The 53,792-nt window shown below is 40.5% G+C and overlaps 2 protein-coding genes and 1 pseudogene across 2 annotated transcripts; 2 read left to right on the top strand and 1 right to left on the bottom strand.

Moving 5' to 3' along the window:
* Positions 1 to 12,962: 12,962 nt before the first annotated feature.
* Positions 12,963 to 24,505, bottom strand: LOC129116212 (TNF receptor-associated factor 2-like; annotated as a pseudogene).
* Positions 24,506 to 25,478: 973 nt separating this feature from the next.
* On the top strand, positions 25,479 to 40,494 carry LOC129116211 (rab-like protein 6). Its single transcript, XM_054627213.1, has 16 exons — positions 25,479 to 25,589; positions 27,521 to 27,917; positions 28,019 to 28,153; positions 28,524 to 28,571; positions 30,455 to 30,507; positions 30,664 to 30,752; positions 32,930 to 33,070; positions 34,692 to 34,797; positions 35,170 to 35,273; positions 35,894 to 36,285; positions 36,506 to 36,653; positions 38,419 to 38,622; positions 38,766 to 39,027; positions 39,305 to 39,491; positions 39,956 to 40,014; positions 40,107 to 40,494. The coding sequence occupies exons 2-16, from the start codon at positions 27,788 to 27,790 to the stop codon at positions 40,296 to 40,298; spliced, it is 2,250 nt and encodes a 749-aa protein (XP_054483188.1). The 5' UTR covers positions 25,479 to 25,589; positions 27,521 to 27,787; the 3' UTR covers positions 40,299 to 40,494.
* A 4,290-nt stretch (positions 40,495 to 44,784) lies between these two features.
* On the top strand, positions 44,785 to 49,130 carry LOC129116210 (U3 small nucleolar ribonucleoprotein protein IMP4-like; the record flags this gene model as incomplete). Its single annotated transcript, XM_054627212.1, has 8 exons — positions 44,785 to 44,914; positions 46,857 to 47,000; positions 47,076 to 47,159; positions 47,281 to 47,388; positions 47,696 to 47,788; positions 48,602 to 48,753; positions 48,894 to 48,949; positions 49,057 to 49,130. Coding segments are annotated over exons 1-8 (841 nt in total), but the record flags the coding sequence as incomplete, so codon positions are not given.
* Positions 49,131 to 53,792: the final 4,662 nt, after the last annotated feature.

The following is a 53,792-nucleotide window of genomic DNA, read 5'->3' as shown; positions in this document are numbered from 1 at the left end:
GTTGAGTGGAAAACAAGAGAGACTTCTACACCGGATTCATCTTAAAACAAATGTGACATTTATTGTAGGATAACAGGAGTATAAGCCCAGCAGTTATGCGTGCACGGGCCTAGCAGTACTGAGAGGATTCAGCAACTAAAGGCTCTTAGACAGAGTGCCATCATGTTATACAGGTTTTATGAGTTGAATATGATAGGTCCAAAAAGAGAGGCGGCTCTTGGTTTTAGACTTTTAGACTTTCTGAGGCCTCTTATGGTTAGTGCGTAAGGGCCTGTTATCTGGTTTCTCTGCAGTAAAAGCACATTCTTCTTTACTACAACTACAACTAAACTTGAATTTGTCTTTTTGTCTTCAAATAACATAGAATAGTGTATAAATTTGTGCTTGAATGAACATTCCTGACCATTATCTTGAAAAGGCAAACCACCTATTTAGAAGCAATATATGTTTGATAAATCACAACATATAAACATATTTTATACTTTAAATTTGGCCAAATAAATGCATTCAGGACGAGTTAACAGGCTCTTCTTCTATTTCCTCTCATCAGTACAACAAACAGAAGGAACACTAACCATTCATATTAGAATCAATGTAAATAAATTCTTGCTGGTTTATTTTTACAAGTATATACATTTAGGAACAACTACTTTGAATCTTGAGCCATTTCTTAGACCTGGTTTCAATCCACATATCTGTACTTAATGTATTCTTTTGCTAGTGCTCACAGTTTTTGTTTTACCATTCATGATTTGTTTTGAATAGTTCACACTGACCTTTATGTCAAGCTTGCCAAAACAAATGCGGAGCATCGGTTCGTCGACATTTACGTTATTGTCATTGAAGAGCTCACATCCTGTTTCATTTTGTATCTTCAACCCCAAACTCGAGAATCACTTCTTCGGCAGCGAGGGGCTGAAGAGCTCTTTGGGCACAACCGTTGCTTTTCACAGAGAAAAGCCTTTACAGAAGCCCTATTCATTTTTCTATTTTTTTTTTAGGTGTTGCAAACCACACCTGAAACTTTTCTTTGTTCGAGTAAGACTTGGCTGGCCCCCCTGTTTGTCAAATTCAATCAAGCCCTTAGTGTAAGGACAAGGACATAATCACATTTGAGTGTGGAGTGGGTTGTTTTGTTAAAGGAAACTTTGAATCGTAGATCCTTATCCTGAAGATCCATTGCACTTAATCACATCAATGTGCCTGAAATGATGACCCTCACCATCCTCTAAATGCTGAGGGAAAGGTGCTTCAATGCTTCCTTTCTTATCTCCTTTAGCATAGGGAAGACAGGAGCATGCTTTATGAAAGGAGATGTCGTCCCACAATTCTTTGCGGCAGCAACTTTTAAGCGATGCATCATTCAGTCAATATCATCCGGCATCGCTGTTTAATTGTACAGTAGGGATAAATTAAAAAATCCTTCTTAGAAGGTGAGATTCTATGTTGGACAAGAATCCTTACTTGAATTTTTACAGCATCGGGTTTGTCACTGTACTTATTTCCTATAGTTGATAAAAACAAAGTTGCATTTAAAAAAAAAAAAATATGCCGATGCCTATTGTGAGTGCAGACAGATTCTTTTAACACTGCAGTTGTCTTTTCCTAAGTCCATCTAAACTCTCCTTCACATCTTTCCTGGAGCTCATGACGTTTTCCATTGACGTCAAGGAAAAGTGGTGAGGAAAAGACTTTAGGATGTCATTTTTTTTAAATATTCTGCCGCAGCCTTGGTCTCAGATTGCAAATGATTTCAAAGAAATCTTGAGGTTTCCTGAGTCAGTTAGGAGTGAGCAGCCGAGGCAGCAGCAGCAGCACATTTTCCATAGTTTGATAATATATGACGAAAAGATGATGAAAGATACATGATCTGTCCCAACACCCACACAACATGAATACAATTAAATGTGCAATACGTAGGCTAATATATCATCTAATAATCTTAAAGTGGCCCTATAATGCTTTTCCACTTTTTCCCTCGAAAATAGCATAATAGGGCCTGTTTAAATTTGGAAAACATTAATAACAGAACATTTAAATTACATATTGATTCTAAATATATAAACTTGCCTGTAATCTTTTATGGAAATGTTTCATTTTTAGGACTCTTGAGTTCTGTGCTTAAGAAAAAAAAATGTAATAATTGTTCTCACTTCAAATCTCCATTTCCATCTAACCAAGGAACATTTGCTTGCTTCGCGTAAGACCAAACCCAATCCTCTAACCACGAATGAAAAAAACATCCAACCCTCCATTTCTTGCAATTCATCCGTCTCACTTTCCTGCTGTGAGGAAAACATGAATGTCTCATACCGAGCTCACGATTACAAAGCATACGTAGATGTGATATTTGAGCGATATCGTTGCATTTCTAACAAAACGCTTTAAGTTGCCGGCTATCAGTGCCGACTCTCCGGAGAACATGCTTCGTTATAAATGATAAATGGCTTCCGCGAATGTCTTCAGACAGCTGCTTTATCACCCTGATCCTCCAGAGACTAGACGCCTATATCCAACTCTGACCAACTTCAATCTCTGGAACTCTTCTCTCCATCTCGACGAAGCCCCTTAACAGACCCGGGCCTGGAGAAACAATGACTTGTGGGAAGGTCAAATAACACCTGTGGTTTCATGCATTGGTGCAGTACATATGGCCCGGGGTGCCATTTGATAGCTGTGCTCTCTGGGGACTCTCCAGGCCCTGTCAGAGATATTTTACAGTCACAACTGTGCTGCAAATGCAGGTGAACCCTAACATGGCCCTGCCGAAACGCCTTCTGGTTCAATAGGCCAGCCACATGTTGGCAGTATGTACGTCGGGCAGGCTGTTGGGATGTGAAGTTCTGGTGGATGCTTGTCTAAGACTAAGACTGGGTGGCCTAAATTGGCAGTTCTGGTAGCGGTGAAGCCTGGTTTTACCACACTGAGTCACACAAAATCATATGAACGCCCTCAGCCAAGAGGGGAAGGAGATCTGACAGTTGTTGCAATGTTTCGATGTCATGGAGATTACGAGGAAAACCTAAATAAATACAAAACGTCTGTATCCGACAGCCTGCATCCAGATGTCTTGAGAAACGCCTGTCCGTACAGTGTTTATGGAAGGAGTCATTCACAAGGGGAAGCTTTCCTCTCGCTTACTGCTGATGGTGTTGCCATGGCACCAGGAGCAGACGGTTTAGCTTCAGTTCACCTCCAGTTTTTTCCATTCCCACCGGCCGCTGACTGTGCGCATCTGTTTTAAAGTGTGCATTCGCAAGGACTAATGAAGGACATTACGAGCATGTGCGTATTCGCCACATCAGCAGGGGGAGGCAGAACCACGGGATGGTGGTGGAAGTGAGCTCAAGCCACCAGAATGTGGGTTACGCTGGTAAAAAAGACACCACATGAAAGGGTTCCTGTGGGAATCTGTGATTTTGTTCTTTTTTTTCCTCACTGCGGGAATTTTCCAACCAGAGGGCCCCATGTCCAACATGGGATAAAGAGCGTTGCTGAGTGATACGGGAACATGGCAGATTAGCTACTGCTCATTTAGCTGCATGCTGACGTACATCTCCAGACATTTCAATGACCACATCAGGAAAGAAACAATTTTATAATTCAGTGTGAGGTGAGGACCACTCGCCCTGTGCCCTCCTTGATCCGAACTGATGAACTGAGCCATGTTGACTTAGAGCCACGTTGTTAATAACCTGACGTGCCTCTGGTGACTCATTGCTAAAAGGTGCTACGTGTTCCCAACTTTTCCATCTTAACAACTGTGCTTTTTGAGCTAACGGGCATATTAAGGTTCAGTTCAAAGTACGGGGGGTGAGCGTTCAGGAGCAGTCCTGCTGCTCTGTGGGAAACTCTTTACTGTAACGATGAACAACACAGCAGGTGGAGACTCTTGAGAGCCCAGCGGCACCTCCTGAATGCCATTCACTATTTCCATTGAGTAGTAAAACAGCTGCTGGCCCAGAGACAAACAGACCGGAGAACACACAGTGTGGTTTGTCTTCTCGGGGGCCTCTAAAAGCAATAACAATAAGTGATTTTAGGGCGCAGAGTGATCTAAGACAAACATAAGTAGTGAGAATAGGCCAGTATATCTCTCCCACAAGAGATAACAGGAGGGATGAGATAGCAAAACTCAATAGATATATATATCTATAGCCCCTAAAAATAAGGACTGCTCTCCCAAAAACAGCCAAACTCTCACTGCAGATAAACGTTGTTGATACATATTTCATAGTAGGTCTATTTATCATTATAGTTGGTCCCAAGATAAAGCCTGTCTCCAGTAAGAAAGTTAGAGTTGTTTGTTCCAAACAAATCTTGATCTCAATGACAGCTCAGTGGCCAGTTTATTAGATACAAATAGCTAAAGTTAATGCAGTCTAATACAGGCTATGATATTATACTGAGAGCAGGAGGAGAAATATTCGGGTAGACTAAATGAAGTCTTACTAAACTGGCAACTATATGTATGTTTCAACCAAGGGACGACCTCTGGGTCTGAAAAGTAAAGCCAATGCGAAAGTGACTTAAACCAGCATTCTTTTTAATGGCCATCAGGGGCCACTAACGTGGCCCCATTAATAATGTTAATATGAATGAATATTTCTTTGTAATTGACGTCTATGATGAAAACATTTGGGCAAGTAACAAGCAGTTAACTTAATTATTTTTCCCCCATGCTAGTAAAGTTTAAATTGAATTGCTCCTTTATGATTTATATTCATGAACCTAAAATGTCTACTCTCTCACTGAATTACAGAATTCAGTAAGTAAAATTCTTAATTCATGATGTGAAGTAGAAGTGAGAATATTCAACACTAAACAAAGTTTACAAAGAAGCAAAAGTTGTGGTGTCTTGCTGGAGCTGTATTTCTCCCCCCCCTACGTGGATGATGTAGTCACGTCATCGTCCTGCTGTGTAAATGAACTCAGCAGGCAGATTCCTCGGTGGCCACCCACTGTTTACTTTTGAGTCGGAGAATGGCTGCTTGTGTATCTAACAGAGGAAACACACAACCGTCCTCCTTGTAGACCTCTTCATAAACGCCCGGCTCACAGAGAAGCCTGGCTTGGAAACTATAGAACCAGAGGATGAGGGGAAAGTTGTTTTAAAATGATATTATTTAGATGAAAAAAAGGATGAAGGCTGCTACCCACAATGCCTGATCACAGTGGTGACCATGCTGAGGAGGTGACAAGAGGAAGATGGAGAGATGTATGGATGGTAGATATTAATCATTCTCCTCCCCTGCCACTCTATCTTCCCTCTTTGTATGTCTAATGATACACACAGGTATATTGAATCCCACACTGTGACATTGGGTGTACCGGCGGATAAAAATACATTAAAAGAACACTTCTGGTGATCATACATGTATGAGGTTTGTGATGTGAAAACACAAGAAAAGAAACTGGAGTGTTGCTCATATTTTGAGTAAAAGCTGAGACAAGCCTGCCCTCTACTGAGCAACATGACACACAGCTCTCCCTGAGCACAAAGACATATTATTCAAAAAATTGTATCAAGTCACTTTTATAAATCAACCCATTTCATTTAACTTTTTTCCTCCATTTGCTTACCCACATAAGTTTGAATAAACCTGTCTTTATTCAACCTGTTTATTTGCTGATAGGAATGATGGTCTAAACCATGAGAGTAAAGATTAAGCCTTCATAAACAAGAATTACTCTTCAAGATACTGACAGGAACATAAAAACCACCGTAGCCATGCATTTAAAGGATGAGGTTGATTCAATTCTATATTTTCCTATTTTAAACAAATCCCATAAAAGACCCAAAACCAACAATGACTATCTATTAACAAGCATTGTGTGTATATCCAAAGCCCCATACATATTCTTTCTCTGTGCCATAGAGCTCCATTTTTTTGTCAAGAAAATACAAAGAAACACATCAATGAGACACACTATTGCATTGGGTGCATACCATGAACACACATACACTGTTGTTTGTTTTGATTCAGTCCCACATACACCATCCCGCTGCACAAAGGACTCACTAGAGCACTAAATGTGATTTAATCCACCGCTGAATATAGTCCCAAGCAAATGCACTGTTTCCTCCTGTTTGAGTCATGCCTGATAAAAACTACAATGACCAGATGTTCAGGTTGTTAGATATTGTTTTTTCCCTTACTCCATCCATAGTATATTTTAAGCCATTTCTTGCCATTGAGCAATTCTTTAACAATAACACTGATGAATTGATAACAACACTTGCTCATAGGGATTATAAAGTGAAACATGTCCCACAATGCCTCTGGTTAAACAGAGGAAATTCTTCCTCTGGGATATCTCCTGTGCTAATCCACATATTAAAACCACATATCCCGGCTCAACTCGCCGAGCATGGAGGTCATTATTGAGCTTCTAATCGCATGCACTGTGTGATTACGCTGGTAATGGTTAGTGATGCCCCGACCCACACTGGACCAACTGGTCAGTGCTGGGCCATGACGAATTGGTTTTAAAACGCACAGCCTGGACTGTAGTCAGTATTATCTTAGAAGTTTCAAAATGAAGACCGAGACCAGATCCAACAGGCAGTTTGACAACACACTTCTTAGGAAGCATACTGACAGCTTTATCCTTTTTCTCAGAAATCTAATTTAGAAGTTCTTTAACTGCCAAGTACAAAAACATTAAGAGGTCTCTGCTGAAGAAAAAATCTCTATTCCATAACACCTAATCAACTTTTCAACCACTGTGTCATATTCTTTTAATGTGGTTTGCACCAGGACAAGGCCTTTCTTTCAATTCTTTTTCCGGCCTGCATGGTTTCGGGCAGCATATTGACCTGGATCTGGAGAGAACTGGAGACAACCATAGCCTCATTCATAGAAATGGCAGGTAATGTTTCCTTCTTCGTTAAGAGGAACTCACCGTATTCCCAAGGGCCTGTCACTGGTCATTTCCTCTATCCCAGTGGTGCCGGCTGCTCCACATGATGTCCTTCTTTTGAAGCTATGCCTGTGGATAAACCAAAAATGGGACCTTTGTAAAGCCTTCTTCTGGCTTACTTAGTTTTTTCCATACCACATGGAGAAGAAAATGAGAATGGAAGTGGGTTGTTTTTTTGAGGAGCTCTTGTGTGGAGCTTCATCACCCTAACCATGCTTTTCTTATTTCTTCTAAAAAGATATGAACATTTGGCTGTTACCTCATAGTTTTAACATGGAGAGAACATCCAAAGAACAAATCTATTCCACACATTTGTTGTCAATGGATGTCATTGCCACTCACGCTCAATGCCACAGAATGATTTACTGCCTGCTCCCTCCATTAATCACACAGGAGGACGTTTGTCAGTGGCGGAGGGAGATCTTCACCAGATGTGCAGTTCCAGAGGGTTGACCGAGAGCCACCGATGACGTGAGGAAGAGGTCAGGGATGCGCATCGATTCCCAGCTGATGTTAGACAGCTACCATCTTGGATGAGATCAAGAGGAGCTTGTTTGTTTGTGATCAATTTTGTGACCATTCTGGCATTTTAAATAATCCAGTTTGTCTGGATTCTGACTCATTTTCAGTTGATGCGGTTACATAAAACACATTCAATATGGTTCAAGCTCAATTACTCAGTTTTACCACTGACTTTCTGGAGAATATATATATCATATTAGCATATTATCTCACTTTATTAACCTCTGTTAGTAAAACATTTTTTTATAGAAAGCCAACTTACTTGATACATTAAATCCATTCCAATGGACATACTTCTTGTAGAATGTCTAGATCTATATTACTGTCATCTGACTCCAACCAGATCCACAAATCTATTTGACTGAGTTTCATTAAGCCAATCACATTGTCCCACATCCTCTTGAGGCCCAGGCTGTGTAAGAATACTGTGCTCAGTAAAGTATTTTGACTACTTAAACCTGACTGAAAATAGTTGGGTTGCATGAACCTGAATAGACCTGTTCTCTGAAATGACATAACACTGGCTGCTTTGGGTGCATACATTTGCACTGTGCGCCCCCATGTGGTAAAACCGTGTTAACCAAAAGTGGTTTTCATCTTGCAGCAAATGTGTGAATGTTCACATTACAAAAATGATAAAACAGTGCACTTCTTTGCATAGAGGGCATCGTAAAACCTTTAATAAAACAAAACTTAATACAAATATGGAACAAAATTTTCAGGTAGTACAAAGAGTTCACTAACACACAAGGTTACTATCCACACGGCGTAGCAGAGAGAACAACAAGCGGATTTTGCAGTTTGATGTCATTGCTACAGATGAAAAGCTCTTCATCTTAATCTCAACACGGGCTTTAGAGAGAAACAGATATGTAAATAAATCAAACCGTTCCAGTTCGACTTCTCCGAAGTGTTGTTTGAAATGCGCACGTCACATTGACACATTGTTTGTTCTGTTGCAATAACAGTGAGGCAGTGTGGCATCTCCTACGAGTCAATATCGCTGATACAGCATAACATGACGCCTGGCTCCAAATGTGTGTTGTGGTTCCCCGGATCCGTTCCACAGATCGAGCCACAGTAACGTGTGTTTTTTGTCTTCATGTGACAATTTTAGCAGAGGGGGATGAAAAAATGTGAAGCCCTTTTTCTGTTGTTATGTTCTTCAGCTATGAATAACAGATTAGTCCCAGGTCGCATCAGACGACGCATTTTTTACAAGACAGAGCAAAGAAAACTTCCACGTGGTGCTGCGAGGCGAAACGGCGCGTAGAAGCAGATTTAATAGAGGCCACAGTCACACAAAAATGTCCTCTGTGAAATGTCAACAGCATACTCTGAAGAGGAAAGAACGGAGGACACGTTTCCGTAACGACAAGAGAGCAATAGCAACATAGAAGCTGCAACCTCCCGAGATCAAACTGCAGATGCATCTTTTTGTACAAACAAACCAAAACCTGCTTTTAAACGCTCTCAACATACGATATATTCTTCAATAAATACAATCTATATATTATTCAGATATGTCTTTCATAGCAGCACACACCTCATCAAACTCTATAACGTACCTACATTTTATCATATGCTGGAGTGCTGTATATATATATATATACTGTATTATAAAACCATAAAAAAATAAAAGCTAGTCCACAATATGAACCAGTGTTATATATATAAATGCAAACCTCTCTTGCACGGAGAGCTTTCAGTATTTGTTGAGAGGTTTAAAAACATGCTGGATGTGTTTGGAGGAAGATGCATAAAGATGGTTGATGATGACATTCTGACCTCATTGGAAACTATGATTACATAAAGTAAAACTGCAACATTCAATAGTTTTGTGTATGCAAAGGGAGACATTCTTAGTCATATGGATTTCATCACATCAAAGAGTTCAGAAAAAGGAGGAGGTGCGTCAGAAAGGACAACAATAAAAAAAATACTAATAAAAATACACTGCACAGAATGATGAGTTTCACATTTAGTTAGGTTTAAACTCACAGGAAAGCACATCCACAGCTAAGTGGGTTCATGGAACATGAAAAAATAATAATAAAAAAAAAAAAATAGGTACAGGCACTTCTTTATATGTATAAAGTAGGTCATTTCAAAGCTGTGAGGGAAGCCAAAAATAGGGAAATATTACAATAACAACAACCGTTTCCTCTTTTAATACCTCAGCTCTGCCTCCATCCGGAGGCCTTCACATCCAGTTCCATGCATCTGCATGTCTAAGCACGGCCAAAGGCTACACCCATATGGAAATATAACTTAGTGTCTTCACAGAAGGATCAACATCCCTTTCTACATTTGGTAATATTACAGGTTCAATATCCATGCGCGGCTGAGAAATTATAACTATGCACTCATAATCGAATGTAAATGCTGAAATGCAGGATGGTGATGAATGTGGGTGTAAGAAAATATTGATACACTTTGGGAGATTCTTTTTGTGATACAGTATAGTTTCACAAAAACACTATGGATTTTCAGTTTGAATGTGAAGATGGGTGTTACACAGTGGCTCAAGTCGCACAAAAAAAGGAGTGCTAAGATGTTCAGTGATAACTGCAAATGCAGATCCCACTGTTCTGACTGCATAAAAAAAGTTATGGTCAGATTTTATGCATGAGGTGGCCTTCATACTGCGACAGTTTTCCTACATTAGATTTTTAAATAATCGCAATGTATCGTCTTGCCTAAAGTATCGCCATATATCGTGGTATATCGCCATATACCAGGATATATCACATTGCAATATAGCGCAATATACCGGTACATATTGCAATATATCGTAATATACCGCAATATATTGTGATATATTGGATTTGTGCATCCCTGTATTTCAATAGACAGCCCTAGTGATGAAGTAACATTGTAGGAGCTGTATCCATCACTCAGAAACCGTAGGAAGAAAAATGGAAATGGATCCTTTGTGAAGACACAGCAGTGGACATATTTTCTGATATACTTCTCGTGTAGGCACGTACAAAATCAGTGCACAGGTATATGCAATACTCAATTTTGGCGATTTCAATATTTGTAAGTATGCATGTTATTAAATATTATAAATTGCTCCAATGAAATTGATGACATCCTTGGTAAAAATGGTCAAAGAAAGTGACAATATGCAGACAACAAATATTGAAAAAGCCAAAGTTTAATATCATTTCCATTTGGAGAAAATCTGCTTGACTTCCAACAGCGCAGAAACTGTTGCAAGCTAAGGTGCATCTTCCACAAAGCCAAAATGCAAACGAACACAAAGAAATGAAACAACGCGCACTCGCAAACACATGGAGTTACTGCACTCGGAATTCATGGAATTCAAGCAATGTCCACCGCCACAAATGATTACCATTGAACACAGGACTTTAGAGCTGGAGGCATAGAAGCTAAAGGAACAGTAAACGAGTCCAACTGCACCACAAACTGTGTGCGGGGATATGCTGAAGGCTACATGGGCTTCTCACACAACGTTATAGGAAATCCACGTCATAAATGCAAAAGACACTATTCCCCCCCCCCAAAAAAAATTAACCAAATGTCTTAAGTGCCCACACCTGCTTGATCCACCGCCGTTGTCGTATGCCGCTTTATCTAACTATCGGTGGCAACGCTGCTCTAAAGGCTCATAATTTTGATTTAAAAACAAAATCTGGAAAGCTATTGGCGTTTGAGATTTCAAACTTAAAATTACAAAAATACAATACAAAAACCCAGGTGAAAATCAGGTAACAAAAATACTGTTTGCATCAACCAGCACTTTGTAGTTTTATGTTAAGATTGGGCCAAATGGCTACATATAGTAGGGTCACTCAGCAACACACATCAAGTGAATTATAAACCAATTCTGCGGCTCCCCACGCACTGCTTTAATGTAATTTAGCTAGTTGCTTTAATTTTATGGTTTTGGTTCACCGCTCTCATCCAGCTTGTTGTTAGCGGTAGCCTGGAGCTGTCTCCATTACTAAAAGCTCTGATAATCGCACTGCGCACTACCTGCAGACAGATAAGCATCAAGCAAGCTTAAGAGCAAGATGTTTCAGGAGTTGGTGGAGACCTAAACAGAACTAAAAGGAGATAATATTGGACTTCTATTCATCGGGTTGGACTCCTTATGAATGCTAATATTACTGTATGCTGGATGTGTAAATAAGTAATAGTTTGTCAACATCTTAGCCAAATTAACTTCTCAAGGACATGATATGTCAAACGTGTCATTTTTGGCTTTTCCCTGGCTTGACTCGAGTTATGGTAGTTACCAGACTACTAGTTAAGGCCCAATTGTTTTGGAACATAACTACCAGCTAGCAGCCATAACTTTTGAGGACTTATTTACTTGCAGAAGGAAGCAACAATAGCCGTGTTTCCATTGACATAAATCAATGCGCATTTTCAAGTATCGTATTAGTAAATCTGTAAGAAAACGGAAGAATACTGTAAAGCTTCCTCAGTGGGGCCAAAGTTACACTTGCTTGAGGTGGTTTTCACCTTTGTCAAAAAATTGTTGACGCGTTAAATGGCTTATGAAAACGCTTTTGCCAAGTAAATTCTGACATAGCTATCATTTAAAAGGGGCCAGTGTGTCTTGACGTTAAAAATGCAAAAACATGAATGACCCTGTCTAAAGCCAGTGTTTGGTTTGTCCGTTCTGGGCTACCGTAGGAACATGGCAGGCTCCGTGAAGAAGACCCGGTGAATGTCATAAACTACTCACTCTAAAAGGTTACAAAAAACAACGTTTCTTATTTTCAAGTGATATACAAAAAAGAAAACATACTTATAAGTGTAATTTCTGTCAATAGATCCCCCTAAGTACTACAAACTGGCCCTTTAACTCACATGACTGATCAGCTATTTCTGCTGTCGCTGTCTTCTTGAATATTCCCATAATGCGTGAATTCTTGTCTTCGTCTCCAGTAAGCATGAAACATGGCAAATAAGAGCTGACATGAAAGAAAAATTAAAACTCAAGAAAATAAAATTTCTATGGTACATTGGAAAGATGGCCGAGGCTACTTGTTTTGTTTCGGTTTGCCAACTTACTGGCGGATAACAGCCTGTATCCTATAGCGGCGGCTTCTGACGAAACTACGCTGTAGCCTAGTTTATTCGCTACCAAACCAGTTGATGGAAACGTGCCCTAAATAAGATTGTTCAAAATTCGCTCGACACCTGAAGGTAAACACGGCTAATGTTCAAATGTGAACGGAAAATCTCGTACCATAGATGAGGAGCCTCATCCATGGTGTAAGAAGCCACAGCACGATGCCTGGAGATTAGAGACCATGTCATTTTAGTTGTCTACTAGCAAGCATAATATTCCACACAAGTCTTGGAATGCTTCTAGCAGTTCAAATACCTTTTGAGGGAACACTGGCATATTTATATTGTGTTCACTCCTCCAGTCACTTTGGTTGGTTATCTACGTCAAATAGAAACTCAGTTTGATTGGTAAACTAGTTATAGTGGCTTACAAAGATTTGAAAACCAACATCCACTGGCCCCAAAAAGAAAAGCAACCTGCTCTGGTCTTGTGTATTGCCGCCAACAATGGGTACCAATCCCAAAAGAACTAGACTGACCCCCGAAGACAAACGGCAGTTAATGGGGATGCAAAAGCCTGTCGATTCAAACTGGTTAGTGACAACAGAAGGCAGGGGTTGGATTTGTGCCCTCGTCCTTTTACCTAGAGCCCGGTGAGGTCTACAATGGCCTTGATGAAGATGGTGTCGTCGCGTATGTAGGAGTTCTTTGAGTCCAGCTTGGCGAGCGGACAGAAGAGCGGGCAGCCGCTGGCGATGTTCATGTCGCTGACGGGCCTCTGGAAGGACGAGGAGGAGACGTCGGGCCGGAAGGCGTCGATGATGTGCTCCCTGTTGTTCTGGTCGAGCAGCATCAGGGTGACCTGGGATCAGACGTTAGGAGAAGAGCACTCACATCCACTATGACGGGTAAAAAAACTGCAGCAGTTCTAGTGTACAGCATTATGATATTTGAAGGTGTTTGTTGGAATATGAGTGACAGTATATTCAAATGTAATAATGATATTAGAAAAGGTTAATCTCATACATAAAAAGTATTGGTACAAGAACGTTACAAAAATATAAAATATATTGGATTATAAAGTCATTTGAAACTGTTAGTCAAAAGTAGCCGAAATAAATCATTTGCAAAAAAATGTATCTTAATATCCCAACCGTCCATAAAATACTGTGCATTTTTATGAAATGATCTGCTTTCTCTTGAAAGTTAGATGAGACAATAACAATCTCATTCTTTACGATCTAGCTACAAAGCTAGATCAGGACGTGTTTGCCTAGCGTAGCATAAAGACTGTTATCATGGGGGGAACAGCTAGCCTGATTCTGGCAAAAGTAAAAAAAATAAACCTACCTACAGCTCTAAAGCTCCCTAAATAACGTGTGTCTTGTTTTTGTTTTTTCAAAAGGTGCTTAATTCTAAAATTTTCAGAGCATATCTATTGCCTCCAAAACGGCTCCCACCATGGCGTGGGCTGAACGGGCGGCTAGCAGCAAACGGAGGGCTGACAGAGCTAACATTGTTTGGAACCGGAGGTTTAGCGCTCCACTTCTGCGACAACGCAGTCCACTAGATAGCTAGTCGGGCATGCTTACGTGCACTAACATTCACGAGCGTGCACTTGAGGCCGGCCCAGTACTCACATTAAACCGCTATATCTTTACATTACAAACAGTTGTTTGATGCTATATTAATGCTCTGAATATCATAAACAGACCCTTTAAGAGCCAGCGCAAACTTCTCCTAAAAACACAAATACAGATTACACAAACAAAAACAAGATACAATGTGTGTGTGTGTGTGTGTGTGTGTGTGTGTGTGTGTGTGTGTGTGTGTGTGTGTGTGTGTGTGTGTGTGGTGTGTGTGTGTGTGTTGGTGTTTAAGAGGTGTTGCTGGGTATAATTTTGAAGCTAGGCTAACCCTGTACTGACTGCAGCTCTGTACTTTAAAGTCACAGTGACAAGGCAATTACAGCATGTGTAGATCATGGGTGGGGTTCAGTTATGTGTTTATATAAGTATCAATGACACAGGGTACAAATACTGTGTCATGAGTGAAAGTGCACGTATGTGTTCGTCAGCTAACAGTTGCAGCTGGTAAAGGTGGAGATCATTTGAATCCTTTACTCGCTGCTGGTTAGCTTGTAAATGACCCCCCTCAAGATCTATAAAGTCTACCATCTTATCCTTTATTATAAACATATATATGATGATAGACTATTATTTAAATGATTTTGAATAATTAATCTCATCTATTAAAGTAGCTACCATATCTTACTAAGCTACCAACCGCATGTCACTATGTAGTGGAGTAAAAAGCACAATATTTGCCTCTGAATTGTAGTGGATAAGAAGGAGCAAGCAGCAGAATGAAAACACTAAAGTAAAGTACAAGTACATCGAAATTGTATTTAAGTACAGTACTCTAAGTAAATCTACTCAGTTACAATATATGTATATGCATTGTTGAAAGTAATTACCATTCTACAGTGGCATTATTTTGGTGTGCAGGGTGGAGACCACTAATTGAAACTAGTGTTACCTTCTGGTTAAAAGGCCACTTCAGCAGAGCGTCGCTGTGTCCTCTCATCACCACAAAGAACAGAGACAGGTGGGTGCCTCGGCCCGTCCCGTCGCCGTTCAGGTAGATCCTCAGGCACATCTTGTAGCCGTATTTACTGGTGTAAAAGGCTGGAAAACACAACACGTGTAACAATGTCTTTTATTTACTGCAAGAAGTGGAAATCCTTAAAGTACGTCATCACTAAAATAACTTACCAGGAGAGAACATGGCGGGGCGCGGCCCGCCACGGCATCCTGCCTCTTCTTGGTGAAGTCAGAGATCTTCCAGACAAAGATGCCGTCGTACGTGGCTGCCGACATCTCCCTCATCTTCCCGTCCATCTCCACGATGGACAGGTCCCTCAGACTCACCGTCCTCTCCAGCTGACGGACCTACAGCGCAGAAACACATCAACAGGACGGTCCACTCATGTCAACACTTGATCAGGCTTTGAGCAATAATCCATTGAGCTTACTATAGGTATGATATAGGTCTACATAGGATTACAGTGCAATCAGTAACATTTGCATTACGTTACCCTTTGAAAGAAAAATCAAGATCCGAAAACAAGGACACTGAACTTCAATTGAATGAAGCATATTTTTGAATAATTTGCCATATTTCATGGTTGAAATTCACATTTGAGTAAACTAATGCACCAATACTTGTCTTAGACGTGTAGTTAGATGTATAGATGTCAGTTTGGGAGATATTTTGTGTTGTAAGATGAAAAGAAAAATCAGCAACATGAGATTTACTTTTTTTCTATTCACATTTATGGGTTTTGACCAAAAACTGCAGGATATTTTGTGCAGAACTGTTAACTCAAAACCAAAGGGTAATTGTGTATGCAAAAACATATTTAAAAGTAGTGCCCATGTTGTGGAACGAAAATCAATTTCTAGCCACTTTTTCACGTTTAACCTTATGGCCTATTTGACTGACGGAAGGATCTGTGCATGATGATCAATTTCCATTTGGGATAAAGGGACTTTTTGAAATCCTCTTAATATCTGGTGCCTTGACAATCTGATTATTTTTTATATCATGCTGCTTTGAGATATATTTCAAACTCAAAGTGTACAATCGCGTCGGATGGTCTCCGCTTCCTATTGCAATGCCCGCAGGACTGGTTTATTTTAATAAGGTTACCAATATATGAACGCTCTAAGTTTGTACTTGTACATAATACAATCTTAGGTCCAATATTGGTTGAGCTCTAAGGGGCCACCTGTGCAGACTGAGACTGGGAAAAGGGTGTTTTTTATTATGGCCCTAGGGTATTAAAATTACCTGCAGGCTGGACTTAATTTAGACTCCCTGATCTCTCTAACCAGTTTTAAACTAAAGTTAACATGTCTTTATGTCTTTTTTGTCTATATGTATTATACACTATATGTGTAAATATATATATATAAAACCTCTTCTTTTAATGCATGGCCATTAGTTTTTACTCTGTAATGTATTGTTATGTATTTTATTGTATGTATGAAATTGTGGTTGCAGCATTCTTGGCCAGGTCACCGTTGTAAAATCAATTTTATCTCAGTTGGTTTTATCTGGTAAAATAAATGAAATTTTAAAAATCCCTTTGCCATCTTTAAGATTTTAAACTTTATCAGGAGGAAATCCCAGCTGGACTACATGTGTCCTTTTTGTCACCTTGTTGTTGAGGATCTCGATCTTGTCCTGGTCCAGCCGGTGCTGGCGGTTGTAGGCCTCCATGGTGGTGCAGGAGCGCTCCATCTCCCGGTTGAGGACGCACACAATGTTCTCAAACGTGCCCACCTTGAGCTCCAGCTCCTGGCAGCGGCGGCTCAGCTCGGCCACCTTGGCCTTCTCGCTCTGGAGCTGCAGCTCCAGGGCGGCGCCCGCGGCGCTGGGCAGCGGGGTGAAGGAGGTGGCCAGGGTCAGGGCACAAGCACCCTGCGAGGAACAGCAGCAGCAGCGCCCCGCCCAGCTGGCTCATCTTCAGCTCCAGGTCCCTGAGGGACAGGTGGAGCTCCTGCAGCTTGTGGCTGGCCACCTCCAAGCTCTGGGGCTGCAGGCTCTCCAGGCTCACCTTGATGCCCATGATGAAGTGCAGGAGCAGGTTGAGGTGTTCGTATGAACACTGTCGCTCGTGGTCATGGAGCTTCTCTTTCTCCACCTCCACTCGAAGAAAGACACGAGCAGAAGCACGATAAGAACACAAACTACAATCCTCATCTGTCACATACGAACAAAAAGAGAATTTTAGGACGTTTTGTGAAATTATGCCACAGAAAAAGAAAAGAAAAAGCATACAGCAAAGAAATAATGGAGCTTATCATGGAAATATACACTTTACAAAGTATTCATCCCAGCAATTTTTCATGCTTTATAGTTTCACCACATTGACACTGAACAACAGAAGAAATGCTTGAAGCTGAATGGAGACTAGCTTTGTGTAATCATGGTGTTATTGATGTTATGTTAAATACACATGATAAGTCATTTTCAGAAAAACGACCCTAGCTCGACGCAGTTAATGCAAGCTGAAGCACTGAGTTTGTGTTGCCCTGTCACTTAATTCCTGTTACCATGGTTACAGTAATTACAGTGAGCAGTGAACAAGAAGCAGCCCAACATAAACAGAAGGTCCATCATTTTTCACTATGTTTTCACTAACAAGCGATTGAAGCACCAACTCAAAGAGGCCTGTTATGGTATCCAAACTCCTCTCTGGACACATCATTTCTTGAATTATTGCCAAAAATGTGTTTTGAGATGTCACAGTGACTTTTGTCTAAGAGAGATAAAATAAGATTCTTGTGCCGGGGATTGATTAAAGCTAAACTAAAATAGAAAAGTAAAATTCAACCACAAAGATTAAATACAAGAGTAAAATGATAAGGTGTATAAGAAGTAAAAATAACACCAGGGCCTAATAAAAACTAAAATAGAAAAGGTTTATTGTGCATGATATTGACAGTAATTCAAAGTTAAATTGATTGGAATATTGCACAATATATAAGGAATAATAATGGCATGATAATAAGGAATCCTCCTCGAAGTGGATATTAGGTTCATGAGAATGGACCAGACCAGACGGACAAGCCGAACATATCATTTAAAAACTGTAATTACAGATAAAGGAACCCTGATTGAGGTAAAGGGGTTTGTTTCTTTGTGTACGGACCAAGAGAAGAGTAGATGCTAACTTTGTTGCAGCTACCGATGATCCAAATAAAGAATAATAAACTGCGATCAAATTTGTGTTTTATATTTCCACTAAACTCTCCATAAACAGTTCAGAATGTTGTTTTCTTTTTTCTGCTGATCAGTGTCAAAAAGCCTAAAACACTCCCATTTCAAGTATAATCACAACATAGTAACCATAAAAGAATAGTAAAATAGTGTCAAAAAGCCTACGTTAGGTGAATACTTTATGTAGGCTTCATGTATACACACATGCTTTGTACTCAACGTCCCAGGATGCATTCATAGGCATGCAGCAACAAATTATGAAATAACTGTTCAATTATGTAATATCTTTGCAAAGTGAAGAACATGTCCTAAATGTTGTTTTATCATTAAGTATACATTTATTTCCTCACATATTAGTTATTATTCTTTGAAAAATCATGTTGATTGAAATTTGATTTTATAAACTCCTTCTTGGAGATTTTGTTGTATTTTACCACGATATTACATAATCCAATTGTTTTTACATTAACCATCGTTACATATACAGCAAATTATAACAGAAATGTCTACTTACAGACGTATCGCAGCCAACAACATGAAATCTGCATGGTGCTTTACATTTACTGCAGAACTTAATATGGTCCACATACTGCAAAACAAAACAAACAAAAAAAAAATGATAGAAGCTAATGATCTATAGAACATGTCGTAGAATTGGATCCCTAGCTAAAATGGTAAATGAGATCAATCCAACAGAATTATGAGAAATCATTTGGAAAATAAATATGTGGGATACCTTTTCTCTGGGGATCTTTTTCTTTGCACAGCCTTCGCAAATCATTGGGTACTTTGGACAGATTTCATCATGAGCCTAAAAAAATGAAGTACATCAAATTACCCTGGTTTACTGATAGAAACCAGCAAAGTTTTTAATTAAATTAAATTAATTTAACACGCAATTTAACAGTTTTTTTTTTTATAATATGTTCATCTTTATACAAATGCATAGAGGAGAGTGTCATGATGGCCATGGGACATTCTGAGCTTAAGTAATGTCCAAAAATATATTTAAATCCTTTTACTACACATTGTCTTACTTTGATTTGGGGAGTTGCAGCTCTAAATCACCCTCCTGAAAGGAATATGCTTGGAAGATGGATCTATATCACTCCAAGTACGCAACAAAACAACTTAGAATGCCAACCATACACATATATTCTATAAAATAAAACTACTGGTCAGATATTTGTCATATAATAGAACAGTTATTTAGGATTCTTGTACCTGGAAATCGCACTACATAGGCAAAAGACTTAAATTGAAAGTCCCTCCCCTTACGATGTCCCCCATGAATGGGACCTTATTTCGGTAGTATTACGGTAGTCGACAGATAAGATTTGTGGACTGCCGTTTTGAAGCTTTGAGTTCGGCAATGAGGTTTCCTCCTGTTCTGCAGAGTGAAGCCAATGTCGAAGTGTCTTAAAACTTGCATTCTCTCTACTGACCAGCAGAGGGCGAATCCTCTGGTTGTATAGAAGTCTATGAGAAAATGACTACTTCTCACTTGATTTATTCCCTTAGTAAACATTGTAAACATGAGTTCATGTTCTCAATCTCTAGTTTCAAGTCTTCTTCAATACAGCATTAAATGGTCCATTTAGAGTCAAATACATCATAAAGCAGGGTATGCTTTAGGGCGGGGCTTACTGTGATTGACAGGTCGCTGCCACTACCAGAGAAGTGTAAGATGTCTCTACGTCACTCCTCCACAGTCCAAATATGGTAACTTCTGTTCATCGGCCGTCATCCAAGATGGCGACAGTGAAATCGCCAAACTTGAGCATTCAAAACATCAGTCCACAAACCATTGTCACATGACTCCGTCCACTTCTTATTAACGGTCTATGGTCTGAACTCAAAAGGCCTGCGGGTAGCTTTTTATAATATTCTATCCCTGAGATTCATGAATGTCATATAAGATGATTTTGTTATTACAGTAATAGAGAGGCCGACCTTGATGTTCTTTAACAGGAAGGGTTCCTTGCAGTATTTGCAGTTGAGCGTCCTCTCTGGACATTCCCTCTCGTTGTGGCGCTCCTGTTCGTTGGCTCTCATCAGTTCTTTGCAGGACGGACACAGGATGATCATGAAGTCACAGTGACCCTCGTGGCTGGCCTGCAGGTGACAAACAAAAAAAAAAGACTCATAACTTTCACTACCGTTTGATTTGGTACTTCACGACCAAGAGGTGAATGTATGAAAATGTATGATTTTATGTATACGATAAAGTCATGCTACTTCTTTACATGACGTTACTACCATAGAGGCCCGTCTCCATCTTATCACTCCTCAGCAAAATATTTGAAAAAACAGTTTCTTCCTAACATCTACTTTGGTCTCACCATAGAACAGAAACAGCACTCATAATAGTTAAATGATCCGCATATGAATACAGACTTGCGGTGAAGTCCCGCTCCTTCCGTTGAACCACCATGGGACCATAGGGAGGAAAATCAAGTATCACAAAATGTTTGATATTGATACTGCAACAGTATTGAAGGGTTGACTATTGGTGCTTTCACAAAATACCTACATGATGCGAGTCACTTAACAGAAATGCAGCATTTAAAATGAGTAAAAACACAGCATTTTATATATATTCTATATTTTGATGGCCTGGATGAGGATGTGTGTATGTCACAGTGTGTGTCATGTTTATTATGGCATATGTATATTCTGCACTGACTTCATCTTCACTTGCACCTATTTTATGTCATTTTTTATGTAAAGCACATTGTGTTCCATTTCTTTTATGCATGAAATATGATTTATAAATAAAGTTGAGTTGATATTATGAGATAAAAAACACGATTTGCACCTCAAATTCTTTGATGGTCCCCGTCCACGTGCATCCTTCGTTGGGACAGACGGCCGCCAGGGCCTCCACTTCTCTCCGAGCTGCATTGTCAGGGAAAGCCTGCGTGGAGAAGCAGAGGTTGTTGTTCGTTGCGGTCTGGTTTCGTGTCTTCAGTTACAGTCGGAGGTGTGGTGTTACAAACACTCCTAAGGGATCAAATGTTTTATCTCCCGGCTCTAATTTCACCTGCACATATGGTCATTCTAGGGACACAGGACTATAGTTGCTCCTTCTATTTTCTACGCTTGCAAAGAGCAATCAAAGTTTTTATTGTGCTGGCTCTATACTCCTGCACATTTGATCTGAAAACCAGCAACGACTTTGACGTTACAGTGTTGACTACGGGGTTTTAACATCCACAAAAATGCAGTCTCTTCTCACCTTCAACCCAAAGATACCAAACCAGGCTGAACTATACGACTAATGACAGACTGGTGATTATGTTAACAAACTAGGGAGCTCATGCTGCATTCACATGGAATCGGCCAGACAGTAGAAGGGCATGGACAAAACCTTCTGGAAAAAACAAACAGTCCAATGCGATGGCAGGTCAGCAAATCAAATACACGAACAGTCGTATGTGTGCATCTGTAAGTAAGTGAGTGTGCACCTCTGTGTCTGTCCATGGTTAATCTCCACTTCTGCTATGGCAGACTGCATAATATATTTTGGGTGGCAATTTATGGCATCATTGTCAAGGACTTCTCTTGGTTGCGTTGGCTCAAAACACCTTTTATTGCCGGTTTCATACTGCCATTGCTGACTCCTCACTCACTACGCTTACCGGCTGGTAGGGGCCGCTAGTGATAACACAGCTGAGGCCATCTACCGTCTGTCTGATTCCATCTGACTGGAGTATTAAAGTTACTAAGAGGAACTTTCATTTTGTGTTGATTGGCGGCACCCTGGTCTTGTTGGCTTATGTAGGTCGGACAGAGGCATCGCAATTAAAAGTTCCTTGTAGTAACTTTAAATAATATTAATGCAATAGTTAATGTAACTAAGGAGGAAAAACAAGATGCAGTGTAGGGTAAAAAAATATATACGTACACCGCCTTGCTTGAGAATGGAGGTGGGTTCTTGAACAAGTCTTCTTTAATGCAAGCACCGCACTCCTGTGGTCCGGAGCTTGAAGGGAGGAAAGGCAAATATTATATTAGTGGTCTTCAAGTGAATGCCAGACCAAAACCAGTCACACATCTCCATTTGGTGAGGAAGCCTGTTGGATGAAGATTCCAATAAAGCTAGTAAGCAGACCTTGAATCGGGATAACATATAGAGCTGAAATGATTACTTAATGAAATTATTGGGTTGATCGACAACATTTTTATCCAGATTTGAAAAACAATTTTGATCCAGTCTTTTTTTCAATTAATGGGTTAGGTCATTTTTCATACACAGCTGATAAATATTTACTGTTTCCAGTAGTTAAGTATCCTTCTAAATAGAGAGTCTTTGGGTTTTGGACAGTTGTTCAAACAGAAAACGTCAATTTTGACTGTAGGGAAATGTGATTTTGGCGGCTCGCAGCCAACAGTGCTAACAGCACAAACAGTGCAGACAAAAGAAAATGTGCTGACACGCCTTTGCAATGGTAGGGTAGGGGGGATATCACAAACCAATGTGCGGGCGTTATGCTTTGGCTCCGACACAGATGGTCAGGACGGCGTCATAAGCTTTTAACCACTATATGAGCCCAGTGCAGAGCATCGGAAATTAGTCACATGCACTAAAAAGCAGGCTTGGTAAACAAAGCACAGAGAAACTTGGATTGTACCACACACAGAGGGAGTGTGACTACATGCTCTGCTCAGGTAGACATTACTCCATGGTACCTCTATATGCCACATAGAAGTTAGCTGCTATATTAATGCACCCAACTTCGAATTTAGCACCTTTAACAAAAAAAATATTGGGGATATTGACTATATAAGCATAATATTAACTAATATAATGTTGGAATTTCAACAAGGGGGACCCTCTACTAGTAAGGGAAATTTCACATACTGTTCTACACAGGAAGTCATCCCTAATCTACACAGTCACAGAATCTGATGGGTCACATATTTATGTTTAATTCAATTCAGTTTATTTTGTATAGCCCAGAATCACAAATTACAAATTTGCCTCAGAGGGCTTTACAATCTGTACACATGCGACATCCTCTGTCCTTCCCTCACATCGGCACAGGAACAACTCCCCTAACACCTATTTCTTAGAGAGTTTCTGAATAAAGTTGTTTGACAAAGATGCAGACAGGGTTGGTCTTTTAGTGGCAGCAAATGTTACTCCAGGCGATGCTTTCACCAACAATGAATGATCCCAAAATACAAGTATGTCTGAAAACGAAACAAAACGGCGCACACACATGCGCACAGTGAGAATGAAAAAAAATCAGTGATCTCACAAACACAAGCTTGTCTTCTCACCGCGCCGTTATACATATATAAATGAATAATATATAGGATTTTTTTTTAAAGTCTATTCCTGTTTCTGTTTCATGACAACAACAAAAATAAACGAATTTCTTGATCCTACTGCTATCATTCTTATATAGAAAAAACTAGTGAAAAGTACACGTAGTATATTGGATGGACCTCTGTCGGGTCACCTTACCTACCATATGGATAAAGGTCATCATAAACTCCAATCAGAAAATGACCAGTGCAATGTTGGCTCGGTTACATACATAAGGGCTGAAATACATGTGAAATATCCCATAACAGTTGTTGGACCTTCTAGTAAAATTCGGCTTACATGTCACCCTGATATAACATTAATATAAAACACTGTCAAGTTCAACTCTTCCACATCTCCATAGCTTGCTCGGGCCGGCCGCATCAGGGGTTAGCGGGACTAGACTACGGGGACACCTCAAAGACCCGTCACACAAAATTCATCATATTTGATTGTGATGAAGCGATTATTGGTGAATTAACTCCAAGCCGAATTTCTTGCTGGTCTCTCCAATGTATTTATCATACTTGAGCGTGTGGTTGCGTTTAGTAAAACCAGCACCAATAAGCAGGTCAGCATTAGATTTAAAGAAACCAAGAGGGGGGCTGGTGAACAGCTCCGGTCGCTCACAGGGCGCTCACCCATCGAGCTAGCTCCCCGACAACGACGCTACTCACCTCACAGTTTTGTTGAAACAGAACGAACAGAAGCGGTGACCGCACTGGGCCTGCAGGGGCCTTCGCAACACTTTCTGGCACGAGTTGCACAAATGCTTGTCCTCGAGGCTGTTGGCCAAAATTTTCTTTGGGAAGCCTGGTTTGTTGCCTTCCAGGGAAGATGGTGGAGACTGCTCCTGTGCAGCCATTATTCCCCTTGAACAATATCGAGGTACTCAGCGGGGTGCGTTCAAGACAGCCAACACAGCTGAGTGCAGTTTGAGAAACGACCGCCGGCAGCGACCCATTGCTCTTGGACAGTTTATTGAAATATGCATCCCTGCTTGTGTTTATAACGCATGTTTGATCTTCGTATGCATGGACAAACAAGACCGGGCGGTTTTCACGTGATAGATGTGACAGCTGAGGATGCTACGTTCAGGTGTAGGTCACCACGTCTACCGCTAGGCGCCGCAAGCCCGAGAGGGAGAGGAGAGCAGCGGCGACGCGGCGAGGACCATCAGGAAGCAGACCGCTGCTCTGCGCCGGATTGGACCGCCGGAGCTGCGGCAAGGCAGCTATATTTAAGACGGCGTTATCTCGGAAGTGCTGGGATCTGGTCTTCAAAGTAAAAGCAAGGTAGGATTTGTTTTCATTGGTTTTCGGAAGTGCAGAATCACAGTGTAGAAAATGGGATCTTGTGCTCACAGATTATAAAGATGTTTCAAACAAAGAGAAATTATTATGAGTAGGTATGGAAGGTTTGTCAATTGGTATTTATCATTGCAGATAGTTTGGGATGGTCCTTTTGATGTCTTTGGATTATCCTGAATAACAGATCATTGTTTTCTGGAGATAATAAGTTTTCACCACTATGTCGCGCATACGATGGAGCTCAGTGTCAAGTTATGAATTATAGAAGCTCTACTTTCCATTTCCTCTTGAGGGCTTTTTAAGATTTCTCATCCATTTAACAGTTGAAATTCAAAGTGAATTCTTGACCTCTGATGATGAAGACTGTAATATAATAACATCACAGCGCCAGAAGAAATACTGAATGGACCTTGTGGTGTCAAGAATGAACTTGTCGACTGTCAAATGTATTTAGTTATGCCCTCGTGGGAAAACACTACTAATTCGCATAGTATGCTTTATTTTTGAAAGACGAAACGGAAGTTACGCACGTGCGTGTCGCGCTCCGCTGTGGGTCTCTGTGGCTGCTCTTCTTCTGCAGAGGAATGTCGCTGCTGCTGCTACAGCTCAGCTGGGATGGAGGACTGACAGATGTTTCCAGAAAAGGATGTCGGGACCGCAATCTCTTCTACTATTAAATAACCGTGAGTATTTGTAGCTCATACCACCTGAGGGAAATAAACGGTGTCATGTCTCGCAGCGGTGTCGCGTCAGTGAGCGTACAGCGGGGAGAGGCTAAGCTAGCTAATGCCGTCTGGACGGCTAGGGCCAGCTAAACCAGAGCCGAGGGGTAACGTTACCTCTCCGCCAGTGTGGGTTACACACCCGGCTGCCTCACCGCTGACAGACCCTGTAGAGGATTCGGCTTTGTTATTTTATCCATGATTGCATCAAAAACTTTGATTTAAAAACCCTCTCACGAGCGCTAAACAGCCCGGGGCAGCTAACTAATGCTAACGTGAGATGGGATAGCGTTAAAGGGAAAATTCACCCCAGAAAAACAGAGTCACCCACGGCGCTGATGTCAACTAGAGACACATCCCGAGACCGGCCTGATGTGGATAATGTGACAGCGAGGACCCATCAGGACGTAACAGGGACACGGAGCAGCTGTAAGGCCGTATGTAGCGCTACTGTGTATCTTCTGGTCGACTAATCGTTTTGGATCGAATACAATGACACATACGTGTAGACACGAAGCTTACTGAGGATTCCAACTTTTTTTTTTTTTTTTTTTTTTTTTCGTATTACAATTTTATTTCTATAGCACATTTCGGATATGGGGACAATTAAGTGTGCTTTACATAAATAAAAACAAAAAAAGGGAAGATCCATAGATAAAATATGATCAAAAGACAGTACAAAGTACATTAAAAAGTAATTAAAAATGTTTAAAAAACACAGTAGGTTTATTGGAATAAAATCATTTAAAAAAAGAAACATACTAGCTCAATCATAGGCCAAAAAAAACAAATGTTTTCATCCTGGATTCTAAAATGATTGCTACATCAAGTGCACATCTAAGACATTCTGTCAGTTTGTTCCAGTTTATCCTGTTTAGTTTGGACTGTGCTAGCTGACATGAGTCCATGGATCTTAGAGCCCTACTCCGTCTATGTTCTTTAAGTATATCCGAGATGTATTCTGGTCCTAAAACCATTCAGTGATGGACAGTATGCAGCAGCACTTTGTAAATGTATTCTGTAACTAACTGGAAGCGAAGTGTAAAGATTTCATAACTGGACTAATGTGCTCTGTTCTCTTAGTCCTGGAGGAAGAGGTGGAGATGGAAAAATTGTTTCAGCCAGATGGCTCAAAGAGTGTTTGAGGTTTCTGGAAATACATTCAGAGAGATAACAGCGGGATAAACGACTGTCCAGTAATCACAGTGTCATTATTAGTTTAAAACACTTGTTGTGCAGAAAATTGTATGCTTAGCTCTGTAACTGATGTATTCTCAAACCATGAGAGGCACCAATCGGGTCTCAATGATTTGACTTTAGTCTTACGGGGTTCGACAGTAAGGGTTGCCATTATCGCTGTCATTTTGAGGAATTGGCAACCAATTCTTGGTCTTTTTGACATATAGTAAATAGGGACACCAACAAGTAAAAACCAGCACCCCAAAATTCTTTGGTTTTACATTTCTTGTTGCATTAGTGATATTTAAATATGTCCGGTCAGAACCAGACAATACCACATGTGCACTGGTGCGTTTACTCGCTTGCACTGAGGCATCTGTTTTAAAGAAAATGGTGAAGTGAAATTGAGTTTATTTTTGTGAAGTCTTGTGAGGCGATGCATCCTGGCATCTCTGTTTCAGTTTAGGCAACCAAAAGCTGATGCCTTTTTACTGGGCCTGGCAACCACTTTTAAAAATAAAGGGGTGTTGAGCCGTATCTTAGGGAAACGGTTGTTTTCTGTGTTTCTTGATATTTATCGCCTCTAACAACCAGAATACCATATGTATGAGTGCAATTCCTTTTTAACTTTGTGTTTGACAAAAACGGCAGCTAATTCCCAACCATAACTTTTGTCTTCCTCTGTTGTTGTCTCTGTTGTTGTTTTTTCACAGATGATGCTCAAAAAAAACATAATAGTTATCTCCACCTCTGACTGGCAATCAAGAACATTCAATCAGATCTAAGAGAACCGCTGCTGAATTCAGAGACGATAATTAGTCGTTCAGCTTCATATTTGCTTCGAAGCATGGATCCTTAACTTCCTCAGCCACCAGAACACTCTGTCACACCCTCCCTTCGGTTGTTCTGTGACTAGCCGTCAGGGGGAGTTCCACTGTACCGCCACGCGTTACTGTACAAGCCCCAGACGCACCGTCAAGATGTTTTCAGCGCTCAAGAAGCTGGTGGGGTCCGAGCCAGGGCAGTTCCGGGACAAGAACATTCCAGCTGGCCTGCAGTCCATGAACCAAAGTTTGCAGAGACGCTTCGCCAAAGGTGTCCAGTATAACAGTAAGTGATGCAGCGGATCAGGCGAACAGGCTTCTGTGGTCATATTTATTTTTAAAAATGTGCTTGTTAGTTTTTCTGACAAACTCTCTTTCTCTATCTAGTGAAAATAGTCATCCGGGGTGACAGAAACACCGGAAAGAGTACTTTATGGCATCGACTGCAGGGCAAGAAGTTTGTGGAGGAGTACCTGCCCACTCAGGAGATCCAAGCCACGAGCATCCATTGGAATTATAAAAGTAAGTGGTTGCTACTCATGTCGTCTCTGGGCTCTACATCTTGTTTTATTTGATCACCACTGCTTTGGTCGTGTTTCTATTTTGGGTTAATATTTGACATCTGCTGTTCTGTGCCTCGGTGATTTGTTTCAGTGGCTCCATATCAAGGTAAAATTTAGACTTGGCCTCAGCTAACCCAGTATTAGAGTAGCTGTATTTGTGTTAGTCACTCCATACCAAGCACACCTTTTTCCACCACTACTTCTTCTAGTGTTTTCAGTTGTCGGATTCCATATTAGTGTCGCTTAACAGCCTGCACATTTGAAGTATTTGAATCTGTGGCCTCGAGAGCATGAATAATGCAAACACCACCATTTCTGTTTCCCCTCAGCTACTGATGATGTGGTCAAGGTAGAGGTGTGGGACGTTGTAGACAAAGGTAAGTGTTGACACACGTGGCCGTTAAAGAACCAGACTTTCCACAGAGGCTCACCTCACTCTCAGAAGTCACGCCTTTGTTTCTTTCTACCTTGGCCAACCTGCCACAGTACTTCCTGACACCAAACAGACTCAATCTGTTTCTGCCTTGTTTGTGTTTCTGTCCTCAGTGTTGATGTTGTCTTCTTTTTTTTTTTTTTTTTGCACCTCTCCTGCACTCATCTCAGGCCAAAAATACCCTCTTCCTGAAGGTGTAGGTGAGCGCCACCGTAGTATGTAGAGATTGAACCGGCTTGTTTGCTGTGGGTTTTGCCCCGCCTCGTCCCTCTCTTATCTGAATGTCAATATTCCCAAAGGTTTGCTGCGTGGCTACTTTTCTGAGTTTGGCTGACTTTTTTTTTCTGCCGTATAGCTCTAGCCTGAGTGTATGGCGCTGTGTGAGCCATGACGTGTAGTACCCTCTTTCACACCGAGGGGCTCAACCGGGGTTGAACCAGCGTTGTTTTTGTGTTTTTAAAAAGGGTTAACTCACGTGGACCAACTTTGGCTTAGCGACACAGGTCGAGAGTTAGGTCGGAACAGGGTTGATTTCAATGTGAATGGCACACTGTCAATCTCACTAACAACTGGGGGCGGGACAAATATGTCATTAGTAAGAAACATGGGGCGCTCAGTCGTGACGAAGGTCGTCTTAGGTGACGTTCTCAAGTTGCATCGAAAAACGTGTGAACAACACCAGTTGTACCACTTTCATCTTTTCATCCAAGTTGCCTGGGGGGGGTTGTGCAACTGTCGTGGTCTGCTATTACTAAGTAACCAAAACCCACGGGCTACGATGATGATGAAGTTATGGTAAATTAGCAGTAAGCCTCACTGACTGAAACTAAACAAAGTCCTTAGAGTAGCTTTACTGCTCGAATTGTTGTCTTCAGTTTGGCTGACCTTTCAACTGGATGTTGGTGACGTCGTTGGTCGGCAAGGATGAAGTAAAATAGTCTGTGGGACCTGGACCAGATAGTAAAGCTCCGGGTAGTCCTGCACTAAATTGATGAACTTCGTCTACATAAATTAACTGTAGACTGATTTTAAGAATAACAGAAAAGATATCTCCCAGCTATAATTGGTTGTTCCTCTTCACTTGACATGCAATGCGATGTGCAGCGTTCCCAAAAGTTGAACTATTTTTATCTCGGGACACAGCCGTTGTGCCCTGAAAAATAGGCGCTTGGGAGTGTTGCCCTCGCTTGGGAGAGAGTGCCTTCCAATGCGTCTACATCTACAACTGTAAATTTGAAGTCGCAAATAACGTTACATGGCCCCTCAGACTACAAACAAACGGTTACAAAAAAAATGGCTGCAACAATGTGTTCAGCTCCATAGTGATGAAAGGCTGACGATTGTAACAACACTTACATGTGGTAAATATGTGCGGGAGTTAGCAGTACTACTATACGTGCAACAGTATTTTGGACACACTGCTTTCGCTAATCCAGTACAGCCAGCCGAGAGCGCCTCTGTTTTTAAGGCATGTTTGCACATTTTCTATTTCCGGCACATGAACGTTGTGACCCGGGTAAAATCTGAATTGTCATGGCCCAGAATTGACTGGTGTTGACCGGCTTGGTTTGAATTGACTAATGAAGGGTTGAACACAGCTCGGTTAACCCCGGTCCGACCCTGGTCATTGGTGTGAAAGAGGTATTAATGCCAGCAGTGTGTGTTTAAAGGGTAATGTACGTTCAGTTTAGGCTGCAAGATGCTTTTCCTTTGGAAAAAGCGGCTGTGCTGCTCTGCTTCTTTAACTCACCGTAGTCTAACATAAAGCAACTAGCTTATATTCTTTCTTTTCAGCTCGTCTTAACTTGTTATCTCTTGTTCTTTCAGGCAAAGGCAAGAAGCGCGGAGAGAATTTAAAAATGGAGAATGAGCCTCAAGAGGTGATTATCACATGACTGTCATGTGTTAAGGAAACAGGCTCCTTCATAGCATGTGGGTCAGTGAAGGAGTCAGCTAGAGTAAGATTATGGTAAGAAGTATTAGATCTCCTTCCTGTATCATGTGATTCATACGTTTGTTTGATGTGTGTGTTCTAGTCTGATGAGGTGGCCCTGGATGCAGAGTTCCTGGATGTGTACAAGAACTGTAATGGAGTCATCATGATGTTTGACATCACCAAGCAGTGGTGAGTAGGCTTGTACAAGAATAATTTATGGACATATAGTAATATATATATATATATGGACATAATGTTTACCATATCGACTTATCGTACGATGTATGGACATGACCTCAATCATTTTTGCTGAGCTCGATATTGCCCCTCGTATTTACACGAGTGTTTGTTTACATAAGTCACCAACATTTGAACCATCATGATGCCAGAACAAACAGCGGGGGGTTCCCCTACCATTATTAGACATGGGCATTGCGCAGACATTGCACATATTAGTTCACAGGTCCCAACAGTCCATTTTATTTATTGTTATACATTTTGGTTGTGTGGTTTTATTTCATTTATGTTTTATTTACTTCTTTTTTTTCACATTCCAATTCCAATCTCTTAATATCTTTATGAATTAAGTTCATTGCTCTTTAAAATGATGTTCTTGCAGCACCATGCTATTATATTATCACTATATCTGCTATTATATTATATTATCACTATATCAGTGGAATAAAATGGTCTTAAAATGAATTATCCCAATTGTTTCTGGGGCAATATATCTTCCAAAAGATTTGAGTTATTGTGACCGGCCTAGTGGTCGGAGCAGTCTGCGTTGTTGTCCTCACACTGTCTCGTCACTGAGCTCTAATGCTACAATATGCATGGGCAGATTAGGTTTCAGCTGAGAGCTTCCACTGGTGGATTCTGTTCAGCTTCAAAGGCAAAAACATTCAAAGCCATTTCAACACAGCTATTTTAGGCATAATGTCTGAGGGAAGAGGTAGAGATATTTTTTTATTTTTTTTTCAAATACTGTCATGGCCAGCCATGAGTGACATGATGCACCAATAGGTGTTTAAATGTTTGTTGTTATTGTGGCCATGGTTTACTGACATGCTACTGTTACTGTAGCAACAGTATCGGTATCTCTAACTCTCAGGTGTACATGACATTTTTCCTTGTTCAGCACATACAGGAAATACTTTGTATATTTTTCTTTAACCTTTACTACAAAAAAAAAAAAACCTAGAGTGAATGTACCCTCTAACAAGTATTGTGTGTATATCAAATACTAATATATCTTTGTGCTATGTAGGTCCATATTTGTCCCAAAACTATTCAAACTACATCAGTGAGTCTCACTGTACTGTTTGTTTCTATTTATAGATAAGGCCTATTGTGAATTGGAACGTAATGGTTTGACATTTTGAAAAAGTGGGTCCCCAGAAAATCAAGTTTGTAAAACACTGCACTAGAGCACTAAATGTGTATTAATTCACCACTGAAAATAGTCCCTAAACAAAAGTGCCAGTTCCTCCCGTTTTGAGTGACATTTGCTCAAAAACCACAGTGACCACAGTGAAACAAAGCTGTTTCAGGAAATGATTCAGTTCAGATTTAAGTCTTCAGTAGGAATGAATTGGAGCCACAGACCAATGGGGAAGTGACATTTTGTTAATTTCTGTCTTTTATGGGATTTGTTGTCAATAACATAGAGCCAGACCTATCCCATAAGCAGATATGTTTAGTGTGTACTCATTTTAAACCTTATTGCCTTAAGACCCATAAAGGCCACCATTTTACAACAGCAGCAAGATATGAAGTTGTACATTTTGTTATTGTGAAATATGTGAACCAAATGTGTAACAGGACAAACGTCTGGCATGTAAGCACTCAAAGAACCTGAAACTGAGCAGCTTGAACATTATTTTCAGCAGCTACATTTTGATATGTGCAGATCTAAGCAAACATGAGCGGGAAATCCTATTTTCAAATGTTGGTGCCAAATTATTAAACATCTGAATCAAGAAATAAAAAAAGAAATAAAAAAAAAAAGAATTATAAACAGGATTCTTAATTATCCCTGTTGATGGGACTGCATTGCACTGAGTTATGATTTTTTAAATTATTATTTAGAGTTCATTGAGATGGTTGTTTTCTTTGTGTCTGTTGGTCATTTCATTGTGGGATAGAATGATGTTTACTTCTAGTGTATTGTCTCTATGAAAAACCAGGAGTAATCAATGTGTTTTTATCAGGGCTGCCCTTATAGGCTTTTAATATATATTTTCTCCTGAGGAGTTTCTGAAAAACATTGGAATGTGTGTGGTTCGTTGTTCTAATAGTTACCTGCAGTAAACATATTTTTAAGATTTCTTTGCCCATCCACAGATCTATATTTTTGTCAATTGCAGGACTTTTAACTACATCCTGAGGGAGCTGCCCAAAGTACCCACCCACGTGCCGGTGTGCGTGTTGGGCAACCACAGGGACATGGGCGAGCACCGCGTCATCCTCCCCGACGATATCAGAGACCTAATCGCTGGACTGAACAGGTAGAGATCAGCACTAAATGGTAGTGATGGGCAGATGAAGCATCGGGAAGCTTGAAAGGCTTTCTGACTGTTTTGTGCTGAAAAAGATATGAGACACAGCCAGAACACTGACACCTGCTGCTTTGTGAAACAATAGCCGTCCAACACCTCTCTCTCAACCAGCTAGCATGTTGGAATTAGATATGTATCACTTAGATTTAAATGTTATTGTGCAATATTTTACAGTAAAATTATTAATATATTGTCCGAAAAGCCTTAATTTTAAAATACAGGAATTTTTGCCCACAGGGAATACAAATGTACCTTATTGGTGTAGTTAAGGGTTTTCACTGTGGGCTTGTGTGTTTGATCTTCCTGGTTTGTATTCATGCAACATTTCCTTTCAGTTGCAATGTGATGTGAGAATGATATTCTTTCAAATAGCTTATTACTTTTATGTGTTATTACTTGACATCAATTGAAATGGACCTCATACTTAATATTTTGTCTTCCTAGTGTCGCAGTTATTCCCCTGTTTCCTTTATCACTAATGTGCTAATCAGAAAGTTTAGCTGTAAAACTTGAAAAGAAAAAGCTGAATTATTATTATTATTATTATTACTATTATTATATAGAATGAAACAAAGAAAAAGTGGCTACAATTCATTTTTAACACTTTGGCAGAGCAGTACAACGGAAACTTAATGTTGTGTTCGCATTTAGCCGAGGACAGCTTCAACAGTGTTTTGAACCACTCTGGAAGACGGGGCTAAATTCTGTTTGTAAGTGGCGGGACATTTCCGACGCGTGCAAAACGTTGATCAATCATAACAGAGCGGGCTAGCTGACCAATCAGAGCAGACTTTGCTTTCTGGAGGGAGGAGCAAGCGCTACAACGGAGCGTTTCAGAGAGAGGGTGAGAAGAGGTGCTGCAGGACAGCCAGGATGAGAAAAACAAGGAGGATTATGAGAATTAATGCATGTAAACATGTTGTAAATGTAACCTGAGATAAAAATATGCACCCAGAAAATAGCATAATAGGGCCTTAAAAGTGGTTGCTCATAGTGGCAAAACCCACTTAGAACTGTTAGTCAAGCACATAACAGTTCCCCTCAGCTCTTCAAAAACATTAAAACCAATTATTTTGGTTTAACGGCCCAAAAACTCAGCTCTCATGAACTTCACTCACAGCAGAAGCAGGCAACGGTTTTCAGTTCTAAAAAAGCCACAGTACTCTACCTGCTCAGCAGCAAACAGCAGACAGACCCAGTTGGTGAACATAGTGGAGCATTTAGCAGCAAAAGAGACAGATATGTTCTCTGGAGATGGTGTAGAGCAAAACCAGAGCTAAAAGGAGAGTGAATATTGGACGTTTATCAGTTGGACACAAACATGACTCTTAATTAATATTTGAGTATAAGGAGAGGGCTTTGCTAACATGTTCACCAACCTAACAAAGTGCTAATATGTCAGATGTTTGTTTTTAAAGCTTGCTCTGCTGCCCCCAAGTGGCCAAAGAAATAATGAATGCAGCTTTAAAATGTTTACATGTTATTTTTATGATATAATGAAGAGGAACACTTGGACACATATTCTGCATATGTTGTAATGTGTCATGAAAGTAATACTTGTGTGTTACAGACCAATGGGAGCGTCTTACATCCACTATGCAGAGTCCTCAATGAAGAATGGGTTTGGTCTGAAATATCTGCACAGGTTTTTCAACATCCCCTTCCTGCAGCTACAGGTACGTTTATTCACTCTTCATTGGGCATCATTAATATTAGAATTAGTAAAAAAAAAAAAAAAAAAAAAAAAAATCCTTAGTTTTCCATCCTCGAATGGTTTGTAAGGATTATGTCAAATCTACCCTATGTATAAAATATGTAAATAGGTGTAAATAAGATGTTATTGTTTTTGACCGTGTAACATTCTTTTTAATCACGCTTTCGCACAGCGCTATTTTGAAGGCTTAATCCGAGATCCTGTCCAATCGTGTGTGTGTGTGTGTGTGTGTGTGTGTGTGTGTGTGTGTGTGTGTGTGTGTGTGTGTGTGTGTGTGTGTGTGTGTGTGTGTGTGTGTGTGTGTGTGTGTGTGTGTGTGTGTGTGTGTGTGCAGAGAGAGACCCTCCTGAGGCAGCTGGAGACAAACCAGCTGGACATGGATGCCACCCTGGAGGAGCTCTGTGTCCAGCAGGAGACTGAAGATCAGAACTATGAGATGTACTGTCTGCTTTGTTTCTCTATCTACAAGTGCTCTGTTGTACACAGGACATGAGCAAAAGCTTTTTCTTCCACTAGTTTCTCGAGCACAGCTATGACGGCGTATTAGGGCCATCATAGGGACCAAAAAAATACAAATTAGAACTTTGTGCCTTTTTTTTATGTGGTTTTTCCTTCATGCTGACACAGTGACAGTTTGGCACGGCCCCATAAAAGCATCAGTGTGTTACTATGGTAACGCAGTGTGTTCAGAGTAACGTCCTCTCAACAACTTTTTAGTTTTAGCTGTGCTGAAATAAGACACACGCAATTTTCATGAAAAGTTTTCTTTTAAGAATATTACCTGTTTTGTTTTGTTTTATTTATCTAAAATGGCCTTAACAAACTGTTGTACAAGGCACATATCCACTAATTCTAACTATGTGTTGTCCGAAGACGCAAAACTCTTTGTTACATTGTAAGAAATGTACAATTCCACAAAATTATTTTAACGGTAACAAGCAGTAATCTGTTTGTCAATCCAAATTCTTTGTATCCCAGCATACAACTAACTTCCTAGCTTCAAATATCATTGCAGGTAAATCCTACTTTATTAACCAGCCCCGTTGTGCTTCCTGCAGTTTCCTGGAGAACTTGGAGACTCGCAGTAAGGGCTTCGGCTCTCCTGGTCCCGCTAACGGTCAGAGTCCTGACTCGGGCTCCCAGTCCCCCATCGTCCCTCCCAGCGGGGCGTCCACGGGCAGCTCCAGTCCCAGCACCCCTCAGCCCCCCGCACCCTCCCAGGTTCTCCCGCAGTCTCCCACTGTGTCTGCCTCCTCCCCTCCACCACCACCTCCGACGACGGCCGTCAGCGCAGCCAGTTCCCCCGCCATTGAGTCGAAGCCGCCTGCCCAGTCGCCCGAGCACCTTCAGTCCTCGGCCGCACCGGGAGGGTCGGCAACCCAGAAACGCGGCTTCATGTCCCGCTGGTTTGGATCATCTCCAGCCTCGGAGGCTCCTGCTTCGGCGCCAGGTGAGTCTCTTCTACAGATCATTGGAGCTGTGAAAGACTCCACACCAGTCCACACACCGTCGCCCTCTGTAGCAACGGGCACACACCATTGTTGATACTCTCATCCTCTAGTCTGACACTTACCAGGTTTAAAGTGATCACATGACTGGCTGGGGTTAGAATGACATCATCTTATGAAATTATCTTATTTGACATTTATTGGGCTCCATGTTTTCCTCAGACGACCCGCCCGCATCAGTGTGTCCCACTAAGGTTCAGAGTCTGGATGACTTTGTGCCAGATGAGAGGCTGGATAGAAGCTTCCTGGAGGACAGCCTGCCCTCCAAGACCAAGGTGCCTCCGCCTGCTCTGGCTGTGGACAGCGACAGGTGAGATGTCCACCGAGGCTTTTGTGTTATTTTTAGTTTAGCTTGTTAATTCTTTGGGGAGTTTTTTTAGTATTTGTCGATGATCTACCTTTGACGTTTATTTTTACATAAACTTTGAGATAAGCCCACAGCATAGGTATTTATGTTTGTTCTCTTCATCAGCATTTAAAAAGTTATGTATGTACGTTTAATGTCACTGAGGTTGTGTAACTGTGTTAAGATTTTCCTTAAAGTTTTAGTTAAGGTTTCCTGAAAAGAAAATTGGTTGCGCAACACACCCTATAAGTCATCTACTTAAAGCTTAGTTAATACTCAACGTAGTGAAGCCAGCGCAATCACGGGACTGTCACAAATAGTTCCCTGATAAAAGTATTATTTACATATCAAGGGATTATACAAAACAGCCCAATTCGTTTTTATCTTCCATTAGAAATAGGAGGTCTTAAAAATCCACATTTAAGTTTATATTTCGCAGCCAAATCTAATTGTTTATGGGATGTTCAACCTTCGTTTCTTTATAATGCATTTATTTCTTGACTTTGTTATTTGCAATGCTTGTATAAAGGAAATGCAGTAGTCCGTAAATATGAGATATGAATTTAAAGATAATTAACATCCCTCCTTTTCATTGTGGAGGTTGAGACATGGCAGTTTATGTCTATGGGCATATCTACAAAACCCCTGAGCAACCAAAGTAAGGAAAAATACTTTAGGGTACTGACTCTATCTGACCTACAACATGGCCGAGGTTATGGCAATGAACGCATCCGGAATAGTTTTCCGAGACCGGGAGAACCCATTGAATACGCTTAACGACGATGCAATGGATTTTACACTGTGAATGAACAGAGGCTGCATTCGCCACGGGCGTGCCTCAACACTCTGCCGTTTAGCAGGAGAGGACCCACAAATGTGACTTTGTGTTAAATCTACTCTCTCACACACACAGAGGGGTGAGGAGAATAGGCATCCCTTTGCAATTAATGATTTCACTACAGTTCTGATCTTACCAGTCAGTAATAGGAAAGGTATTTCAGGTCCACTGGTCAGCTGAGCATTCTCACATATGATAATAGTGTGATATATATATTTTTGTACATGTAAAAGGTTCGTAGAGTGTAAAACCTGAAGCCTAAAAGGAGTTACCTTCACCCTCAGAAGCTCCTGAGCTGCCTGAAACGGCTCCATTGAATTCTCTCCTTCACTTCTGTAACTTTATGAGGTCACAATGTAACGGAAGTCACGTAAAACGCTCCGGCTAGTTTGGCCCTCACTCAAATATAAAATAAAAAGATAGAGCTGAAGTTAACATCTACCATGGTGTAGTGGATAAGACAGCAGTCTGTCATCCAGGAGACCCGGGTTTGAACCCTGACGTGAGCTATTGTTCATTTGTCATTCTCTGGAGGGAGTTTTTTGAAATGTGAAACGTTGACCAATCACAACAGAGCGGGTTAGCTGACCAATCAGGACAGACTTTGCTTTTTGGAGGGAGGAGCTACAACGGAGCATTTCAGAGAGAGGGTGAGAAGAGGTGCTGCAGGACAGCCAGGATGAGGAAAAACAAGGAGGATTATGGGCATTAACGCATGTAAACATGTTGTAACTGTAACTTGAGAGACAAATATGCACCTGGAAAAATAGCATAATAGGGCCTGTTTTAAAACGGCCATATAGATTTGTTAATAGAAAAAAGTAAATGTAATTTGTTGTATTTTACCACTGTTAAATCTCTAAACTTTTTCCTGTCCTGTGTCTGTCCCAGTGACGGCGAAGACAGAGGAAACCCCATGGTGTCTGGTTTCCAGGATGAGCTGGATCTCGACGACACAGAGCCCAGCCTTCCCCAACCTAAGACCCTGCCCCCCAGCAAAGACTTCACTCTGACCAGTGACGAGGACGAGGGGGTTCCAGAGGCCCCCGCCATCACACAGAACCAAGACCTGGACAGTGAACCTGAGCTGAAAGCGTAAGTCCTTTCTCCCAATGATATGAATATATGTTGTGGTTATTGAGGGTTGATGTATTTTTAGCATGTAGCTTCAGAGGAGATGCTGTGTGGACTGGCAGTATATATTGAATGGAATACAAATGTTTGCTGCCCTGTTTCAGGCCCGTGATCCACATCACAAAACCAAAGGCAGCTTCTAAAGCCCCGGAGCTCAGAGGCCAGAGCGCAGCGCCCATCTCCCTCACTTTAACCCCAGCAGCAGAGCAGCTGCCCCGACACCAGGGCAAGAAGAAGGGAAGTCCGACCAGAACTGAGGACTCTGATACAGACCCCGAGACCCCTGTGGCTCATCAGATGCTCTCGTATGTCATGGATGACCCGGACTTTGAGTCGGAAGCGCCGGACACACCGAAAATAACAAAGGTAAAGTAGAGCAGATTGAGGTTAACTCTGTTCACAGCTCTTTGTACTGTAGAAAACCTGAGCTTTTAACGTAAGGGTTGGATTTTAATCGGGTATCTTTTTATCATTCAGTGAATTGCACAGAATGATACAAATCAGACAGAATTTTACTTTCTGGCTACCACTACTAAAGAGATTATTATTCTGTCAAATCGGAGGCCTTATTTTTTCCGCCAATTTCTTTTGACGAATCAAAACATTTCCCTCGTTCATTTTTCGGCTGCTTCCTTCTTCCCAGGACATATTTCCAGTCAGAGACGAGCTTCTGTCCGACCTCTCTGACGACGACATGCAGTTAGCCAAGGTGCCAGAACCCCTGAAGCCCACCCTGATCTCCTTCAAACACAAGGACGACACCGACCTGTTTGGACTCGGCATCCAAGAAGAGGCTCCCGCAGCCAAGGAGAGCAGCGAGGAGCAGGAAGGCAAGTCATGAGATATCTGTCCGTTAGGGGTGTGATGGTACACGATATTCACGGTTCTGTAAATATCTCAGTTTCTGGGCCACTGTTCGGTACGTTTTATGGTACAATTGAGAAAATGCAGGAAAAATATATCTAATTTTTAAAATGCTTAACATCAATCATCAGGCCATATTCTTTGTCTGTACAGATCACATGGCAATAAACCGTTTCTGATTCTGAATCTGATTCTGGTTTAACAGTTGCTTATAGGCCATCATTCTTATTAAAACAGTTAAGGCAGTCAAATACTGGCATATTGTCAATAATAAAATACATAAATTAGTAATATAAGAGAGAATTGAAACGTCAGGTAAAGGTAAAGTATTTCCGATTCTGTAAAATATTTAAAATGGGAAGAATCAATCAGCCATTAAGCTAATTTCGCACCACAATATAACTACTGTATATGTCTGCTCCTCTTTCAGACAAAGAAAGCAAACACTCCTCCAAAGACAAGAAGAAAAAGAAGAAGAAGAGCAAAGAGGTAAAGTTATCTCTGTCCATGTTACACACTTTAAGCAGTAATGTGTCCAAACAAAATCCTATAGACAATAAATTGTGTCTTTTGGTCTTCAGGAAGACGAGAAGAACAAGAAGAAACACAAACACAAGAAAAAGGAGAAGGACGAAGTCGCAGCGGGAGACGAGAAAGACAAAAAGAAGAAGAAGTCCCGGACCAAGAAAACAGAAGTGGACGAGCTGGAGGACTTTCTGGGCGGAGGAGCGGCGTCGATCAAAAGAGATGACGGTGATTATGAAGAACTATAAAAAAAAAACAACAACAAAAAAAGCCTCCTGGTTCCTTGACTTGTAAGAGCATAAAGCATCTCCAAGCCATACGCAATACGCAAGGCTACCAACAACACCCAGGTAAAATCACTAAGACTCTGGTACCTGTATGTTCCTTCTGATCGATTTCCCCACCTGCACTACTGCTGTCACTTCCATTCCAGCCGACAGGAAACGGCGAGAGACCCGCGTGTGTGCTGTAGTGAGTCGTGACATTACATATTTTGATGATTGGTGTGTTGTCACAGATCGGCTCTTTGTACTTTGACACAGTTGAATATGTTGGCTGAACATTTTTTTCTCTGATTTGATACATTTGATCCACTCCAAATCTGCTACTGTAAATAGGGTCCCCGTTTTGTTCTGAATTAGTTTGTGTGGTGTAATAATGGAGAGCATGCTTAAAGTGACGAGTGACTCTTTAGAGACTCCATCGTGTTCTGTCTTTCTCTTTCTTTCCTACTTGTCGGATTAAGCGCTCAATGGCAGATTTTGTCTAATGTCTCTAAATATAAACACTGAGAAAGAATTCAGATTGAGTTGATTTCAGAATTTTGCCCATCAAATGAGTTTCCCTTCTTCACTCTTGGCGTACCTCCACACTAAACCGGCTACATTTGAAAACATTTTTGCTTTGTTTTGGCCTCCATCCACACTAACAGGCGTGACTAATGCATGACACAAAAATGCGAACGATTTCATAGTGAGCAGAAAGACCAACTCCCAGGATCCTCTAAACCCAGAGCAGCATCTGTCTGTCTGTCTGTCTGTCTGAGGCCACCTGTAGTATAGCCTCAGATACTGTAAGCGAGTTTATTGAGTTTATTTTTAGTTGTGCTCTTGAGTGAATTTGAGTTCCCACTGGAAAACTGTTACGCAGTGTATATGTCTAGGGCTTTTATTGTGAAAGGTGTTTGTCCCAGCAGATGTAGACTGTGTGCAGCACAGTTCTGTTGTTTGCTGGTGAAAAGAGGAAAAAAGAAGATGCGCTATTGGGAGCCAGATTTAGCATTGGACAGGACAGTTGCACTCCTCATCACTTGTAGTGTGTCGAAGTGGAAGACGTATTACTTTTTCAGGACACTGTGGGGAATCTGGGACGCCTCACTGTCCCGAACTCACTGTTTGAAAACCCGTTTGATGTTGGGACATTGAGTAAGTCTGTTTACTGTAGTCCGCCAAGTCATAGCAAGAATGTATGACTCTGAAAAAGTGCAATTGTATGTTGTTGTTTTTTTTCACAGCATTTAAAAAAAAATAATAATAATAAATGAGCCGGCTTAGTGTGGACATAGTTTGGATGTGACCTAGGCCTGGCAAACTCTCACGCATTTCAATACGATGGCCGATATAAAGGTCAGCAAATATGATCCAGGTCATGTCCATGTATTATAATAATATATTGAAAAAATTATCAAAATCTTGTCCATATATTGTACAAGGAGTGGATAACGTAAAAATGATCGTGGTCTGTTCATGTATCTTATTTCCTGAATTCATCCACTGGTCAGTTAACTGGTCCCAGACAAATTAACTTAACGGCCACTTTTTCTCCGCTCCACCCTGAAGGCTACACTCAAATTGTCCTCATGTTTTCTGCAATTTGCCTTAACGGAGGTTTAACTACTAAGGGAATGACGTACCGCCGCCCTTATGAACCGTTTTTATAAGTGTTCTTACTGTAAAGTGTTGGCTCGCCTTTTATCAGTTAAAACAGTCTCCCTCCTCTCTGAAGCCTGTTGTCAGATTGCAGTGAATCAGTTCATCTGTTTTGTCTTTTTGATTTTGTTTGATTCTCATTGGAACGGCAAAAACATCATCCTGCTAAGAGAGTATTGTGGAGTTGAGTTAATATTTCTCTGTAAGTGACTTTTCCCAAGATGTCCCCGTTGTTTTATCCTCGTGTTATTTATTGCTTCTGTTTTTGTTTTGGTGCAAGAAAAAACGTCAGGATTTATTTTGCGTGAGTTTGTGCTGATACCGTCCTCAACGGTCAAAAAACACTTGCAGCTTTCTACGATCACAGCTGTTCATATCTCCTATGAACACACTAATGGTTCACTTCCACTGCTTTTAAAGACATGAACTACAGTTAACTGTACCTGCTTTAACAACAGTTAGTATCTTCCATAAATCCCCACATTTTTATCTAATAAACAATACGGACGTGTATTTTTTAGACTCCACAGATTTCATACCATCTCCTATTCATATGTGGTTTACAAAGAAATTATGTTTGATACTCCAAAGTTGAAACTATGCAGCATTGATCCTGAATACTGTGTGCTTTTTTTCTTTTTCTTTTTTTGTCTTTTTTTTTTGTCTTGTCATGTGATTGAGGATAAATGCTGAAAGCGCAGTTTCAAGTAGAGCATGAGACTTAAATGTACAGAAAGAAAAGAATGTATAAAGTATATAAATAATATCCATATATCTGAAGAGGTTTGTTCCCAAAATGATACATACGCTTCGTGAGGAAACCAAGTGACTGAAATGCTATAAAATGATTGAACAATGAAAGATCCAACAGGGTGAAAAAAGTCCTGCTGCACGAAGGAATAACGACGAGAATGGATATGTACTTCCAGGTATTTTTTATTTCCGAGTGGATGTATGGCATTTTGGAATGAAACCCTTCATTTATTTTTCACCCCATGACATGTCCCATCTTTACACTGTGTGAGTTTGCCTATGTTTGGTTTGTCCAATAAATGCAAACTTATTTCTTCATAAAGATCATTTCTTGTGTTTCTTTAAAAAAAAAAAAACATTAAGAAAAAAACGCTGTGGTTTGGACGATTCTAATCGTTTCTGCAAACACTTCCAAGTCTAGCTCAAATGAAGCCGGGACTTGTGATCGTTCCAGCTCAATATAATAATACAATAATAACTCTAATTTCATGCTTTAAGTTCCATCTTTATTCAAAACGCCAGGCTGAGAACCCATGTTCCGTCCTCTTTGTTTACCTTTTTTCTTTTTTTTTTTAATGATACACGTGGTAACCCTGTTCTTAACCATAGACTGTATATAGTTCTTAACATCACAACTCTGTGAATTGTGGGTGATTCTCTCAGGCAAAGTCGGTAGAAATGTTGACTTAAATGTGCTTAAAATGCTGGAAAATGTGCTGAACTAACTCCGTGAGTGTGGACATTGGGATTGGGCTGAAGATGTTAAGCCAATTACACTCAAGCGATCCATGATGTTGGAATTGTCCTTTTAAACTTTTCACTCTGAGTGAAATTGACGTGTTTTTTTTGTTGCATGAAAAATAGACAGGGTTTTACCTTTTTAGAAATTAGATTTATTATCGCTTTTATGTCCTCTTTATTTGAATTGGTCATATTTACTATAAGCTGCATTAGAGATAAATCGTGTGAGTTAAGCGCTTCAAAGCCTGTATTTCCTCCTCCTGTTTGTCTTTGTATCCACAATCATGATAATGAGAGAAACAAGCTGCTTGTTTTGCCTATAATAAAATGCAATTGTGTGTTTCTGTGGAGCAGCAGTAGTAAAAGTTGGTTAATATGAAACTCCAGATATCAGCACCAGAGGCTGCAGGGGGACTGTAAAAAGAAAAAAACGTAAATATCTACCTCATTGTAAGCTAATTTCGTTTATTTTATTTTATTGATATTCTCAAAACTTCTTGTTCAACCTCCACATCATCCACTCATTTTTTGTATCATAAAAACAATATCTCATTTCAAGTGCTTTGGCCCATTCATGCACCTGTTGTTCGCAATTGTCAGCTTTTTCCCACATTATCAATCGCTTAAGTCACATTGGTCGAAATGCATTATACAGTTCATTGCATAAGTCATTACATGTTAAACGCTCTAACCAGCATATTTCATATACGTACCCATTATAATTTTTTGTACATTACTCCTGATTTGATGAATCGCTCTAATGTGATTCACCTTTGATGTCCTGGTGGTCGTGGTAACGAACACACCTTTCTACTCATCTAGCAAACACAGAGCTGCATTAGTATTCATTAGGAATTGTATTTCTGACCAACACACAGATCCAAGTCCTGTATTCACTTCTCTTTTTGCTCTGTTTTTGGTCTCCACCAGTCAGTCCACCACCTGTCTCTTTAGCTTCTAAATGCTATGTTCTCCAGCTATAGTCTCTGACTGTGTGTGTCTGCTGTTTGCAGCTGAGCAGGTAGTGCACGATGGTTATCAGCACTTTGTAGCTGTAAATAGGGTTGATGATAGTGTAGTTTAGGGCCAGAAAACTAATACAATGACTACTTGGATCTGAATGCAGAGTTGTTGATCATTTTTGTGGTCAATGGCTACGACCATCATCTTTCACACTGGTCATTTGATCAAATGTTAATATAAAAAATATTATATTAAAGAAGCTTTAAATAAAGGTACCTTGCCAAGATGGATAGATATACAGAAAGCTCTACTAGCTCTACTTACAGCTGTTAAAGTCAGCCAGTGGATGATGGTGTCATTTCTGCTCAGCACACCACATCAGTACACTCCCTCTCCATCACTGGGCAGCAGCACCGCCACAGTGAAGGAGACTGAGACCGACTGGGTCACCTTCAGATTTCCCTCCATCCCACTAAGTGGTCACTCTGGCTGAAGGTGGAGCCGCTGTAGCAGTTGATGGAGCTCTTGCCTGCTCCAAACACATCTAGTGGTAAATAAAAGAGCTGATAAACTGTATGACCTACTTCCAATTCAAAAGAAGAGAATTTAAAATGACGTGAATGCTTCGGTAGTACCTCTCCTGATAGTCCTAATAGATTTATTACAATATCAGTACATTTTGTCATCAATTTCAGGAAGTTAAACCGCCTGTAAAATCTATTTCAGCTATTGGTACTTGACTAAATAAAGCAGGTACAGTTAACTGCATGAAGCTTTTTCACTCTGTAAGAGAACATCTGAATTTAAGTTCTAGGTGAACGTTTTACACTTACCATATAATTTAAGTTCTAGGTGAATATATATTTATATATATACCATATATATATATATATATATATATATATATATATATATATAGTTATGTTCAAGTTGGATATGGAGTGAATAGGAAGGGAAGATAGTCCTGTCTTTGTCCCACAGTGGGGACATTTGCAGTTTTATGTAGCAGCAAAAGGGATGGTACAATAACAAGAAGCACCAGTAAAAAAATAAATGAATAGGACATATTAAATGAAAGAATAAATAAATAATGCAACATCAAGCAAGACACTAGTTTGATGATTTGTGCCCAGGAAAGAGTTTAATCATAATTAATCTTAAATATATTAATATATTTTATATATAAAACAGTTGTTTTTCTCACAAAGGATTTGTTTCGTGTTATTTTATTCGCAATCATAATAATAGAAAGTGTGAATTTTGTGAAGAAGAAACTGTGGACCATGTTCTGTCAGAAGGACCATTCAGTGAGAATGTTTTTTTTAAATAATGGACTTAAGGGAGATTGGAGAGGGAAATATTAGTAACAAATGGTGGAACATTTTAAAGACTAATATTACTAGTATATTTTTTGTGTTTTTGTTTCATTCGTTTCTTTATTTTTGTTTAATTATTACGTTTTCATTAAGTAAAGCGTATCCTTAGTCCATGCTCCAGAATAATGGGTGGCGGTAATGCTGGTTGCCAACCGCTATTAAAAGTAGTAGAAGAAGAAGAAGTCAGCATCGAGCGATTTGGTTGGCTCCTCCTGTCAGCCAATGAAGGACTCTCTTGTACGTACGTCCTCCTACCTACATGTGAGTGCTCGTCTGCTAGCTAGGCACTGACTAAAGAAACACCATGGTAAGTTGAAAAAAAGGACTTAAAAAGATGATTTAATAGCATGAGGAGTTTGTATGAAATGTTCCTCTAGCAGCCTAGCTAACTATTGATGTAACGTTACGGAAAAGTAACATGTGTGTGATGTCGCCATTGAATGTAAACATCACAGACCCGGTCCACAACTTGATAAAGGCTGTTTAAGGATCGACACGTTGATTCTGTGTTTAGTTTCGTGTGGTTATAAATTACATAGTGAAGTCACTCAGCTAGCTATATTTCTCTCCGTATGGAAATAACTGCTTTGGGACAAAGAAGACATTAAAAACCCGGTTGTAAATGAGTTAATTTTTATAAAACAAGCACTTTTCGTCATACATGTCTAATTAAGATTGTTCTTTGATCATCAATAGTTACACTTGCATTCGGCATTAACTTAATCCTATTGACCAAGCAGCACTTGGTCGCTTATTTATAAGGAAATTATGGCTTATGACGTGTTTTACAAACGGTGTTTATAGCATTTAACCACGGTGTCATGGTGAAAGTAATTTTTTTAATTTATTTCAGCTCTTTAGCACAGCCAACATGTAATGTTAATTATAAAAATCCTGAAATTCACTCCAATATCAAAATATCATATATTACATGAAGTACATAGTTTCTGAACCAAGTTTACTTTTCCCTATCTGAATGACATTAGTGTTTTTAGAGCCTGTTTCTCTTTGCTCTGATTGATTCGATGTCATGTTGTTCTCTCAGCTTCGTCGGAGGTGAGACTGAGACGAGAGTACCTGTACAGGAAGGCACAGGAGGACAGGCTCCGAACAATCGAGGAGAAGAAACAGAAGCTGAAGGGCGCGAGAAGGTGGGACGAAAAATCATGTTTCATCCTGCTGCATTTTGGTACTACAAGTGGTCAGCAGCGTAAATCATCATGGTGTTAATGCAAGCTGATTTTGTTTTTTTCTTCCTCTGCAGAAAATCGTCTCCTTCCAACTGAGGTCCGTAAAGATGCCCTGCAGCTGCAGAAGCTACTGAGTATGATCGATGAAGGGGCCGAAGGCGAGGTGTTGTTATTTCTCATTATGAGCAGCATGCTCTGATTTCATCAATGTATCATCCCATTTTGTTTTTGGTAACAGTGTGTTCATTCATATTGATTTATTGGGTTCTTGTCTTGCAGGTGTCAGCTCCCACATGGATGATGAGTATAAATGGGCCGGAGTTGAAGATCCTAAAGTCATGGTCACCACATCCAGAGACCCCAGCTCCAGACTCAAATGTTTTCAAGGTCAGACCAGCTTCTCTGGAATAAATTGCTCAGTTAGCACTACAGATAGACCTAAAGAATATACGATTACACATTATTTTATGGGTTTGTAATTTAAAAAATAATTAAAAAACATAAGCATTTATTAAATATGTTTTTTGTAAAAAAAAAAAAAAAAAAAGTTTTAACTAATTGTAGAAAATGAACTATGTTAATTAGTACAGGACCAATTAATTGCATTAATAAATATATTGTATGCTAACATGTGATGTGTGTAAAATCGTTACAGAGGTAAAGCTGATGTTTCTGGAGCCCAGCGCATGAACAGAAGAGGAAACCAAGATCAACTCGCTGGTGAGAGCCTGCAAAGCCAACAACGTAACAGACCTCGTCATCGTGCATGAGACCAGAGGACAGCCAGGTACGCCTGTCTTAACCACAGTCTTTTGTTAATTCAAGTTTACATATTTATGACATTTGATTTCTCCCTGTAGCTCTGAGCAGGTAGTCTATTTATCTGGATTATACATCCTGTGATCTGCATGAAGCAGCCACTAACAAAGCTAAAGTTCTCTCCCAGTTCTATACTACACACTCATTCTAAGCAGGTTTCGGATATGTAGTGTGTTCAAATTGGAAAAAATAAAAATGAGGTATACTAAAAAGTCACATTGCACTAGTGAAAGGAGGAGCCCTTACAGCTGCAAATCAATTCAACTAATTGTGAATGCTAATAAAAGAGCTCCATTTACTTAAAGAAAAATAAGTAATAATTCTTCAGAGTTCAATTGACTGTGGCATCTCAAAGACTAGACTGGGTACATTCAAAGTTTTTATTTACAAACAAAAACAAAAATACATTTATTAAATAAAAAAAAAAAAAGCGCTGCCATGAAATAATTTTAGAAGATTCATGTTCACCGGCAAGAATTGTAATTAAATTCCCATCAACATCAGTTGTAGCGCGTTATCACACCGACGCTAAATTTAGAGAAAAGACACAACATGCTAACATTTTGATCAGTGTTATCATTATCAATCAATCAATCAATCAATCAATCAAACAATCCCCTTTTCTTATAATCATGTCACATGGCTAAAAGTAGAACATTTATAAGAGTAGGAGAATGACAACAAGATTTCTGGTGATTTTAAACAAAGTGCAGCCTGAAATCAGAGTATAAAGTAAACCGGAGTGAGTATCTGATTGTTTTTTGGTCCTGTATGTTTTCAGATGGCCTGGTGGTGTGCCACTTGCCGTTTGGACCCACAGCTTACTTCACACTGTACAACGTGGTGATGAGGCACGACGTTCCAGACATAGGCACCATGTCGGAGGCCTACCCCCACTCATCTTTAACAACTTCTCCTCTCGACGGCACTAGGGTGAGTGTGTGTGATGGACCATGCGTTGTACAAATGATATTGATATTCTCTGTCACCTTTAATTTTTGGGTACAACTAATTGATAACTCTGCTCACGCAGGTTTCAAACATCCTCAAGTATCTTTTTCCTGTGCCGAAAGAGGACAGTAGGGCGTGTCATCACATTTGCCAACCAGGAGGACTTCATCTCATTCAGGTCAGTGTGAAAGGACTGACTCGGTGGAAATGTGTTAATGCTGTTCACCTCAAACACAGCAAAGTCTTTAAGAGTAACACCTTTTTCTTTTCTTTTTTGTATTACAGGCATCACACCTACAAGAAAACAGACCACAGGAACATCGAGCTGACAGAAGTTGGACCCAGGTTTGAGATGAAATGTAAGTACGGATAGATAAGAAGAGATTTTTCACATTCCAGGTTCATCCAGTCCAGGAGCCGTTAGCCTAACTTAGCGCTAAGACTGGATGCAGAGGGGGAACAGTGATGTAACTTATGAAGATGCAACATGTTAATACCACAGCTGCTCCAGAGCAGATTCTGATTTGAGATAAGATATCAACTGGTATAGAAGCACTGCATACTGACCAATTAATGCTCAGTGGATATTTGGATAATATTTCACAAATACTAAGAAGTTAAAATCCTAATCAAACACAGACAATTCATAAATCAACATTCATATAATGTCACTGTTTCATGTAGTGATCTGACAATACTGACCCTAGCAGTGTGAAACAGACTTAGGAGCAAAAAAACAACAGTATATATTCACATCATATATTCGCTATATGTCTCAGCTTCTTGAGCCGTGTGTTACTGTGTAACATGTTGGAGTCGTGTCTTACTTTCACAGTCTGGATGCATTGCCTTGCATTACTTTGCTTCAGTTACTTTTTATGTTTGCTGTGGGTGATTTATAAGATATGGAGGGAAACCTTACTGCTACGAATTATGGTTTTATATACATTTTTTAATTTCTAATAAAGTGTGTTTCACACATGGGGTTGCAGCTATAAGAATAAGGCTTAAATATTGTCATAGGCCATAAGAATACATTTTAGCAACTCATTTAAAGCAGTACACACATGTAATTAAAGTCAGATCTATCACACCCGAGATGAAGCAGTGGTATTATAAGTCTGTGAATTTACAAATGCACACAGTTGGGGATTTCTTGCCTGCTGGTCTTCCTGCAGATGTCAGTTAAACTGTTACTTTAATCCTGAATTATGTGTTTAACTTCTTCGTATTCGTCTAATATTATAGTTATAGACTGCAATCTTGTCCATTGTTTTGGTTGGCCATGCTGCAAACACCAACCCTTTATGTGAAGGTGCTTACAGCCTGATTGAGGAACCCTGGATTGATTTACAGCGTCATAGCAGACCCTTAGCAGGATCACAGTTGTTAGGGTTAGAATATCCAGATAACCAACATAAATCCTGGGTTTGTTGAACCCTGCTTTGTGCTACAGGCTCCTGTTCTCAGGAAACGGTCATTTCAGGTCATTTTCCAGTCAAATTCCTCTGTTCTGTACCACTTTTCCTTCTTGGATGTGTAAAACATTGTTATCTGTCCTTTTGCTCAGTGTACATGATCAAACTGGGAACCCTGGAGAACGAGAGCACCGCGATGTGGAGTGGCGTCACCATGCTTACACACACACAGCCAAGAAGAGGAGGTTCCTCAGTGTGCAATAGGAACTAATAAAGCAGGACAAAAGCTGTTGGCAAAAATGCTTTTTTGGACTTTTTATTTTAATTTTTTATAAACCCTTAAAAGTTTTTGTTAGTTGCCTACCAAATATGGCAGATCTATAATAGGTTCAAGTCCGGGGTTAACAATAGTCAAACTGCATCATATCCATCATGAGTGAGTGTAGTTTACAACTAAATTTAGCTTTTTTTGATAAACCCATAGACCAAAAACCTAATGCATACTGTTCTGAGTGTATTAAAACTGTTATACTATTTTTTAATAAAATGTGTATCTGATTATTTATGTTGGCTCCATGATGTTCATACTTATCCATATGTGCAAATTATACTTAAGTGTATGAATAACTGGGGCCAGTGATTGCTATCATGCAGAAAGCTTCCCCTATGTAACATCATCAGTGAGGAATTAGGTGACACAGGCACTTGTTCTCTCATATCTAGGAAACTTGTTATTTCACCCTATGCTGCAAAAACAGCTACCACATGCATTTGCTTTCTGAACTGACATTTGTGTTCATGATTAACAAATCATCGAGCAAAAATCTGGTAGTCTAATAAGAATTCACAAACAATCATCACCTTAAATCGTTGCCTCTAATCTACAACTTCTTAAACATTTTTACTTTAATTTAGCATTTTATCAAAGGAAATACTGTATATTGAGAATTTACACGTAAAATGTTGCATGACTTGTTCTTGTAAAACATGGTGTACTAATAAAGTCGTGTTACTTGTATTTGTAAACCCGATGTACAACTTGCATACCATTTGTAACAAATTATACAAATACTCATATTTTTACTTAGGCTGGGTCTTCATTGCACTAATGAACAGCAAGATAAAATATTCTCCAAAGGATCCACGGGTATCCCATGAGATTCCCAAATACATTTCCATTTTAAACTGCAAAATTTACAATTAGCAAATTAATAAAAGGGTTATGGATGTTATTAAGACATGCAAATGGGGATGTTGTAGTAAAAAATGCATAATGTGTTTGTCCTGGAATAAACCTATAGGCATGAGGACTGGACATGGTTAAAACGCTGCCACCACTTTTTTTGCCCGGTGTTGTCGGGTATCAGAGATCTAAGAACAACATGCACACCACAAGACGTGTCAACTCAAGACAGCCCAACACTGTCCAGGCACTTTAGCATCTCTTCAGATCGACGATCCTTCTCAGATCCACTCCTGGCAGGCACCGATTCATGAACAGCTTTTTAACTTCCACAATAGGAGATTTCCAACAATATGGACCAGTAACCCCGGATGCACACTCATTCCGGACTGCCATTTCCACAGAGGAGCTTAATGCAGTTCAAAGGTTCAGGATTTACCGGGTCTGTCCGGCACACTCTTTCCACCTCGATCCGCTATCCCCAGGTCAGACAGCTCTGCTCCTCTCTTCACCCGAGTGTCGAAGACATACGGCCGCAGGTCTGATGACACAACTACAAAGTCGATCATAGACCTTTGGCCTAGGGTGTTCTGGTACCAAGTACACTTATGAACAGGACTATGCTCAAACATGGTGTTTGTTATGGACAGTCCATGACTAGCACAGAAGTCCAACAACAAAGCACCACTCGGGTTCAGATCGGGCAGGCCGTTCCTCCCAATCACACCCCTCCAGGTTTCTCCGTCGTTACCCACGTGAGCGTTGTTATTTACCTATATTAAAAATGAAGTTTGGTTTAGACCCTCCCCGGGATCTAGGCTTGTGGCGCTAGTCTGACCCGGCTCGTATGCAGCGTGAGCCCGTGGGGAAATCATCGGTCAAGCGCTGAAACAACATAGCGGCTGACAGTGTGTCAGGGGCCCAAACACAGAGCTGGTAAGCGGGGGAGCTTTCCTATCGTTCCATGGTCCCCTACTAGGACCTGTCGACCACAGGAGAATCTCACCCTCTACTTACTGTCTCCGCAACTGGCAGCCCTAAAACGAAACATCAAAGATAAGCAACATCAGTGGCTTCATCGTGCCCATTACCCACATTCTGCATGAAGCTCTGCTCCCCGGACACACACAGACACTTGCTCGGCTCTGATTTATCAGTTCTTCTTCTCAACAATCAAGTCCAGCTGAGGATGATCAGCTCACTGACAGTGGCAACCGTGTAACCCATTAGTCTTTGATAAGTTGTCATAGTCTCCAAAGGAAACTGCAACCCAAGTTTACAATAGTTCCCCCTCCTTTTAATGGTGAGGACTTGCACTCAAGTCACGTTGACACCATATCATAGGCACTGGACCAAGTAGGTGGCTTCTGATGGCTTGGAGGGCGCATGCCCGGTGGTGGTGACCCTCCGTAAACCCCTTCTCCTGTGGAGTTAGCTAAGGAGCCTTCTTTGTTACTCAAGGCTGGGCTGAGTAACGGTCCTGGAAACTGGGACTTTGCAGGGGTTAAGGCTCCATGCAGCCTCTTGATCAGAAACCTCTGGTCGCCCTACCAGATTTCCAACGTCTGTTAAGCTGTGGAGTGGCTTTCCTTTTCCAATGACCCAGGGGTTGGCAAATCCATCCCTCCTCTCCCTGGTTCTGTCTCAGCATGCTGTACATGCCAATGGTGGACCCAGGTTGAGCTAAAGGGGACTTCAGATGGAAGTCTGGAGTTGGTTGGCCGTTGTCGAGGTACGCCATCACCTTCCCAAGCTCCTGATGTTTCTGGCAGGGTTTGAGTTTGTTGAAATGGACAACTATTTCCAGCCCTTCCCTGAACCAGCCTGGTTCAATAAAGCACTTCTGTCACCTTTTCTAAAATTTGTAAGGGCCTCTAAACTGCCTCTGTTACATATGGCATACCCAACATTTCCTGGCTTTATTTGGCATCCATACCAACACCCCCTCTTAAAAAGTACTGGTACTTGGAACAATATCGAAAAGCCATCTTTTGCTGACTGGTACTTGGAACATCGGTGAAGCATTTACTTGATGCCCTTTAATTGCCAAACAAAGTGTCTAGCAACCTTATCACATACTCACTAGCAGAGGAGAAACTCTCTCTCTTTGACTGCTCATGATGATAATAGGCCAGACAACTTACTGCCCGAACAGCAACTTCTACAGACTGAATCCTGTAGATGCCTGAACACGGACTACAGCAACCCAAAGTGACATGTGGCAAAAGTACATCCCAGTTTGTCCGATTATCTTTTATGAAAATAATTAACATGGATAGTACGTTGCAACTGAACTACTGAATCAGTCCTCTAGATTGAGGCGTTGTACAGGACTTTTCAACCAGATGGGTTTTCCGTACTTATGTTACGATGTTTACGTCTTAAGTTGCTTTACGTAAGTAATCCCAACCACAATGTTT

The sequence above is a fragment of the Anoplopoma fimbria genome, unplaced genomic scaffold (genome assembly GCF_027596085.1).
Source record: "Anoplopoma fimbria isolate UVic2021 breed Golden Eagle Sablefish unplaced genomic scaffold, Afim_UVic_2022 Un_contig_7954_pilon_pilon, whole genome shotgun sequence".
NCBI classification, from domain to species: Eukaryota; Metazoa; Chordata; class Actinopteri; order Perciformes; family Anoplopomatidae; genus Anoplopoma; species Anoplopoma fimbria.
The sequence above is the reverse complement of the archived record's forward strand: the minus strand, read 5'-3'. Positions and strand labels throughout refer to the sequence as shown.

Coding starts and splice junctions, on each gene's coding strand:
- LOC129116211 (XM_054627213.1), top strand. CDS start 27,788: ATGTTTTCAGCGCTCAAGAAGCTGGTGGGGTCCGAGCCAGGGCAGTTC. Junction 28,154..28,523: donor CATCCATTGGAATTATAAAA/GTAAGTGGTTGC, acceptor GTTTCCCCTCAG/CTACTGATGATGTGGTCAAG. Junction 30,508..30,663: donor TGGAGAATGAGCCTCAAGAG/GTGATTATCACA, acceptor TGTGTGTTCTAG/TCTGATGAGGTGGCCCTGGA.